This window comes from Triticum aestivum, chromosome 3A, assembly GCF_018294505.1.
Source record: "Triticum aestivum cultivar Chinese Spring chromosome 3A, IWGSC CS RefSeq v2.1, whole genome shotgun sequence".
NCBI lineage: Eukaryota > Viridiplantae > Streptophyta > Magnoliopsida > Poales > Poaceae > Triticum > Triticum aestivum.
Window position 1 is genome coordinate 25,835,424 of NC_057800.1, and position 72,089 is coordinate 25,907,512.

At 46.5% G+C, this 72,089-nt stretch overlaps 1 long non-coding RNA gene, 2 other non-coding genes and 1 pseudogene across 3 annotated transcripts; all 4 read right to left on the reverse strand.

Annotated features, from left to right (window-relative positions):
* Window positions 1–493: 493 nt before the first annotated feature.
* Window positions 494–27,175, reverse strand: LOC123056665 (hydroquinone glucosyltransferase-like; annotated as a pseudogene).
* A 4,973-nt stretch (window positions 27,176–32,148) lies between these two features.
* Window positions 32,149–32,221, reverse strand: TRNAA-UGC (transfer RNA alanine (anticodon UGC)). Its single transcript has one exon. It is a non-coding gene; the product is annotated as a tRNA-Ala (tRNA).
* An 18,314-nt stretch (window positions 32,222–50,535) lies between these two features.
* TRNAA-UGC (transfer RNA alanine (anticodon UGC)) lies at window positions 50,536–50,608 on the reverse strand. Its single transcript has one exon. It is a non-coding gene; the product is annotated as a tRNA-Ala (tRNA).
* Window positions 50,609–67,243: 16,635 nt separating this feature from the next.
* Window positions 67,244–69,835, reverse strand: LOC123057683 (uncharacterized). The gene is made up of 3 exons (XR_006426914.1): window positions 69,007–69,835; window positions 68,229–68,356; window positions 67,244–67,375 (listed from the first exon to the last, which is right to left on the reverse strand). It is a non-coding gene; the product is annotated as an uncharacterized lncRNA (long non-coding RNA).
* Between the last annotated feature and the right edge of the window lie 2,254 nt (window positions 69,836–72,089).

Genomic DNA, 72,089 nt, shown 5'->3' on the forward strand with positions numbered 1-72,089 from the left:
AACAAAAGAAGTGCAGTAGCACCTTAAACCAATTGTAACTCCAATTGCTATACCATAAAATGTTTTCGCTGCAAAGATTACAGCTTAGTCAAGAGTCAAACGGATACAATCTCTTGAGAGGTTTCTTTCTCGAGAAAGACTCTTCTATTTGAAAGTATTGTACGCTGACTTGGTCAGCAGGACCAGTGCATAACACGCGAGGCCAAAATGCAGCAACAGCCGGTTTAATTTCCTGCTATAAGGGTCACACATGGGGTGCATGTATGCATTCTTCATGGGAAGTGAAGGTAAACAGAAACAAGGTATGACTAGCTCGAACGAAATTGCACGGAGTGGGGTAATATACTCATGATAACATACATGGCCATCGAGTGATCTATGCATGCATGTTGGCTCGTCTATATATAGTCCATCACAACGTGTGGGAGCTATAGCTTTAAGTGGAAGCGCAAAGTCTTAGACTTCGTGGACTATTTAGCTACATATACTACTTCTATGATATATTGGAGTGAAACAAATAAGCCAGATGCTTTCCTATATGACTGGTACGATGTATGATCCCTTCTGTATCAGCTGGCTGGAAGCCCTTTGGACTAGAATCTAAGTGCATAGGGCGCATGGATCGTAAATCATTTTGTATAACTTCAACAAGCACCCACATGGTGACGGCTCAGCCAACGTTGGTGCTCTGTCGCGAAGAGAGTTGCGCCTTCCACCATGTTGTACTCGCACGGCACGAGCATGTCCCGGCATGTTCATCAACTTCTCCAACTTTCTCATGCCTAACCTCACCGTTGGCTAGCACCACAGTCGCTGCCGCCACCAGCCAACAAACGATAGGAATATTTAGCCTTCAGTGGAAACTTAATTAGTGTGAAATTTTCAGGCAATGTATCTTGGACTGATTGTGGGTGAGGTGAGATCTGATAGCGCAATTAGAAAAATGTAAGAGTAAATGTATCATAGTCATAGGTCCAATAGCTATTTTTGGGGTTTCAAGCTAGTCCAAAACTATACAAGTTGTTCATCGAGAGCCCTAACTTGCCCAGATTAGTGTTGACCTGCTCATGTGGCGCTTGACGGTTGCCATGTCGACATAGCGTGTGTAAAATAACCCTTACAAAAATACAATTTGAAATCCACTCTCAAAAATACCGTACAACCACGTTGAAGAAGCAAGGTGTTTTTCTTTCTTAAAAAAGGCACATCATCACGATGCACACAGACAGAAGGAATGGGATGTATTGGTAGGTTTGCTGACACCTACCAATACTTGCCACATGTCCACTTGCGCACCACCTTGTTTTCCTGCTGTTTTGCCTTGAAAGAAAGTACTCATATTTGAAACTTTTGATGAAAGACACCTTAAATTAAAACTTTGAACAACAAGATAGTATACAAAGAAGCCATATGTACAACATATCTATGTATGATCTCAGCTCCCGCCGAACAGATACATACACACGAAGATTGCTAGCTTTTGCTTTTCGGGTGCAGCAGCTATATATCCGATCCTGAATTTCTCATGGCGACATCGTCGTGGATGTCGTTCCTGTCCGATCCGGTCATGGGGGGTGTGTTTGGGCGCGTGGTGAAGATGGTTATTGCAAGGGACGCTGGATGGAAGGGCATACCGGCCACTGTCCCATCGCATAGAGGAAAATGTTCCAGTCGCTCGGCCATGAGAAAATCACATTCGGATCGCTGCTGCATCGAAGAAGCAGAAGGTAGCAATCTTCGTACATATCTGATCAGAAGCCAAGAGAAGCAACCAACCAAGCATATGAGCAGGTATCGTCCGATGGTAATGTTGGGTATATGGCGGCATCTGCCACAGAGGATGCAAGAGGAAGAGTTTGCAGGCTGTACACAAACGATTTTTTTTCAGCTATCGACAACAATTATGCATCTCAAAATGGAATGACGATGAAAATATATGAGAACAAAACAAAAATCGTACAACCACATTGGAGAAGTGAGATGAAATGGTAGGTTTGTTGTTAGCCAGCGTGGTTGCTTCCGTGCCCACCTTTTCCAGCACCGCCACATTAGCTCTTACCTCCACGCCTTTGCCTTGGCCTGTCATCACTTCCCTAACTGCCACGGCAATATCCTCCTTTCGGTTGGTCACTGGTTCTCGTATGGCTACCTCAACCCTCCCGGTTAGCATCACGGCGTTCTGCCGCTGTTCTGCGAAGAGCAGCCACGCCACCATGGCTACACTGGGCACCAGGCTCTCCAAGATGGAGTTCTACCGGCAGCGCACCACATCATGTGAAAAGGGGAGGTAAGAAGGAGCATGTTAAAACTGCTCCTGTAAATCTGGATGAAAGCCTTTTTCAGGGATACTAGTTCAATCATAGGGGACCGCCTCAAGATATACAACATGCATTTCAAGCTTAACCGATATGTGTTTTCCCATTAATGTATGCAGGATCGTGTGAGTAGCTAGCCAAGTGATTTGGTTGAGTCATGTGGTCGTTGAGTGATTCCCCTAAATGGTGCTGTGAGGCGTGAATTTAGTCGAGGCTAAGAGCCTACACATGTAATCAAGTTTGCTATATAAGAGAAATTAACAGGAGAGGAAAAGGCCTCTTGTGTTTCTCTCTTGGTGCTTGTGTTGGCATGTGTGTTGTGTAAAACAACGAGAATGAGTTCTGGGAGTGAAGGGAAGAGCTGTGAGATGCAGCTCCGGCATTTAGTTGAAAAGAGATATGTGAGGTAGTGGAGGAAAACAAAGAGTTGTGGGACACTGGAAACATACCTGCATGGCGTCACTCTACGTGCCGACGGCGAGGTTGCCAGCGACGAGGCAAGCATGTACCTTTTCTTACTGCCGTTTCGTATCATGCAAGCGAAGGCATCATGCATATCTCTGATACGAATGGGGCTCATATGTTGATCAATAGAAATTACCCCAATTGATCGTCTGTTTTATTCATTGCGGCATCTGACCAGTACTACCACCCAAAAAGAAAACATTGTCTGGGATGGATTTGAGGGAAGAGAACCAAGTTTAAAGGTAGCCACAGTGCCTTTGCCTAACCACCTTTCCTCGCTCACTAGCACATGTCCCCCAACTTGTTAACAATCTTTTGACTAATGTATGTGTTCAGGTGAAAACCTGTGGTCAAAAATAAAGAATAAACATAATAAAAATGTAAGGCGTACTTCTCATTAGGACAAATATTTGACCAACAATTACTCTAGTATGCAGTTCATGGATCAGATTTTCTCCTCTGAAATTTAAACCGCCTATTGAATTGATATTTTGACGGTGCCAATGGCATTCATCCCTCATCAATCTTTGTCACATATGAGATGATGATCAACGCTGCTCGAAGCCTTTGGTAGCGACCAAATTTTGTCGCAACTGACTGCATGCTTGTTTGGGCATGGTCTTCACTTGCATGACATGTCATGTCAAGATCATGTTACACATGAGCTGCTGGGATGAAAAGTGGTGGCGACAACACCTATGCCTTCGATTTTTTGGTCCTTCTCAAAAAAAACTTTGAAAAGGAGGACAACCCCCGGCCTTTGCATCCTTCTCAAGTACCCGGTTTTGAGCTCCGAAGTGATAACCCTAGGTTTGACTCTAGTTGATTATATCTACAAATGGTGGTGTTTTTGTGTCCTTACCTTGTCAACGGCATTACTCGGATTTTCTCAAACTTTATCTCCAGGATGAAAACACGGGATATCTAGTGGTTGGAACCCGCAACGATGGATCTTGAGCGACGTTCTCTACTAGAAAACCTTTCTCAATGTCCTCTTGAGGTCAAGAAGTTGCTGGTGCGAATGGTCTTCGTCCTAGGCATAACTTCGATCTTGAATGATTTTACTCTTTGATGGCATGATTCATTGTATGTGTGCATTGGTGTTTGTTGTTACTTGTGATCTACGTTGGGATTTCCCCGAAGAGGAGATGATGATGCAGTACAATAGACATAAGTATGTCTCTCAGTTATGAAACCAAGGTTATCAATCCGGTAGGAGAACCAAGTACCATTGTGTAAATAGCACCTGCACACAAACAACAAATACTTGCAACCCAACGTGTAGAGGGGTTGTCAATCCCTCAACGGATACGAGCAAGATTAAAATATATAGTTTTTGATAGATAGAGCTGACAAAAATACAAAACAAATAAATAAAAGAAAATTGCAGTAAGGTATTTTTGGTTTTAATATATGATAGAAAATAGACCCGGGCCATAGTTTTCACTAGAGGCTTCTCTCGAGAAAATAGTATACGGTGGGTAAACAAATTATTGTTTGTCAATTGACAGAAAAGCAAATAATTATGACGATATCCAAGGCAATGATCATGTATATAGGTATCACGTCCAAGATTAGTAGACCAAAACGATTCTGCATCTACTATTATTACTCCACACATCGACCGCTATCCAGCATGCATCTAGTGTATTAATTTCATGGAAAAACAGAGTAATGCTTTAAGCAAGATGACATGATGTAGACAAGATAAACTCAAGTACGAATAATTCCCATCTTGCCACCCTTAATAAGTGGCGGAGACAAGGGGTGCCTCCCCTAACATCTGTAATTTAGGCCTAATATATGAATAGTAGCAGTGATTTTTCTTTTTGCTAAAATGGGTGTTTTTGATGGATTGGCCCACCCCAACAAGGTTGAACAATACTCTGCCCTCCTCATCCTATTTTTCTGGCTCCGCCACAGCCCTTAATAGCAATGATACATGTGTCTCATGTCTCTTTCTATCACTGAGATTGAACACCGCAAAATCGAACCCATCACAAAGCACCTCTTCCCATGGCAAGATAAATCAATCTAGTTGGCCAAACCAAACTAATAAATCGGAGAAGAAATACGAGGCTATAACAATCATGCATAAAAGAGTTCAGAGAAAACTCAAATAATATTCATGGATAGATCTGGTCATAAACTCGCAATTCATCGGATCCCAACAAACACACCGCAAAAATTCATTACATCAAATAGATCTCCAAGAACATCAAGGAGAACATTATATTGAAGATCAAAAAGAGAGAAGAAGCCATCTAACTACTAACTATGGACCCATAGGTCCGTGGTAAACTACGCAAGCATCATCGAAGGGGTAGCAAGGATGATGAAGAACCCCTCCGTGATCGTTACCCCCTCCGGCAGTGTGCCGGAAAAGGCCTCTAGATTGGATCTCATGGTTCTGGAACTTGCGGCGACGAAAAAAGTATTTCGTGGACTCCCCTGTAGGTTTTGGAATTTTATAGTATTTATAGAGGTGGAGGTCGGTCAAAAGGAGGCTCGTGGGCCCCACTATCCACCAGGGTGCGCCAGAGGCCCCTGGCGCACCCTGGTGCTTGATGGGCCACTCCTTCATCTTCGGGTTCCCTCCCGAAGCTTCCAGGGTCTCTTATTGCCAGAAAAAAAAATCTCCAAAAGGTTTCGTGGCATTTGGACTTCAGTTGGTACTAATATTCTGCGCAGTGAAAAACAAGCAAAAAATAACAACTGACACTGGAAACTAAGTTAATAGGTTAGTCCCGAAAAATGATATAAAATTGCTTGTAAATGTATATAAAACATCCAAGATAATATAATAGCATAGAACAATCAAAAATTATAGATACGTGGGAGATGTATCATTTGTTGTGTGCATCCTAGTCATGTAGATGTCGTGTGTATGCTCATTGTGTTTATATCCCCTGGATGCTTTATTTTGAGTTAGGAAAATCCATCCTTTGTCATAAAAAAATCTATTTCGATGCGAAAGTGTTCTTCTGCAAGATCTAGAACTTCTAAAGATTTGATCGCATGCCTACATGCGAGAACTATCCCATAATGGAGTTCCATTCTAACTCAAAAGGTTATATAGAAGCAACGTTGTTCATATGCAGGTGATGAACTGATGACTCGGGTTTTATCAACTACAAAAAGAGAGAACCTCGGTAATTAAATCTTGGGTACATCATCGTACTTGTGATTATCATGAAAAATGTAATAGTGTTATAAAATAATTGACAGAGAAGTAGAAATGTTAAACATGATGTTAAGAGGCCACCTCAACATATACAACATGCATTTCAAGCTTAGCAAATATGTGTTTTCCCATGCATGTATGCAGGATCGTGTGAGTAGCCAGCCCGGCAATTTTCTTGAGTCATGTTTTCGTCAAGTGGTTCCACTTAGTGGTGGTGTGAGGCGTGGATTTAGTTGAGCCTAACAGCCTGCCCATGTAGCCAAGTTTGCTATATAAGAGAAACTAAGAGGAGAGGAAAAGGCTACGAAGGCAGGAAACAAACGTACTAGCTAGCCTCTAGTGACATCAAGAAGAAATGCTTCTGGTCAAAGCAAATCTAGTGTTTCCCCCTTGGTGCGTGTGTGCGAATGTGTTTTGTGAAACAACGAGAAAGAGTTGTAAGAGTGGAGGGAAGAGCTATGAGATGCAGCTCCACCAGTTAGTTGACCAGGTATGTGGGATAGTGGAGGAAAACAAAGAGTTGTGGGATAGTGCAGCGAAAACACACGCACTTGGTGTCGTATATGCCGATGGTGAGCTCGCCTGCAAGGGGGGACTCCTTCTCCATGCTACAATGTAGTATGCAAATAAGCACAGCTTGCATATCTCCGACGAGAATGGGACCCATATGCTTGTTTCATTCAATGTGACATTTAACTAGTACTGCTATATAACCATATTTTTTTTTTTTGAAACAACATAGACAGAACACATTTTATCAAGAGAAGAACTTGGCCAACAATTACTAGTATGGAATTCATGGACCCAATTGTCTACCCCAAAATTTTCACAGTCCATGAAACTGAAATATTGTGTATCCTGTTCATGTTATCATCATGTCTGCTTCATGAGGTACTCGTGGTGCGTGTGGGAACTATGAAACGGTACAAAATATCTCTCTCAAAAGTACTTGCTATTGTGTTCGAAATATCTCAAAATATCTAATTTTTCGTCAAGATGCTAAGGATACAAGTGCAAGCTGTGAAGTGCCACCAGTGCGGAAAACGCTAGTGATGGCATGCCAAAAACAACCTTGGTGGCGTGTCGGCATCACATTACCAGTATGACGCCACTGATAAAATATAGTGGTGGCATGTAGGCCCCCGTGCCACCAGTAACATATATGGTCATGGCGTGCCACGTGTTTGGGCCCGTGTCGGTGCAGCGTGTGCCGGCGCTCGGATAGCCGGTGTCCGTTATTGTGACACGGTCACGGTGAGGAGCGCCTGTAGTCATGCCCTGAGGATATAGTCAAATTCGGTGACCTTGTTAATAAATCTCGGTGCGGTGCTTTGTATAATTGCTTGTTCCTTGGAGGATCGATTACGTTTCACGGATTATTATAACACTGTTCAAGCTGCTACAGTTGAAGAAAGGTGTGGAGAAACACTGCTAGTTCTAGACTTCTAGCATGGAGCTTGCCTCAGATAGAAGTGTTTGCATGTAGCTGGTTTGGTTGAGTCGTAGGTAGATACGCAGTATCGGTATGGAGTGCCGGTCAGCACAAAAAATGGTTGGTTTCTCATGTGCATGCAGCATAGTGTGAGCAGACAGCCAAGTGATTTGGCTGAGTCATGTGGTCTGACAAGTGATGGTGTGAGGCGTGAGTTTAGTTGAGAGGCTAACAACAGCCTCTGCATGTAATCAGGGTGCTTTATAAGATATAAAGATAAAAGGTTGTGATGCATGTAATTAATCAGGCATGAGCGATTTAATCTACTAAAAATACTTACTTAATTTTCTATCTCTGTCAAGATGCATGAAACAATAAATGTGATTGGCGCTAGCAGTACGTAGCTGCTCTCGACGAGCATAGAACGTAGCCTGGAGTTTCTAGGCTTGACATCCTGCACGCTGACTAGGGTAGCAGGACCAGTGCATAGTGATGTATGGTCTCACACATGGAGTGCATGCATGCATTCTTCATGTGAAGTGAAGTGAAAGAGAAACTGGGTATGACTAGCACAAACGAAATTGCACGCAGAGTACAGTAGTATACTCATGACTAGATACATGGCCATCGGATGATCTAGGCATGCATGTTGGCTCGTCTATATATAGTCCATTCATAACGTGTGGGAGCTATATACTATATAGCTTTAAGTGGAAGCGCAAAGTCTTAGACTTAGTGGACTATTTAACTATCCCCCCATATACTACTTCTATGAGATATTGGAGTGAAACTAACAAGCCAAATGTTTTTCTATATGACTAGTGCGATCAAATCATCCGTAGCTAGAAATTGCTCACTCAAATGACGATGTGTGATACGTTCTGTATTAGCTGGCTGGAAGCCATTTGGACTAGAGTCTAAGTGCAAAGGGCGAATGGATCGTAAGTCATTTTGTATAACTTTAATAAACATCCACATGGCGACGCCACTTGCGCCTTCCACCAGGTTGTACCGGCATGTCCCGGCAGCATGTCCATGAACTTCTTCAACTTTTCCATGTCTAGCCTCACTGTCTGCTAGCACCATAGTGGCGACCGCGACCGCAAGAATACTTAGCCTTCGAAGGTGAGTTAATTAGTGTGAAATTTTCACTATCCATGCAAAACAATGTGGTCTTCTATTATCATTTGATAAAAAGAAATGATGGAAGCATGGAAAAGGAAAATGTATCTTGGACTGATTGTGGGTGAAGTGAGATCTGATAGCGCAATAAGAAAAATTCAGAAGAGTTAGTGCATCATAGTCATAGATCCTGTGACTATTTTTGTGGCGTCAAAGTTAGTCCTAAAACTATTTAAGTTGTTCATCGAGAGTCCTAACTTCCCCAGACCAGTGTTGACCTGCTTATGTGGCGCTTACCTGTTCCCATGTAAACATAGTGTATGCAAAATAGCCCTTAGAAATATACACGTGAAAATCTACTCTCGAAAATGTCATACAACCACATTGAAGAAGAGAGATGTTTTTATATTTCTTTAAAAAAGGGACACATCATCATCACGATGCACACAGGCAGAAAGAGCAAGATGTATTGGTAGCTTTGCTGACACCTAGCAATACTCGCCGCATGTCCACTTACGCACCACCTCATCCAGCGCGGCCGTGGTGGCACCTCCCTCAAGGAGAGCTTCTGTGGCTAGCTTCTGCAGCTCCGTCACATTAGCTCTTACCTCGGCGCCTTTTCCTTGGCCAACCATCACTTCCGTCACCGTCATGGCAATTTCCTCCTTCCTCTTCGTTGTCGGCACTCGCATGGCGGCCCCGACACCCTCTGAAAGCATCACAGCGTTCTGCTGCTGCTCGGCGAAGAGCGGCCATGCGACCATGGGCACGCCGTGCACCAGGCTCTTCAGGACGGAGTTTCACCCGCAGTGCACCAAGAAGCATCCCGTGCCCTCTGTTAGACTGTATATACATAGCCTCCGTACACATATATTGTAACGTTGTATTGTACATTGTTGAGAAAATCGTTAACTGGTAACTGCTCGGTTGGCTGGCGAGTAGAGGATTAATAGGCTAATTGGCAAGTTAATCGGCCATTTAATCAATTAATCGGATGATTTATCAGTTTATCGGCTACTCGGTGACCCTATGAGTAGGGATTAATCGGCAAGTTAACTGGTTAATCGGATGAATTCTTGAACAGGGGTATTGTACCCTTTGGGTACCTCTATATAATGAGATAGCCACACCCTGTTTAGGGTGTCGAGCAGTTCCCAAATCATATGTCTTATATGGTATCAGATTAGGTTACGATGCCTTTCGCTTCCGCCGCCGTCGCGCTGACCTCTGTCGTCGCTCCCGCCGCCGCGGTGCCGGCCCTTGCTCCTATGTCACCGTTCCTCGCCTCGCGGCCGCTTGCGATGGCCTACGGTGCTCCTCCGTCGCCTGGGTCCCCAATCGGATCGGGTGTCCAAGGCGATCGCGCTGCCTCGCCGAGGGTTGCGGTGCCCTCTGGCGCTGATCTTCCTGCAGGCGGCGTCTTTGCGCCGGTCCATGGTGGGCCGCCGCCATCGTCGTCCTAGCTGGCGCCGCACTACGGTGCGCCGCCCCAACAGCAATCCTACGGCGCCCCGCCGCCACCCTACGGCGCCCCGTGATACGTCTCCAATGTATCTATAATTTTTGATTGCTCCATGCTATATTATCTACTGTTTTGGGCAATATTGGGCTTTATTATCCACTTTTATATTACTTTTGGGACTAACCTATTAACCGGAGGCCCAGCCCAGATTTGTTGTTTTATGCCTATTTCAATGTTTCGAAGAAAAGGAATATCAGACGGAGTCGAAACGGAACTTAATCAACTGGAGAAGTTATTTTTGGAAGGAAACACACCTGATGGACTTGGACCCCACGTCAGAAGATACACGAGGTGCTCACGAGGGTGGGGGGCGCCCCCCCCCCTAGGGCGCGCCCCCTGTCTCGTGGGACCCCCGTGGCTCCTCCGACGTCCTCCCTGCACCCATATATACCCACGTGACCTAAAACTTCTAGAACGCAACATAGATCGGGAGTTCCACCGCCAGAAGCCTCCGTAGCCACCAAAAACCAATCTAGACCCATTCTGGCACCCTGCCGGAGGGGGCAATCCTTCTCCGGTGGCCATCTTCATCATCCCGGTGCTCTCCATGACGAGGAGGGAGTAGTTCTCCCTCAGGGCTGAGGGTATGTACCAGTAGCTATGTGTTTGATCTCTCTCTCTCTCTCGTGTTCTTGAGGTGATACGATCTTGATGTATCGCGAGCTTTGCTATTATAGTTGGATCTTATGTTTCTCCTCCCCCTCTTCTCTCTTGTAATGAATTGAGTTTCCCCTTTGAAGTTATCTTATCGGATTGAGTCTTTAAAGACTTGAGAACACTTGATGTGTGTCTTGTCGTGTATATCTGTGGTGACAATGGGATACCACGTGCCACTTGATGTATGTTTTGGTGACCAACTTGCGGGTTCCACCCATGAACCTATGCATGGGGGTTGGCACACGTTTTCGTCGTGATTCTCCGGTAGAAACGTTGGGGCACTCTTCGAGGTCCTTTGTGTTGGTTGAATAGATGAATTTGAGATTGTGTGATGCATATTGTATAATCATGCCCACGGATAGTTGAGGTGACATTGGAGTACCTAGGTGACATTAGGGTTTTGGTTGATTTGTGTCTTAAGGTGTTATTCTAGTACGAACTCTAGGGCTGTTTGTGACACTTATAGGAATAGCCCAACGGATTGATTCGAAAGAATAACTTTGAGGTGGTTTCGTACCCTACCATAATCTCTTTGTTTGTTCTCCGCTATTAGTGACTTTGGAGTGACTCTTTGTTGCATGTTGAGGGATAGTTATGTGATCCAATTATGTTAGTATTGTTGAGGGAACTTACACTAGTGAAAGTATGAACCCTAGGCCTTGTTTCCACACATTGCAATACCGTTTACGCTCACTTTTATCACTTGCTACCTTGCTGTTTTTATTATTTCAGATTACAAAAACTATTATCTACTATCCATATTGCACTTGTATCACCATCTCTTCGCCGAACTAGTGCACCTATATAATTTACCATTGTATTGGGTGTGTTGGGGACACAAGAGACTCTTTGTTATTTGGTTGCAGGGTTGCTTGAGAGAGACCATCTTCATCCTACGCCTCCTGCGGATTGATAAACCTTAGGTCATCCACTTGAGGGAAATTTGCTATTGTCCTACAAACCTCTGCACTTGGAGGCCCAACAACGTCTACAAGAAGAAGATTGTGTAGTAGACATCACCCCGCTGCCTCATCCCTATGGTGCGCCTCCGCCGCACCATTACGGTGCGCCGCCGCCACCCTACTCGGCGCGCCCAACGAACCCCTACCCGGCGCCGCCCCAACCCTACTCGGCGCCCCCGTCGAACCCCTACCCGGCGCCGCTCCAACCCTACCCGGCGCCATCTCGGCAGCCACAAGGGGCTGCGGCTGCCTCGCAGTATGGGGCTCTGGCCGTGCCATCCTACGGTGTTGGGTTTCGTAGTAATTTCAAAAAATTTCCTACGCACACGCAAGATCATGTGATGCATAGCAACGAGGGGAGAGTATTGTCTACGTACCCAAAGCAGACCGACTGCGGAAGCGATGACACGACATAGAGGAAGTAGTCGTACGTCTTCTTGATCCAACCGATCAAGCACCGAAACTACGGCACCTCCGAGTTCGAGCACACGTTCAGCTCGATGACGATCCCCGGACTCCGATCCAGCAAAGTGTCGGGGAAGAGTTTCGTCAGCACGACGGCGTGGTGACGATCTTGATGAACTACAGCAGCAGGGCTTCGCCTAAACTCCGCTACAGTATTATCGAGGAATATGGTGGCAGGGGGCACCGCACACGGCTAAGGAATAGATCACGTGGATCAACTTGTGTCAACTTGTGTGTTTAGAGGTGCCCCTGCCTCCGTATATAAAGGAGGAGAGGAGGGGAGGCTGGCCGGCCAAAGGGGGGAGGCGCAGGAGAGTCCTACTCCCTCTGGGAGTAGGATTCCCCCTCCAATCCTAGTCCAACTAGGATTCCTCGGAGGGGAAAAGAGGAGGAGGGGGCCGGCCACCTCTCCTAGTCCTAATAGGACTAGGGGAAAGGGGGGGCGCGCAGCCCATCTAGGGCAGCCCCTTCTCTTTTCCACTAAGGCCCACTATGGCCCAAATAGCTCCCGGGGGGTTCCGGTAACCCTCCCGGTATTCCGGTAAAATCCCGATTTCACCCGGAACACTTCCGATATCCAAATATAGGCTTCCAATATATCAATCTTTACGTCTCGACCATTTCGAGACTCCTCGTCATGTCCGTGATCACATCCGGGACTCCGAACAACCTTCGGTACATCAAAATGCATAAACTCATAATATAACTGTCATCGTAACCTTAAGCGTGCGGACCCTACGGGTTCGAGAACAATGTAGACATGACCGAGACACGTCTCTGGTCAATAACCAATAGCGGGACCTGGATGCCCATATTGGCTCCTACATATTCTACGAAGATCTTTATCGGTCAGACCGCATAACAACATACGTTGTTCCCTTTGTCATCGGTATGTTTACTTGCCCGAGATTCGATCGTCGGTATCCAATACCTAGTTCAATCTCGTTACCGGCAAGTCTCTTTACTCGTTCCGTAATACATCATCTCACAACTAACATATTAGTTGTAATGCTTGCAAGGCTTATGTGATGTGTATTACCGAGAGGGCCCAGAGATACCTCTCCGACAATCGGAGTGACAAATCCTAATCTTGAAATACGCCAACCCAACATCGACCATTGGAGACACCTGTAGTACTCCTTTATAATCACCCAGTTACGTTGTGACGTTTGGTAGTACCCAAAGTGTTCCTCCGGTAAACGGGAGTTGCATAATCTCATAGTCATAGGAACATGTATAAGTCATGAAGAAAGCAATAGAAACATACTAAACGATCGGGTGCTAAGCTAATGGAATGGGTCATGTCAATCAGATCATTCTGCTAATGATGTGACCTCGTTAATCAAATAACAACTCATTGTTCATGGTTAGGAAACATAACCATCTTTGATTAACGAGCTAGTTAAGTAGAGGCATACTAGTGACACTTTGTTTGTCTATGTATTCACACATATATTATGTTTCCGGTAAATACACTTCTAGCATGAATAATAAACATTTATCATGATTATAAGGAAATAAATAATAACTTTATTATTGCCTCTAGGGCATATTTCCTTCAGTCTCCCACTTGCACTAGAGTCAATAATCTAGATTACATTGTAATGATTCTAACACCCATGGAGCCTTGGTGCTGATCATGTTTTGCTCGTGGAAGAGGTTTAGTCAATGGGTCTGCAACATTCAGATCCGTATGTATCTTGCAAGTCTCTATGTCTCCCACCTGGACTAGATCCCGGATGGAGTTGAAGCGTCTCTTGATGTGTTTGGTCCTTTTGTGAAATCTGGATTCCTTTGCCAAGGCAATTGCACCAGTATTGTCACAAAAGATTTTCATTGGACCCGATGCACTAGGTATGACACCTAGATCGGATATGAACTCCTTCATCCAGACTTCTTCATTTGCTGCTTCCGAAGCAGCTATGTATTCCGCTTCACATGTAGATCCCGCTACAACGCTTTGTTTAGAACTGCACCAACTGACAGCTCCACCGTTTAATGTAAACACATATCCGGTTTGCGATTTAAAATCGTCCGGATCAGTGTCAAAGCTTGCATCAACGTAACCTTTTACGGTGAGCTCTTTGTCACCTCCATATACGAGAAACATATCCTTAGTCCTTTTCAGGTATTTCAGGATGTTCTTGACCGCTGTCCAGTGATCCACTCCTGGATTACTTTGGTACCTCCCTGCTAAACTTATAGCAAGGCACACATCAGGTCTGGTACACAGCATTGCATACATGATAGAGCCTAAAGCTGATGCATAGGGAACATCTTTCATATTCTCTCTATCTTCTGCAGTGGTCGGGCATTGAGTCTTACTCAATTTCACACCTTGTAATACAGGCAAGAATCCTTTCTTTGCTTGATCCATTTTGAATTTCTTCAAAATTTTGTCAAGGTATGTGCTTTGTGAAAGTCAAATTAAGCGTCTTGATCTATCTCTATAGATCTTAATGCCTAATATGTAAGCAGCTTCACCGAGGTCTTTCATTGAAAAACTTTTATTCAAGTATCCCTTTATGCTATCCAGAAATTCTATATCATTTCCAATTAGTAATATGTCATCCACATATAATATCAGAAATGCTACAGAGCTCCCACTCACTTTCTTGTAAATACAGGCTTCTCCGAAAGTCTGTATAAAACCAAATGCTTTGATCACACTATCAAAACGTTTATTCCAACTCCGAGAGGCTTGCACCAGTCCATAAATGGATCGCTGGAGCTTGCACACTTTGTTAGCTCCCTTTGGATCGACAAAACCTTCTGGTTGCATCATATACAACTCTTCTTCCAGAAATCTATTCAGGAATGCAGTTTTGACATCCATCTGCCAAATTTCATAATCATAAAATGCGGCAATTGCTAACATGATTCGGACGGACTTAAGCATCGCTACGGGTGAGAAGGTCTCATCGTAGTCAATCCCTTGAACTTGCCGAAAACCTTTTGCGACAAGTCGAGCTTTGTAGACAGTAACATTACCATCAGCGTCAGTCTTCTTCTTAAAGATCCATTTATTCTCAATTGCTTGCCGATCATCGGGCAAGTCAACCAAAGTCCATACTTTGTTCTCATACATGGATCCCATCTCAGATTTCATGGCTTCAAGCCACTTTGCGGAATCTGGGCTCACCATCGCTTCTTCATAGTTCGTAGGTTCATCATGATCTAGTAGCATGACCTCCAGAACAGGATTACCGTACCACTCTGGTGCGGATCTTACTCTGATTGATCTACGAGGTTCAGTAGTATCTTGATCTGAAGTTTCATGATCATTATCATTGGCTTCCTCACTAACTGGTGTAGGTGTCACTGAAACAGTTTTCTGTGATGAACTACTTTCCAGTAAAGGAGCAGGTACAGTTACCTCGTCAAGTTCTACTTTCCTCCCACTCACTTCTTTCGAGAGAAACTCCTTCTCTAGAAATGATCCATTCTTAGCAACGAATGTCTTGCCTTCGGATCTGTGATAGAAGGTGTACCCAACAGTTTCCTTTGGGTATCCTATGAAGACACATTTCTCTGATTTGGGTTCGAGCTTATCAGGTTGAAGCTTTTTCACATAAGCATCGCAGCCCCAAACTTTAAGAAACGACAACTTTGGTTTCTTGCCAAACCACAGTTTATAAGGCGTCGTCTCAACAGATTTTGATGGTGCCCTATTTAACGTGAATGCGGCCGTCTCTAAAGCATATCCCCAAAATGATAGCGGTAAATCAGTAAGAGACATCATAGATCGCACCATATCTAGTAAAGTACGATTACGACGTTCGGACACACCATTACGCTGTGGTGTTCCGGGTGGCGTGAGTTGCGAAACTATTCCACAGTTTTTCAAATGTACACCAAACTCGTAACTCAAATATTCTCCTCCACGATCAGATCGTAGAAACTTTATTTTCTTGTTACGATGATTTTCAACTTCACTCTGAAATTCTTTGAACTTTTCAAATGTTTCAGACTTATGTTTTATTAAGTAGATATACCCATATCTGCTTAAATCATCTGTGAAGGTGAGAAAATAACGATATCCGCCACGAGCCTCAATATTCATCGGGCCACATACATCGGTATGTATGATTTCCAACAAATCTGTTGCTCTCTCCATAGTACCGGAGAACGGTGTTTTAGTCATCTTGCCCATGAGGCACGGTTCGCAAGTACCAAGTGATTCATAATCAAGTGGTTCCAAAAGTCCATCAGCATGGAGTTTCTTCATGCGCTTTATACCGATATGACCTAAACGACAGTGCCACAAATAAGTTGCACTTTCATTATCAACTCTGCATCTTTTGGCTTCAACATTATGAATATGTGTATTACTACTATCGAGATTCAATAAGAATAGACCACTCTTCAAGGGTGCATGACCATAAAAGATATTACTCATATAAATAGAACAACCATTATTCTCTGATTTAAATGAATAACCGTCTCGCATTAAACAAGATCCAGATATAATGTTCATGCTCAACGCTGGCACCAAATAACAATTACTTAGGTCTAATATTAATCCCGAAGGTAGATGTAGAGGTAGCGTGCCGACTGCGATCACATCGACTTTGGAACCGTTTCCCACGCGCATCGTCACCTCGTCCTTTGCCAGTGCCCGCTTATTCCGTAGTCCCTTTGTTCACCTTGCCATCCTTCTTATCCGCCAAATACTTGGGACAGTTCCGCTTCCAGTGACCAGTCTGCTTGCAGTAGAAGCACTCAGTTTCAGGCTTAGGTCCAGACTTGGGTTTCTTCTCTTGAGCAGCAACTGGCTTGCTGTTCTTCTTGAAGTTCCCTTTCTTCTTTCCTTTGCCCTTTTTCTTGAAACTAGTGGTTTTGTTAACCATCAACACTTGATGCTCCTTTTTGATTTCTACCTCCGCAGCTTTCAGCATTGCGAAGAGCTCGGGAATAGTCTTGTTCATCCCTTGCATATTATAGTTCATCACGAAGCTCTTGTAGCTTGGTGGCAGTGATTGGAGAATTCTGTCAATGACGCAATCATCCGGAAGATTAACTCCCAATTGAATCAAGTGATTATTATACCCAGACATTTTGAGTATATGCTCACTGACAGAACTATTCTCCTCCATCTTGCAGCTATAGAACTTATTGGAGACTTCATATCTCTCAATTCGGGCATTTGCTTGAAATATTAACTTCAACTCCTGGAACATCTCATATGCTCCATGACGTTCAAAACGTCGTTGAAGTCCCGATTCTAAGCCGTAAAGCATGGCACACTGAACTATCGAGTAGTCATCAGCTTTGCTCTGCCAGACGTTCATAACATCTGGTGTTGCTCCAGCAGCAGGCCTGGCACCCAGCGGTGCTTCCAGGACGTAATTTTTCTGTGCAGCAATGAGGATAATCCTCAAGTTACGGACCCAGTCCGTGTAATTGCTACCATCATCTTTCAACTTTGCTTTCTCAAGGAACGCATTAAAATTCAACGGAACAATAGCACGAGCCATCTATCTACAATCAACATAAACAAGCAAGATACTATCAGGTACTAAGTTCATGATAAATTTAAGTTCAATTAATCATATTATTTAAGAACTCCCACTTAGATAGACATCCCTCTAATCCTCTAAGTGATTACGTGATCCAAATCAACTAAACCATGACCGATCATCACGTGAGATGGAGTAGTTTTCAATGGTGAACATCGTTATGTTGATCATATCTACTATATGATTCACGCTCGACCTTTCGGTCTCCGTGTTCCGAGGCCATATCTGCATATGCTAGGCTCGTCAAGTTTAACCTGAGTATTCTGCGTGTGCAAAAACTGGCTTGCACCCGTTGTAGATGGACGTAGAGCTTATCACACCCGATCATCACGTGGTGTCTGGGCACGACGAACTTTGGCAACGGTGCATACTCAGGGAGAACACTTCTTGATAATTTAGTGACAGATCATCTTATAATGCTACCGTCAATCAAAGCAAGATAAGATGCATAAAAAGATAAACATCACATGCAATCAATATAAGTGATATGATATGGCCATCATCATCTTGTGCTTGTGATCTCCATCTCCGAAGCACCGTCATGATCACCATCGACACCGGCGCGACACCTTGATCTCCATCGTAGCATCGTTGTCGTCTCGCCAATCTTATGCTTCCACGACTATCACTACCGTTTAGTAATAAAGTAAAGCATTACATCGCGATTTCATTGCATACAATAAAGCGACAACCATATGGCTCCTGCCAGTTGCCGATAACTCGGTTACAAAACATGATCATCTCGTACAATAAAATTCAGCATCATGCCTTGACCATATCACATCACAACATGCCCTGCAAAAACAAGTTAGACGTCCTCTACTTTGTTGTTGCATGTTTTACGTGGCTGCTACGGGCTTAAGTAAGAACCAATCTCACCTACGCATCAAAACCACAACGATAGTTTGTCAAATAGACTCCGTTTTAACCTTCGCAAGGACCGGGCGTAGCCATACTTGGTTCAACTAAAGTTGGAGAGACAGTCGCCCGCAAGCCATCTCTGTGCAAAGCACGTCGAGGGAACCGGTCTCGCGTAAGCGTACGCGTAAGGTTGGTCCGGGTCGTCTCGTCCAACAATACCGCCGAACCAAAGTATGACATGCTGGTAGGCAGTATGACTTGTATCGTCCACAACTCACTTGTGTTCTACTCGTGCATATAACATCAACATAAATAACCTAGGCTCGGATGCCACTGTTGGGTTTCGTAGTAATTTCAAAAAATTTCCTACGCACACGCAAGATCATGTGATGCATAGCAACGAGGGGAGAGTATTGTCTACGTACCCAACGCAGACCGACTGCGGAAGCGATGACACGACGTAGAGGAAGTAGTCGTACGTCTTCTTGATCCAACCGATCAAGCACCGAAACTACGGCACCTCCGAGTTCGAGCACACGTTCAGCTAGATGAGAAATCCCCGGACTCCGATCCAGCAAAGTGTCCGGGAAGAGTTTCGTCAGCACGGCGGCGTGGTGACGATCTTGATGAACTACAGCAGCAGTGCTTCGCCTAAACTCCGCTACAGTATTATCGAGGAATATGGTGGCAGGGGGCACCGCACACAGCTAAGGAATAGATCACGTGGATCAACTTGTGTCAACTTGTGTGTTTAGAGGTGCCCCTGCCTCCGTATATAAAGGAGGAGAGGAGGGGAGGCTGGCCGGCCAAAGGGGGGAGGCGCGGGAGAGTCCTACTCCCTCTGGGAGTAGGATTCCCCCTCCAATCCTAGTCCAACTAGGATTCCTCGGAGGGGAAAAGAGGAGGAGGGGGCCGGCCACCTCTCCTAGTCCTAATAGGACTAGGGGAAAGGGGGGGGGCGCAGCCCATCTAGGGCAGCCCCTTCTCTTTTCCACTAAGGCCCACTATGGCCCAAATAGCTCCCGGGGGGTTCCGGTAACCCTCCCGGTATTCCGGTAAAATCCCGATTTCACCCGGAACACTTCCGATATCCAAATATAGGCTTCCAATATATCAATCTTTACGTCTCGACCATTTCGAGACTCCTCGTCATGTCCGTGATCACATCCGGGACTCCGAACAACCTTCGGTACATCAAAATGCATAAACTCATAATATAACTGTCATCGTAACCTTAAGCGTGCGGACCCTACGGGTTCGAGAACAATGTAGACATGACCGAGACACGTCTCTGGTCAATAACCAATAGCGGGACCTGGATGCCCATATTGGCTCCTACATATTCTACGAAGATCTTTATCGGTCAGACCGCATAACAACATACGTTGTTCCCTTTGTCATCGGTATGTTACTTGCCCGAGATTCGATCGTCGATATCCAATACCTAGTTCAATCTCGTTACCGGCAAGTCTCTTTACTCGTTCCGTAATACATCATCTCACAACTAACATATTAGTTGTAATGCTTGCAAGGCTTATGTGATGTGTATTACCGAGAGGGCCCAGAGATACCTCTCCGACAATCGGAGTGACAAATCCTAATCTCGAAATACGCCAACCCAACATCGACCATTGGAGACACCTGTAGTACTCCTTTATAATCACCCAGTTACGTTGTGACGTTTGGTAGTACCCAAAGTGTTCCTCCGGTAAACGGGAGTTGCATAATCTCATAGTCATAGGAACATGTATAAGTCATGAAGAAAGCAATAGCAACATACTAAACGATCGGGTGCTAAGCTAATGGAATGGGTCATGTCAATCAGATCATTCTGCTAATGATGTGACCTCGTTAATCAAATAACAACTCATTGTTCATGGTTAGGAAACATAACCATCTTTGATTAACGAGCTAGTTAAGTAGAGGCATACTAGTGACACTTTGTTTGTCTATGTATTCACACATGTATTATGTTTCCGGTAAATACACTTCTAGCATGAATAATAAACATTTATCATGATTATAAGGAAATAAATAATAACTTTATTATTGCCTCTAGGGCATATTTCCTTCATACGGCGCCTTGGTGGCTGGTTCCCTGGATCCTACCCGCCCTACTCGGTGCCTGCTACGCATCTAGGGGCGGCCCCGTCGATGGGTCTTTGTGCACCGTTGCACGCTCATGCTGATCCGGCCACTGTGTCGTTGCCGTTTTACTTCTTGCATCTGCTGCCGGTGAAGCTCGCGCCGGACAACTACCTGTGCTGGCGTGCCCAGGTGTTGCCTCTTCTGCGGAGCCGCTATCTGGAGGGCTACGTTGACGGATCCATCCCATGTCCGCCCTCTCATCACCCGGCGTATCACACATGGGTGGCCCAGGATCAGGCCATCCTCTCCGCCATCCAGTCATCGCTCACCCCGAGCGTCTCGTTGCTGGTCATCTTCGCCGCTACGTCCCGGGAGGCGTGGGCGGCGCTTCACAGCAGTTTTGCCTCTCAGTCTCAGGTGCGTGCTCACTCTATACGCACCGAGCTGGGTGAGACTAAGCTTGGTGACCTCAGCATCACGGACTACTTCAACAAGATGCGGTGTCTCGCCGACACGTTGACCTCAGTTGGCCAGTCGCTGCAGGATGAGGAGTTCACCACCTTCGTGCTTAATGGGCTTGATGATGATTACGAAAATCTCGTTGAGAATGTCCATGGCCGTGATGATCCGCTCCCACCTCGTGAGCTCTATGCACGACTCCTTGGTCGTGAACAACGCATTAAGGTGCGACGCGTCTCCCCCGGTTTCGCCTCCGCCAATGCCGCAACTCGTCGCAAACCCCCGCGGTCATCCTCTTCAGGTGGCAGACCGGCGCCGTCTTCACAACTGGCCTCGCGGGGCAATGCTCCGACCATCACGGGCGATAACCGGCCGGTGGCGTGTTGTTCTTCTTGCGGTGCTCCGCAGGCCTGCCAGCTGTGTGGCATTGAGCGCCACATTGCCTCTCGCTGCCATCGTCGCTACAAGCAAGACTTTCTGGGCCTCGGCAACAATGGCAAAGGGAATGACAAGCAGGCCGCCGCCGCGGTGACGAGTCATGATCATGGCCGCACTCCGTCTTACTCCATTGATCCTGCGTGGTACATGGACACTGGAGCTACCAACCACCTCACCGGCGAGATGGGCAAGCTCTCTACTCCGGAGCCATATCGTGGTCATGATCAGGTGCACACTGCCAGTGGAGAAGGTATGTGCATCTCCCATGTTGGTCAGACCTCTCTCCGCACACAATTTTCGCACATTACATCTTTCCAATGTCCTTTGAGTTCCCTCTGCTACGCGTAGTTTGTTGTCCATTCCTCAACTTACTCGTGATAATAATGTCCTTGCTGAGTTTCACCCTTTTTGTTTCTTTATCAAGGATCGGGACACGAGGGCCGTTGTGCTTAGCTGTCGTCTTCGCCATGGCCTGTAAGCACTTGATGCGCCGCGCCCACCTTCCATGTCGTCTTCTCCTCAGGTGTTCAGTGGTGTTCGTGTGTCGCATACATACTGGCATGCGCGCCTTGGTCACCCGGCGTCTCCCATAGTTCAACATGTATTGCATCGTCATGAACTACCAGTTGTGTCCAATAAAACTGCTGTAACTATCTGTGATGCCTGTCAGCAGGGCAAGAGTCATCAACTTCCTTTTTCAGAGTCTAGTCATGTTGTGAAACATCCTCTTGAGCTTGTGTTTTCTGATGTATGGGGTCATGCCCATACATCCGTTAGTGGTCACAATTATTATGTCAGTTTTATTGATACTTATAGTCGGTTTACTTGGCTATATCTTATTAAGCGCAAGTCTGATGTGTTCGATGTATTTATTCTGTTTCAAGCACACGTTGAGCGTCTTCTTAAGCAGAAAATCATCCATGTTCAATCCGATTGGGGGGTGAATACCACAACCTCCACTCGTTCTTTAACAAACTTGGGATTTCGCATCATGTATCATGTCCTCATACACATCAACAGAATGGAACTGCCGAGCGTAAGCATCGTCATCTTGTTGAAATTGGCCTAACCTTGCTAGCTCATGCATCCGTTCCGTTTCGGTTCTGGAGTGATGCTTTCTCCACAGCCTGTTTTTTTATAAATAGGCTTCCCTCAACACTTCTGAAAATGCAAACCCCGCTTGAACTCCTGCTCAATGAGATTCCAGACTACACATTTTTCAAAGTGTTCGGGTGTGCATGTTGGCCTCACCTACGTCCGTATAACAAACGTAAGCTAGAGTTTCGGTCTAAGAAGTGTGTTTTTCTCGACTATAGTTCACTTCACAAAGGGTACAAGTGCTTACATGTTCCTACCAATCGCGTCTACATCTCTCGTGACGTTGTGTTTGATGAAAATGTGTTCCCTTTTCATGCACTTCCGACTCACTCTATCATTCCTACATCACCGGTGCCCATGACTATACCTTCGCCTGATCAATTTGTGGATGTTGCATATGCCCCTGCGTTGCTTCCTAATCATGATGCAGGTATTGGACGCGACGCTCGGCTTGAGCTTCTTGATGGACAGGTCATGGATGAGTCTCCTAATCGGGACGTGCATGCGCCATGCATGTCGGGTGGCAGCAGCGGCACCCGCCAACCCGTCACCACTTCACCCATGGAGGCTACCCCGCGGGCGCCAGTCCCGCCCGACTCCACGCTGGTCTCGCCCGGCCCGGTGCTGGCCTCGCCAGCGCCGGCCTCGTCCGGCTCCCAGCTGGGCTCGCCTGGTCCACTGGCTGTCGTGTCGCCCGGGCCGGTGCCGGCCTCGCCCGCACTAACGGGCCTCTCGCCTGGGCCGGCTGCTGCCTCCACTGGCCCGAAGGTGCAGTCACCTGCTCCGGCCAGTCCCGTCTTGGCACCCGGGTCACCGACCAGCCCTGTCTCGGCCTCCCGTGAGCTCGACTCACCTGGTTCTATGCCGGCCTCGTCAATGTCATCTGTTGCACCGATTTTGCCAGCAAAGCCTGCTGTCACTCTTTGTCCTCGAACACAGAGCTGATCCGGTGTCTTTTGTCCGAAGGAACGCACGCATGGGACGGTTGCGTGGCTTGCTGCATGCATGGCTCACACTGCTGCCGATCCCACTGCAGAGCCTCGTCACTTTCAGGCTTCACTAAGTATCCCTCAATGGCGTGATGCAATGGAACAGGAATTTCAGGCTCTACAAAAGAATGACACTTGGCGTCTTGTTCCTGCAGTATCTGGTGTCAACGTCATTGATTCCAAGTGAGTTTTTAAAGTCAAGAGACATGTTGATGGCTCAATCGAACGCTACAAGGCACGGCTAGTTGCCAAGGGCTTCAAACAGAGGTATGGTCTTGATTATGAAGACACGTTCAATCCAGTCATCAAGCCTACTACCATTCGATTACTACTGTCTCTTGATGCTACTCGTGGATGGTTCCTTCGTCAGCTCGATGTGCAGAACGCTTTCCTACATGGAATTCTGGAGGAGGAGGTTTATATGCGTCAGCCGCCTGGTTTCGTTGATCTGGCATGCCCTCATCATCTCTGTCGTCTGGTTAAGGCAATGTATGGACTCAAACAGGCTCCTCGTGCATGGCATGCTCTCCTTGGATCTGTTCTTTGGGCTCTTGGGTTTACTCCCTCCACTGCTGATATGTCGCTATTTCTCCTACATCGCTCTGAAGTTACGATGTATCTCTTGGTTTATGTTGATGACATCATTCTCATCAGTTCCTCTGATGCTGCTGCTGATCATCTTGTGACTGCCCTCAGTGACGATTTTGCTGTCAAGGATTTAGGTGCTCTGCATTTTTTCCTTGGTCTTGAGGTTTCACGGTCCTCCGCTGGGTTGACCCTCACTCAGAAAAAGTACTCCTTGGACTTGTTGCGCCGTGCTGGAATGCTCAAATGCAAACATGCTATCACTCCGATGTCTGCCACTGATCGGTTGTTTGCTCTTGATGGTGACTCTATCTCTCCTCTGATGATGCTATTGAGTATCGCAGCCTCGTTGGTGGTCTGCAATACCTTACTATTACCAGGCCTGATATCTCCTATGCAGTCAACCGTGTGTGTCAATTTCTGCATGCATCCAGGACGTCTCATTGGTCAGCTGTGAAGCGTATTTTGCGATATGTCGGTCTTACTGCCTCCTATGGTTTGCTTCTTCAGCCTGCACCCTCATAGGAGCTCTCAGCTTTTTTTGATGTAGATTGGGCTGGTAGTCCTGATGACAGGCGATCCACGGAGGGTTATGCGGTATTTGTGGGTCCTAACTTGATCGCCTGGAATGCTCGTAAGCAAGCAACAGTGTCTCGCAGTAGTACTAAAGCTGAGTACAAAGTTGTTGCTGATGCGACTGCTGGGATTATTTGGGTACAGTTTCTATTGAGAGAGTCGCGTGTCCCTCAAGCTCACCCTCCGGTTCTATGGTGTGACAACATCGGTGCTACATATCTTTCATCTAACCCGGTGTTTCATGCTCGGACAAAACACATTGAGGTGGACTATCATTTTGTTGGGGAACGTGTTGCACAGAAACTACTTTGTATCAAGTTCATCTCATCAAATGATCAACTTCCTGACATCTTCACGAAGCCTCTTCCACAACCACAGTTTGTAGGCTGTAGGCACAATCTTAACTTGCTTTGTACTTGAGGCCATAGTTAAGATTGAGGGAGGGTGTTAGACTATATATACATAGCCTCTGTACACATATATTGTAATGTTGTATTGTATCCTTTGGGTACATCTATATAATGAGATAGCCACACCCCGTTTAAGGTGTCGAGCAGTTCCCAAATTATATGTCTTACACCCTCGTGAACCAGCACCCCCGTCTGCGGCGCCCACGACGGCACGAGGAGGCTTACGCCCTTGGTCCTCTCCACAAACTCCTCCGGGAGGTAGGCCGGGGGGTCCTTCTTCCTCTCGACATCATAGTAGTTGGCGTTGACGGCCCCCTCGTCGCTCGGGCTCCGTACCACCCACAGGAAGCGCTGCCCGCTAAGCTCCAGGCCGAGCGTGAGCTCGTGCATCTGCTCCGTCGGCAGCGCGCCTCCGGAGCCAAACGAGACGAAGACGACCAACTTCGGCGGCTGCCGGTCGAGCCAGTCAAGGCACATGGCGCGCGGCTCGTCGCTGGCGTCGGCTCGTATCGGTGGACCGATATTGTAAACCGAAGGGCGCCCGGGCTCCGGGTGAGAGAGCACCCTGGCGGCGTCCGGATCGACGGCGTCGAAGGAGTTGACGAGGATGGCCTCGGATTCGCGGTAGAGCCTGGCGTGGTGCACCATCCACCGGTAGCAGGGGTCGGACTTGTCCTGGAGCGCAGACATGATGTCCGGCCCCGGGATGGGGACGCAACCGGGCAGCCTGACGGGCTCGGAGAGGTCCTGGAACTCGCCGGGCATGGAGACGTCGAGCTCTGGGAGGTGGAGCATGAGCGTAATCCCTTGGAGGTTCCCCGCATAGAACAGGTACCTCCTCGGCACGCCGGCGACCACGGCAGCGTCGAACGAGTCCACGCCGAACAGGTCGGCAACGTAGGCCACCAGTCGCGTCGTCTCCCTGAGCCCGGACAGAATGCCCGTTAGTGTCGAAACCAACCGGGCAAGGTCGGAGAGGTCGACGGCCGGGAGGGAGAGGGAGGCGATGGCAGGCGGGAGTGAGGCGAGGAAGGCCCGCTGCGTAGCGGACGTCGTGGACGCAAAGGTGATGAGCGTGGCCGTGACGCCGTGCCGCGCGGGCGGCGCGGCCAGGCGCTCGGCAAGCTCGGCGTCACTAGCATCGCCACGGAAAAAAAATTCTATGAGACCAAGTCATGCGAGACCCATCCTGATGAATGACACGTGGCATTCGCAAATCACAAAGCATCCCCCACCCCCACTTAAAATCAGGGGGAGAGAGATTAGATACTTTGTGATTTGTGAATGCCACGTGTCATCCATCAGGATGGGTCTCACCTGCTAACCGTGAGACCTGGTCTCATATAATTTTTTTCATCGCCACGTGCGGTGGTCGGCAAGCCTCAGCCGTGCCGTTCGCCTCGATGGTTTCTCCGTGGGATTACGGTGGTGTTCGTTAGACTCGATCGTAGGTGTGTTTTGCTTCGGGGTTTATGTAAGTATAGGGAAAAGGAAAATGGAATTTAGAACTTCCTCCATTTCTAAATATAAATCTTTTTCGTGATTTGAATATGGCCTACATACGGATGAATATAGATGTATTTTAGAATATAGATTCATTCATTTTACTTCATATAATGTTCATATTAAAATCTTTAAAAAGACTTATATTTAAGAACGGAAGGAGTACTATATATCAACAGCATGCATGCAGATTCATATCGCCAGATCTCTAATCTAATAGATAGCCAGCATCCGTGATAGGAGGTAGATCACGCGCAGACAGTATTTTGTTACTGGTCGGTTCGGCTCCTTGTGGCCCAATCATTTGCTATTTGGAGTGAGCTAAACATGAAATTTTGGCAAGTTTCGATTTTACCATTCGACGGCGCGGCAGAGTTTAACAGCGGGAAAAGCTCCAATTCACAAACTCATCCGCGTCATCGCCTTCCCCGGACAACACTGCTGTCTCCTGTGGAGTCTATCCGCCTTTCCCTTTCAAATCTTATCTTTTCACCGACCTGTCTCCCGCGCTTGTTTCTTCCTCATCTTTTCACCTTTCTATCTTCATTCATTAAGCTAGCTAAGAAAAAGCAGAGCTCGAGATGCATTGTCATCTATACCAATAAAAAAATATCGAGGGGCAAATTCAATTCTATCTCGGCAATCAAACTAAGTCAAACCATCGAGCTATATTACTTAAATGGTGAATTCTCAACATGTTTAACATACAGTTAATATCATACCTAATATCATTTCTCGAGTGCCGTGGCACCAGGCAAAATCAAATATCACAGTAGTGCTTCACATCCAAACAGAGTTGATCTATAAGAGGAGAGACACAATGATGCACGTCCTCGCCGATCGGAGAACATAAACCACGATTGTAGCATGTTGGCTAGATCATCGCGCATGAGTTGAATTGACATGGATGGTGAGCCTCTATACAACCAAGCCGGCAAACAAAAGTGAAAGAGCACGCCCTCTCATGCAATGCTCATTGTTGTCAGCGGCGGATCCAAATTGGGTTGAACTGAACCCAACGGATTTTACTTCGTACGTGCAAGTAGGTGCATGTTTACTTGACGTGAACCCATTAAAAAATTGTGACTGAACCCATCAACGAAAACTTGTCCCGCTGCACTAGTGCTGGGCTATTTTGCTTCGTATGTGTATATAGAGAGACTATTTCAAAATATACACATATATCAAAAATTATTGCAATAAAAAATTTAGCAAACATTTGCCACGTATTAAAAGAATTCCATGCAGTCTTGAAAAGGTAGTACCATTGAAAAATGTGACATTTAAAAATATACACATTTTTAAAATTTTGTTCATGATATTTCCAAGAATATTATGAAAAATATAAAAAAATTCTTCATGTAAACAATGTAAAATTCAAAGAATTGTTCATGGAATTTAAAAAATGACAGTGTGTTTAAAAATATGTTTCCTGGCATTTTACAAGAACGCTTATGAACTGTAAAAAGGTTGTTCACGTAATTTCAAAAGATAATCATAACATATAATAAAATGTTTGTGATATTTTATAAAAACTCTCTAACAATTTCTTACATGTTTAAAAATATTGATGATATTTGGTAATGAATTTTAATTATGTTTTTTAAAATGTTTATTTTTTACTTCAAAATATTCAATGCACATTTTACAAATATTTCACATGTATAGTCGGATAATTGTTCAACATGTATCTAAATAATGTTCAATGTGTATCAAAACAAATTTTCCATTTGTATACAAAAAATGTTAAATCTGCATTCGGAGAAAATTGGCTTGCATTTAAAAAAATTGAAATAATGAAAATTAAAATAAAAACAGAGAATACAGAAAATAAAACCGACCCAAACAGTGCAAAAAGTTTCACTAACCGCATCTGAAAAGGTTCCAAAAATCACTGGGTTCATCTTGTTGGGCCAGCCCACATAACCGATTACTTGAGGCGAGCGTTGCTACGGTCTCACAATAAGCGAGACGTAGCATTTGCGGCAAATGAACAACATGTCGAAAAAGAAGAAGAAAAGACAAAGAAAAAGGCTTGGTTTCAGCAGGCAGATCGCACGCGGACGTTTGCCGCCTCGTCTGTGTGACATGTGTCATGCGGGGCTCACCTAGCATTATCTTTTATGTTTTGCAACTGAGCCTATGTTGCAGTTTTCCCACCGGTATGTTCTAAGATCTGAATCTGGATCCGTCGAGCGCAGTTGCCTCACGTGTTCCTCCCAAGCTCCCGTTCTTCCTCTAATTTGTGTAACGTCATTTATGTTGCAAAAATCCTTCTGCAACATCATCCATGTTGCAAAAAAGTGAAGACTAAAAAAATTGTAACACTTAAATGTTCCAGCAATATGAACTATGTTGCAAAGAGGGTTCTGCAACACTGACTTTGTTGCAACAATGAGGACGGGGTTAACCGTTGGTTGGACCAGATCTAACTGCTGAGTGGGCGGATCTTTTCAAATTATCTGTCGACGGACGCATAACACTGCCCAAAGACAAAACTACAAATGAAGTTACGTTGATGGAGACCTCAGCTAGGGTTTTCCACTTTTCCCTACCTATAAAGGGAAGCATATGGATAGAAATTGATTTTTATTTTTTTGCAGGGTAAAAAATCGTTTCCTATTTGCCACATGTTGCACAAATTGTCGCCGCAGCACTTGAGATATTTCTCTACTTGTACACAAAGTTTTCTCTTTCCGGTTTGGGGAACGTTCTCGAGCTTTGAGGCCGTTTTTTCTGGATTTGGGAACCTTCTAGTAAGTTCCCAAACCGGCTTTTTTTCCAAAAAAAATAGTTTTCTTCTTTGTCTATCCTTCCTGTTTTGCGTTTCTTCTTTCAATTTTGTTCATTTTTTTATTTTTAAGTTTGTATTTTATTTTATCAAAAAATGTTATCAAAATTTATAAAATGTTCGCACTTTCCTAAATATGTTTTATAATTTATTTTCTGTTTTAAAACTTTGCTCAGAACTTCCAAAACAGATTAGTACTGCGAATTTTGTTTACTTCTTTTCCAAAATTGTTCAAAACTGTAAAGAATTTCTGAAAAAAATCACATTCTAAATTTTTGTTTGTGAATTTCATAAAATATTCCTGTTTTCAAAATTTATTCACAAATTCAAAAAATGTTCGGGGAATTTCATAGAGTGTTTGCATTTTGAAAATGGTATTCACAATTTCGAAAAAAGTTCACATTTATCAAAAATTGTTCAAAAATTCAAAAAAAACGTGTTTTCATAATTTGTTCGCAATCATTTTGAAGAAGTGGTTTATAATTCTGAAATTGTTCGAATTTTTTATAAAAGTTATTTTCGAAATTTACTCGCAAATTCAACAAATTTTCAGCGAATTTCTGAAAATGTTTGCATTTTGAAAATGTAGTTCATAATTAAGGAAAGTGTTCGCGTTTTTGAAAAAAAATCTTCCTGTTTTCAAACTTTAATCACAAATTCAAAATTATTCTTGTTTCCATAATTTGTTCTTAAATTTATAAAATGTTCAGGGAATTTCATAACACATTTATGGATGTGATGATGAGCCTAATGGGTATCTGCAGCCCCTTTTCTTTGAATGTGTTTTCAGCAAAAAATTCTAGATGGCCATTTGAATTGAATGGAACACAGACCTAGATACCATTGAGATGCTTGCAGATGGCAAGAACAGATACGACAACAAGGGTTTCAAAGAAAGTATGATAGCAGGATGTTGGAGCGCATGGAAGCATAGGCCTGGCATCATCTTTGACAACAATGAAAGAGATCTACCACATTGCATAATTTGCTTCAAAGAGCATTACGGCACCATCTTGAAAAGAGCCAAGCCCAGCCTTAAGGAGGGAATGCAATCATGGCTAGACACATTGTGAACTTTTTTTTGTAATTATCTTTTTGTACCATCCATGTACAGTGCCATGTATTACCCCCTCATATTAATGAAAAACCGAGTTATGGTAGGGATTTTCCCTACTGTGTTAGCTCAAAGAAAAATTTCATAAAACATTCACGTTTTTAAAATTTTGTTCATAATTTCGGAAAATATTCGGGTTTTTTAATTTGTTGTTGTTTCTCTAAAAATGTTTGCATTTTCAAACAGTTGTTCGTAGTTTCAGAAAATGTTCTCGTTTTCAATTTTGTTCCATTAAAAAATGTTTGAGTCTTTAATAATTTGTTATCAAATTTTGTAAATGTTTGTTTTTTTTCAAAAAAATGTTTACTTTTGTGGAAAAGAAATTCACGTTCAAATTTCAAAAGAGGATTAAATCATTCACTACCTGTTGTTTATATAAAATAAGCTGCCATTTTTAGATAAAAAATCTGTTAAATACATTGGCTATCGACGTGGTACACAGGAGGTCGTGCGCTTGATACCACTAAGACATGTTTTTTGGGGGAAAATGTGAGTTGTTCTTTAAGCTTTGCCGCTGTCGTTCGTTTTTCTTTAAGAATCACGCTACAAATCTTGAAGTGGAGTCAGCCGGTCGCACTGGCTAGCAGCACGAGCGTTTCTGGCGTTGGTCATCCGACCTAGGCCACCGATTTTTGTTGATTTTTCATCGCACTCTACCACAAATGGGCCAACCCAGGTCAGCTGTCCCCTGTGCTAATCGTCTACTATTTGCCCCCAATAAGCGGCATATAGGAGGTCCCCTAGCACTTACGACAAATGCCCCCCCCTCTCCCGGTCGTAAAAGAAGTAGAAAGAAGAGTAGAACATGATGATAGCCAGTTCCATGTGTACGGGCCGATCGATCGACCTCAGATGGGCTTCTACGTACCTATAAGGGGGCGATGGATAAAAATAATTAGCATAGCCTGCAATAAATGAATGAAATATTAGTTGAGGGATACCCTTGCCAATGGTCACTCCTATCTTTTTAGAGGCTGACAAGTGGCACTTGTCACAACCTGCAAGTTTTTCTTTTTTCATAGATTTTTATAATATATTTCATCTCTTGAATTATGCGTCTAAATGCTAAACCAATTTCACCATTGGATTTCTTGCGCCGAAATCTTCAAAACTAGATAACATGTTAATAGGTTTCAAGGAACTTTTCCCCTTTTCCTGAAGCACATGAGATTCAAATATGTGCTTCTTGTGGAAGAAAACAAATGTGAAAAAACCCACCGCAAATCAATGCCTCCACTTGAAGCAAATATGCGCTTCTCGTGATAGTAAAATACATCGCATTTTTCCCTTTCCGTGTGTTCTCACAGGAGCAAACCTCCACGAGAAGCAAATATGTGCTCCTCGTGAAAGCAAAAAATCATGATTTTTTCTCTTCTCAAGAAGTGCAGTTGTGCTTCTCGCGGAAGCAAATCTGTGCCTCCACGTCTCTGCTTCTTATATGGAAGCAAAAAACAAAAGGTTTCGTGATCTTCCCTTACCGAGAGCCCAACAGAGAGGCTAACTGTATTAATTGAGGCCCAACACGGCCCAAATTTTCTAAAGGCCCAACTGATTAAAAAAGGCCGCACAGACATTAAAAAATGTAGAAAGAATTGGAGATGCGGGGGATCGAACCCCGTGCCTCCCGCATGCAAAGCGGGCGCTCTACCATTTGAGCTACATCCCCGTTGATGCAAAGGTAGTCTTAAATAGTTTCATTATCATTTATCACTTCCTTAATCCCAATGAAATGGTTATCAGAGGAACAGGCAGCAGGGTAGTACTGGCATAGGAATACACGCTCCCAAGAGTGAGAGTGTGTGTGTGTATAAGTTTTATCTAGTGAATTTTGTTCTGGCAATTTTACGATGATGCGTACTTGTTCAGAACAAGCAAACCGTGTAGAGTGCTTTGTACTAAAAATTATTCGCTTCTCTCTTTTTGTGGTATAGTCGTCCATGCTGTCAAAAACAAGCAAACCCAAACCTGTAGTCAGTTCTATGCCATTCTCAGGGAAGAGATGATGGATTCGTTTGGAACCATGTTTTTCCAAATGTCCAGACAGAAACAGCAAATGTTCAATGTACATTTACACGAAAGCAAAGGGGTTTGAAGTTTATCATGTTTTCTGAAGTGAGAAGTTTCTGTTTTGTCGAGGTGTTCGTACTGGCTGCAGTCTGCTCCTATCTCCTTGAAGGTTGTGATCAACCGTGACAAGATTTTGCCAAATGAAAGTATGAAACCCATCGAGCAAGGGTGCTCATTGCTCCACTCGGTGGAGCAGACAGTATCGGTGGCTGAGCATGCCAAGTGCATTTCCTTACAGACAAATAGGCCCCACAAACTTTGAGGATTAGTGGACCAATTAGAAAATCTTTCGTTGCTTTATTTTCTGGGGAAACTGGTTGTTGCTTCAAAAGGTTAAATTCTTTAATATTGTAAAACATAGCTTCTGGAAAGAAGTATTTTCTGCGTTTTTGAAAAAATGAAGCATTTCCATGTAGAGATGCAATCCATGGCGTCGTTACGAAATACAACAAATCTAAGCAGGTCAATTATTGGCTATTGGAGTATGGTGCACGACACGAGGCCCAAATGCAGCAGCAGCACATTAAATTTCCAGTAAGGCACACATGTTGTGCCTGCATTCTTCATGTGAAGAGTAAGAGAAACAATGCAATTGCTAACAAGAACGAATTGCATGCATGGTGCAGTAATATAATCATGACTAGATACATGGCCATCTTATTATCTAGGCATATGGCTCGTATGTATATATACATAGTGTCATAGTCCATCACAAAGTGTATTCCTTCCTCAAGTAACAAACAGTAGCAAGTCAGCATGCTATAGCTTTAAACGGGAGCATGTATTCATGGGCTTAGTAGTTACTATGAGATGTTGGAGTGAAACAAACAAGCCATGTGTTTTCCTATATGAGTTGTGCGAAAGAGCCGATCCATCTCTGGCCCTGCTTCTCCTCGCCCACGCAGTCACCGAGCACAATAGCTACCACCGCTGCCACAAACAGTAGCAGGATGAAGTGGCCTTTTGCTCTCTCTTGTAAAAAGAACTGAATTATCCTTGCTTGTTTCGAAGCATGGAAAAAAAATGTAATTCTGACCTAGTCCATTGGTGTTTTGTTCAATAGCAATGGAGCCTGAATTCTTTTCATCTTATTCCTAAAAGAATATCCTTTCATCTTCCATTTGTTTTTGCATTACTCATTTTTTTAAATGAATAACAAGACCAAGAATTAACGGGAGACAACCTCAAGAAAAAAAATTAACAAGACGTAAAATGGAAGGGACTCATGCTGACAAACTGGAAATTGCCCCATCTATCTAAATCGTTTCATGTGAAATTCTGGACGTGTTTCTCCATCAAGATGTGAATTGTGGCAAAAAATACATTCATTGAACATATTTAATTTTACATCAAAAATATTTAGCTGATGACTATTGGTGAGAGTGCTACATATCCATCGTGTGAGCTGTGAAGTGCTATCCGTATGAAGATGAAAGAAACAAGAGAAAGATGTGATAGCTTCCGGGTGTTCCTACACCCTCTATGAAAAGTACATTTTTAAAAATGAAAATAAATCATAAAAACCTGAAACTTTGTGACATCAAATATGCTCAAACTTTTTAGGAGCTTGCAAGTTTTCGTAACGAAATATCATATAAAGAAAGGTGTACACATGAGAAAGATATGTCAATGCTAAAAGTGCTCAAAACTTTGAACACTGAAATCTTTTTCTTGTGTACAGCTCCTCGAATGTTTTTTTCTGCATAAAAACTTGCAAGCACCTACAAAGTTTCAGCATATTAGATGTCGCACAGTTTTAGTTTTTTCTTTTTGAATTTATTGTTCATAGAGGGTGTAGGGACATCCTATGACGCCCGGATAATTAAGCTATAGTAATCCTCCGCTAATGATGCCACGTCATCACATTACTGTTGCTAATCCTCACTTGATCCAAATCATGATTCAAATTCAAATTCAAAATTTAAAGTCAAAAATCCAAGTTTGTCAAGCATGAAAACTAAAATGTTCAAAAGGTGGCAAATAATCCTTGGATATTTATCAAGTTGGAACCAACCTCATTTGAGTTCCCAAAATGCCCCTGGGATTTTATCTTGTGGTCCAACAATAATTAAATTGGCCTTTCCAATTTCTGAAAATGGTTAGCCAACTCCTTTTGACTCCAAACTTTTTATGCAACTTCACTTTGTTCCTATCTATTTTTTGTGCAAAGTGCCACATTTAACAAAAATAATTCAGTAGCTCTTTTAAATAGGAAACAGAGGCAATTCAAAAAAATAAATAAAAGAAAAGGCCACCACCCCCTAGTGGGCCTCGTGGCCCAGCTGGCCATCCAGCTGGTCGGCCAGGCCGGCCCACTCGAACCACCCACGCCGCCGAGGGGATAAGTCTCCCCCTCGGCCTCGTCCTCGTCAGCCCCAGATTCCTCCCCTCTCACTCGGCTCTGTCCCTCTCGGTTCTCTCTGCCGGAGCGCCGTCGGCACCGTTGCCGCGGCCTCGACCCCTCCCTCACCACGCCAACGCGTCCAACGGCTCCACCGGCCTCCTCCACGTCGGCTACAAGCCCCGGATGGAGCTCGGAGTCGGCACATCAAGCGGATCGACGCCTCCCCGACTCGTCTCCCTTCTCGAACGCCGCTGCCCTCGTCGTCGTCTCCGGCCACCTCGACCCTCCCCGAGCCCACTGCCGCCTCCCTACGCTCCGCTGTGAGCCCTCGCTGTTTCCCCTTTTTTTCCCTGCCGTCCTCCGTCACCGAGGCCGCGCCCGGGCCTTGCGCTCGTCGCGTCCGCGCCCGTGGCCGTACGCACGCGCTCGCGCGCCCCGCATCGTAGTCCCTACGCGCCCGTGCCGCGCCGGCCACGCCCGATGCGTGTGCCCGCTTACCGCTACCCTCCCCAGCGCGCTCACCGCGTCCCCACAACCCCAGCGCTCGCCGGCGTCGCCCTGTACAGCCACCCTGCGTCGCCCTCCCGCTCCACCACAACTGCCTGCCCGTCTCCCACTAGCGCCGCGCCGCCCCTGCCCTGCAGCCCCGCCGTCACTGTTGTTGCTTCGTCGCGCCGGCCGCCCCTCCTCGCGCCGCCTACCATCGCTTCCTGCTGGCCGCCGCTCGTCGGCGCTAGCGCCTGCTGTCGTGGCCGGCGCCTCCCCCGCTGGCCTGGGCGCACGCCCGTTCGGGTGTGGCCCCGTACGCCAGCGCTCGTTTGGGCATCGCCTGCATCCGTTGCCCGGCGCCCACACCCGTTAGCCCGTTTGGCCACATGGGCCTATGACAGTGGGGCCCGCCCCCAAAACGAAATTAAAATTAGTTAAAAATAATTAAATATTAATTAATTAATTAGTAATCGATTTAATTAGCTTAATTAACTTAACTTAATTAGCATAATTGCCTAATTTAGTTAATTAACACAGTTAGTTTAGTTAGGTCAATGGCAGATGGGCCCCACAAGTCAACCCGGTCAGAGTTGACTATTGACCCTGCTGACGTCATGCTGATGCAGCAAACTTATTTTCGTTTTAAATTTAAATTGCAGAATGTGTTTAAAACTTTGGAAAAACATAGAAAATTAACCGTAGCTCGGATCGAAAAACTTTGTACATGAAAGTTGCTCAGAACGACGAGACGAATCCGAATACGCCCTCCGTTCGTCTGCCACATATCCCTAGCATAGCGAACATGCAACCTTTCCCCTCCGGTTCATCTGTCCGACAGACGTCCGGAACCGGGAATACTTTCCCGGATGTTTTCCCCCTTCGCCGGTATCACCTCCTACCGCGTTAGGTCACACCCGGCACATCTTATTGCCATGTTATGCTTTGTGGTGCTAAGTTGCTTTATATTTACTGTTTCTCCCCCCTCTTCTCTCCGATAGACCTCGAGACCGATGCTGCCCTTCTGATCGACTACGTCGATGACGACCCCCCCCCTCCTTGCCAGAGCAACCAGGCAAGCAAACCCCCCTTGAGCATTCCGATATCGCCCATTTCTTTCCCTCTCATGCTTGCATTAGAACTGCTACTGCTTTCTGTATGATCCTACTCCGATGCATAGCCTGTTGTTGTTACCTGCTTTCATACCTTAGCTGCTTATCCTAAACTGCTTAGTATAGGTTGGTTAGTGATCCATCAGTGGCCCCACCTTGTCCCAGTCACCTCGCTTTATATTCGATGACTCGATCAACGTGATCAACGTCCAGGCCCCGACACCGCACATCACCCCCCTTAGTTGTACGACTCTGCAGAGTTACCATCGAGTGCCGAGGGTGGAACCTCTTACATCACTCCTGATGAGATCTCTGTAGTGTAGCTATACGGTTGAGGTTATAGAGGGTGATTTCCTCCTTAACCACTTCCGTTACGGCTCTGTCATGCAACCCATCAAATGTGAACCTCGAGGGTGGATCCTCTTACATTCACCTTGATGACAACATCGAGTGGAATTCACCGGGGGTGATTCCTCGGGTTTTCCCCTTGGTTTTAGACACACAGTTACTATGGTTACTTTGACTTTGCACTGAGCCATGTTACTAAGACGGGTCGGCCTTGAGGGGTACCCGCGCGAGCTTAATAGCGAGTGATGTGGAGTCGGTTGAACTGGAAGGTGCCCGCGAGATACTTACAAGGTGTGGCCAGGCATTCTTAGCCCCTGCCGCAAGTACTTGAGACGGGGCAACGGGGACACATCTTTCGTGAGTCTCTGCTTGTTACCGTGCGTTCCTAATCCACTACGATTTGGATATTTGATCCAAGGGGCCTCTGGCCTGATAGCACTAACCATCACGTGGGCATAGTATGGGCGTTCTGCATCGTGCCAAAGCTTAATAGACGTCAGCGACTGAGCGGCGTGCGCCGGGTTGGACTGGAAAGCACCTACCTTATTGAAGGAGGTACCTAGGTCTGCTCACCGGCCGCGTACGCAATGTGCAGGAGTTCCCGGGGAGATGGCCCATGACCCCTGGGGGCATAGGTTTAGTCCGACGTGCTGGCCTCTCTATTGAGCCTAGGTCGGGTTGCGGCGTATTGTTTGGCTGAGGCCGGGCATGACCCAGGAAAGTGTGTCCGGCCGGAGTTAATCGAGCGTGGTGGGTAAGTTGGTGCACCCCTGCAGGGAAGAAAACATCTATCGATAGCCTGTCCTACGGTAACGGACACTTGGAGTTGTATCCCGATCGATACAACTAGAACTGAGACATGGAGATGAGACTTGGATATGAGATGATAATTGGATAGTATGGCTCTGGGATTGCTTTCTTGCAGGGAGTCGAGAAAGGATCTCTGGCCGAGGTTGATAACTCTACCACTTTACTTTATGCTAATCTTATCTCTCCTGATGCTGCAAGATGCTTGAAGATGCTAGTCTTCGATAGGCTAGACTTTCCCCTTCCTTCTGACATTCTGCAGTTTAGTCCACAGATACAACCCATTCCTTTCATACAGATGCATACTTAGTTTAGATCTGATGTAAGTCTTGCGAGTACTTTGGATGAGTACTCACGCTTGCTTTGCTACTTCTTTTTCCCCATACCCAATTGTTGCGACCAGATGACGGATCCCAGGAGCCAGACGACGCCACTGATGACTACTACTACCCGGAGGATGCCTACTACTACGTGAAGACCGCCGACGACTAGGAGTAGTTAGGAGGCTCCCAGGCAGGAGGCCTTGCCCTTCCGATCGTTGTTGCTTTAGTGCTAGCCTTCTTAAGGCAAACTTGTCTAACTTATGTCTGTACTCAGATATTCTTGCTTCCGCTGACTCTTGTGTACTCGAGCTTATGTATTCGAGCCCTCGAGGCCCCTGGCTTGTAATATAAAACTTGTATTATTTTAATTTGTGTCTACAGTTGTGTTGTGATATCTTCCCGTGAGTCCTTGATCTTGATCGTACACATTTGCATGTATGATTAGTGTACGATTGAATCGAGGGCGTCACACATCCGATAGTTGAAAACCCATTCTCAACAAACAAATGATGTGATATGTACGTACATATTGATGTGTATACTATGTGCAATGTGTAACTTTCCACTAGCTACCTCCGCGTGCCATGTACGTTCATATTGCAAATTTGCTGGCACTAGCTAGAATAAAACGCTAATGCAAGATTATAGACGACACACCAAGGCACGATATTTGTTAACGAGGTTCATCGATATGGCTACTGTTGGAAATATGCCCTAGAGGCAATAATAAATTGGTTATTATTATATTTCCTTGTTCATGATAATCGTTTATTATCCATGCTAGAATTGTATTGATAGGAAACTCAGATACATGTGTGGATACATAGACAACACCATGTCCCTAGTAAGCCTCTAGTTGACTACCTCGTTGATCAATAGATGGTTACGGTTTCCTGACCATGGACATTGGATGTCGTTGATAACGGGATCACATCATTAGGAGAATGATGTGATGGACAAGACCCAATCCTAAGCCTAGCATAAAGATCGTGTAGTTCGTATGCTAAAGCTTTTTTAATGTCAAGTATCATTTCCTTAGACCATGAGATTGTGCAACTCCCGAATACCGTAGGAGTGCTTTGGGTGTGCCAAACGTCACAACGTAACTGGGTGGCTATAAAGGTTCACTACAGGTATCTTCGAAAGTGTCTGTTGGGTTGGCACGAATCGAGACTGCGATTTGTCACTCTGTGTAAACGGAGAGGTATCTCTAGGCCCACTCGGTAGGACATCATCATAATGTGCACAATGTGACCAAGGAGTTGATCATGGGATGATGTGTTATGGAACGAGTAAAGAGACTTGCCAGTAACGAGATTGAACAAGGTATCGGGACACCGACGATCAAATCTCGGGCAAGTATCGTACCGCTAGACAAAGGAAATTGTATACGGGATTGATTAAGTCCTTGACATCGTGGTTCATCCGATGAGATCATCGTGGAACATGTGGGAGCCAACATGGGTATCCAGATCCCGCTGTTGGTTATTGGCCGGAGAGGTGTCTCAGTCATGTCTGCATGGTTCCCGAACCCGTAGGGTCTACACACCTAAGATTCGATGACGCTAGGGTTATAGGGAATAGATATACGTGGTTACCGAATGTTGTTCGGAGTCCCGGATGAGATCCCGGACATCACGAGGAGTTTCGGAATGGTCCGGAGGTAAAGATTTATATATGGGAAGTCCTGTTTTGGTCACCGGAAAAGTTTCGGGTGCTATCGGTAACGTACCGGGACCACCGGGAGGGTCCCGGGGGTCCACCAGGTGGGGCTACCTGCCCCAGAGGGTTGCGTCGGCCAAGTGTGAGAGGGGACCAGCCCCATGTGGGCTGGTGCACCCCCTCACCAGTGCCCAAGGCGAAGAGAGAAGGGAAAAGGGGGAAACCCTAGGCTCAGATGGGCCTAAGGCCCACCTAGTGGTGCGCCCCCCCCCCCTCTCTCCCCCCTTGGCCGCCCCCTAGATGGGATCTAGGGCTGGCCGCCACCCCCTAGGGGTGGAAACCTAGGTGGGGGCGCAGCCCCTCCCCCTATATATACTTGAGCAAAGGGGCAGCCCAACACGCGATTCAATCTTCCTGTTGGCGCAGCCCTACCCCTCTTCCTCCTCGTCTCTCATAGTGCTTGGCGAAGCCCTGCTGGAGTCCCGCGCTCCTCCACCACCACCACGCCGTCGTGCTGCTGCTGGATGGAGTCTTCCCCAACCTCTCCTTCTCCCCTTGCTGGATCAAGGCGTAGGAGACGTCACCGGGCTGTACGTGTGTTGAACGCAGAGGTGCCGTCCGTTCGGCACTAGGATCATCGGTGATTTGGATCATGACGAGTACGACTCCATCAACCCCGTTCACTTGAACGCTTCCGCTTAGAGATCTACAAGGGTATGTAGATGCACTCTCCTTCCCCTTGTTGCTAGATTACTCCATAGATTCATCTTGGTGATGCGTAGAAAATTTTGAATTTCTGCTACGTTCCCCAACAGTGGTATCAGAGCCAGGTTTATGCGTAGTTACTATGTACGAGTAGAACACAAAGCAGTTGTGGGCGTCGATATTGTCAATTTACTTGCCGTTACTAGTCTTATCTTGATTCGGTGGCATTGTGGGATGAAGCGGCCCGGACCAACCTTACACGTACGCTTACGTGAGACCGGTTCCACCGACTGACATGCACTAGTTGCATAAGGTGGCTGGCGGGTGTCTGTCTCTCCCACTTTAGTCGGATCGGATTCGATGAATAGGGTCCTTATGAAGGGTAAATAGAAATTGGCAATTCACGTTGTGGTTTTGGCGTAGGTAAGAAACGTTCTTGCTAGAAACCTATAGCAGCCACGTAAAAACTTGCAACAACAATTAGAGGACGTCTAACTTGTTTTTGCAGCAAGTGTTTTGTGATGTGAAATGGCCAGGATGTGATGAATGATATATGTGATGTATGAGATTGATCATGTTCTTGTAATAGGAATCACGACTTGCATGTCGATGAGTATGACAACCGGCAGGAGCCATAGGAGTTGTCTTAATTTATTTATGACCTGCGTGTCAACTTAAACATCATGTAATTACTTTACTTTATTGCTAAAGTGTTAGCCATAGTAGTAGAAGTAATAGATGACGAGACAACTTCAAGAAGACACGATGATGGAGATCATGATGATGGAGATCATGGTGTCATGCCGGTGACAACGATGATCATGGAGCCCCGAAGATGGAGATCAAAAGGAGCAAAATGATATTGGCCATATCATGTCACTATTTGATTGCATGTGATGTTTATCATGTTTTACATCTTATTTGCTTAGAACGACGGTAGCTTAAATAAGATGATCCCTCACTAAAATTTCAAGAAAGGCGTTCCCCCTAACTGTGCACCGTTGCAAAGGTTCGTCATTTCGAAGCACCACGTGATGATCGGGTGTGATAGATTCTAACGTTCGAATACAACGGGTGTAAGCCAGATTTACACACGAAATACACTTAGGTTGACTTGACGAGCCTAGCATGTACAGACATGGCCTCGGAACACGGAAGACCGAAAGGTCGAGCATGAGTCGTATAGAAGATACGATCAACATGAATATGTTCACCGATGTTGACTAGTCCGTCTCACGTGATGATCGGACACGACCTAGTTGACTCGGATCATGTTTCACTTAGATGACTAGAGGGATGTATATCTGAGTGGGAGTTCATTAAATAATTTGATTAGATGAACTCAATTATCATGAACATAGTCTGAATTGTCTTCGCAAATATGTTGTAGATAAATAGCTCACGTTGTAGCTCCCTGTTTCAATACGTTCCTAGAGAAAGATTAAGTTGAAAGATATTGTAAGAAATGATGCGGACTTGGTCCGTAGTCCGAGGAGTGTCCTCACTGCTACACAGAAGGCTTACGTCTTTGATGCACCGCTCGATGTGCAAACCCCTACAACGTCGTCTGTGGATGTTGTGAACACCTGACAGACACATCCTGATGACTACTTGATAGTTTAGTGCACCATACTTTACGGCTTAGAATCAGGATTCCAATGACGTTTTGAACGCCATAGAACATATGAGATGTTCCAAGAGCTGAAATTGGGATTTCAGGCTCATGCCCGTGTTGAGAGGTGTGAGACCTCTGACAAGTTCTTTTGCCAACAAGATGGAGGAGAATAGCTCAGCTAGTGAGCATGTGCTCAGAATGTCTGGGTGCTACAATCACTTAAATCAAGTGGGAGTTAAACTTCCAGATAAGATAGTGATTGGTAGAGTTCTCTAGACACTATCACTAAGCTACTAGATCTTCGTGATGAACTATGACATGCAAGGGATGGAGTTGATCCCGGAGCTGTTCGCGGTGCTTAAGACCGCAAAAGGTAGAAATCAAGCAGGAGCATCAAGTGTTGATGGTTTAACAAGACCACTGGTTTCAAGAAGGGCAAGGGCTAGAAGGGAAACTTCATATGGATGGCAAACCAGTTGCCGCTCAAGTGAAGGAACCCAAGGTTGAACCCAAACCCGAGACTAAGTGCTTCTATTGTAAGGGGAACGGTCACTGGTAGCGGAATTACCCCAAATGCATGGTAGATAAGAAGGCTGGAAACTTCAACAAAGTATATACATGTTATTAATGTGTACCTCACTAGTACTCCTGGTAGCACCTGGGTATTGGATACCGGTTCAGTTACTATTATTGGTGACTTGAAGCAAAAGCTACGACTAAACGGAGACTGGCTGAGGGCGAGGTGACGATGTGTGTTGGAAGTGTTTCCAAAGTTGATGAGATCACCATCGCACGCTCCATCTGCCTTCGGGATTAGTATTGAACCTAGATAAATGTTATCAGGTGTCTACGTTGAGCATGAATATGATTTGATCATGTTCATTGCAATACGGTCATTCATTTAAGTTAGAGAATAATGGTTATTCTGTTTACATGAATGATACCTTTCATGGTCATGCACCCTATGTGAATGGTTCATTGAATCTCGGTCGTGGTGATACACATGTTCACGCCAAAAGATGTAGAGTTAATAATGATAGTACCATTTTCTTGTGGCACTGCCGCTTAGGTCATATTGGCGTAAGATGCATGAAGAAACTCCATATTGATGGATGTTTGGAGTCACTTGATTTTGAATCGCTTGACACATGCGAGCCATGCCTCATGGGCAGGATGACTAAGATCCTGTTTTCAGGTACAATGAAACTGGCAAGTGACTTGTTGGAAATCATACATGCTGATGCGTGTGATCCAATGAGAATTGAAGCGTGCGGTGGATATCGCTATTTTCTCATCTTCACTGACGATTTGAGTAGATATAGGTATATTTACTTAATGAAGCACAAGTCCGAAACGTTTGAAAAGTTCAAGCGATTTCAGAGTGAAGTTAAGAATCATCATAACAAAGAAGATCATGTTCCTACGATCTGATCAAAAGGGGATTTTCTGAGTTATGAGTTTGGCAATCACTTAAGACATTGTGGAATTGTTTCACAGTTGAAGCCACCTGGAACACCACAAGGTAATGGTGTGTCCGGACGTTGTAATCGAACCCTATGAGATATGGTGCGATCTATGATGTCTCTTACCAATCTACCGTTTTCATTTTGAGGTTATGCGTTAGAGACAGCTGCATTCACTTTAGATAGGACACCATCTAAGTCCGTTGAGACGACGTCGTAAGAATATGGTTTGGCAAGAAACCAAAGTTGTCGTTTCTTAATGTTCGGGGCTGCGATGCTTAAGGCTTCAGCCGGAGAAGCTCGAACCCAAAGCGGACAAACACATCTTCATAGGATACCCAAGGGTGACAGTTGGGTATACCTTCTATCTCAGATCCAAGGGCAAATTGTTTGTCGCTAAGAACAGGTCCTTTCTCGAGAAGGAGTTTCTCTCGAAAGAATTGAGTGGGAGGAACATAGAACTTGATGAGGTTGTCGAACCTTTACTTCAACCAGAGAGTGACGCAACACAGAAAGATGTTTTCTGTGGCGCCTACGTCTGTTGAATAGGAAGTTAATGATAGTGATCATGAAGCTTCGGATCAAGTTGCTATCGAACCTCGTAGGTCGACAAGGATATGTACTACTCCTAAGTGGTACGGTAATCCTGTCTTAGATACCATGTTGTTAGAAAACAATGAACCTACGATCTATGGAGAAGCGATGGTGGGTCCGTATTCCGACAAATGGTTAGAAGCCATGAAATCTGAGATAGGATCCATATATCAGAACAAAGTATGGACTTTGGTGGACTTGCCCGATGATCGGCAAGCCATTGAGACAAATGGATCTTTAAGAAGAACACGTACGTAGGCAGTAATATTACCGTCTATGAAGCTCGACTTGTGGGAAAGAGTCTTTTCACAAGTTCAAGGAGTTGACTACGATGAGAATTTCTCACCCGTAGCGATGCTTAAGTCCGTCGGAATCATGATAGCATTAGCTGTATTTTTCGATTATGAAATCTTACAGATGGATGTCAAAACAAGTTTTCTTACCAGTTTTCGTAAGAAAAGTTGTATGTGATACAATGAAAGGTTTTGTCGATCCTAAGGATGCTAAAAGGTATGCTGGCTCCAGCAATCCTTCTATGGACTAGAGCAAGCATCTCGGAATCGGAATATATGTTTTGATGGAGTGATCAAAGCTTTTAGGTTTATACAATGTTTGCTAGAAACTTGTATTTACAAGAAAGTGAGTGGGAGCACTACAATATTTCTGATAAGTATATGTGGATGACATATTGTTGATCCGAAATAATGTAGAATTTCTGGAAAGCATAAACGGTTGTTTGAAGAGTGTTTTTCAAAGGAAGACCTGGATAAAGCTGCTTACATATTGGGCATCAAGATCTATAGAGATAGATCAACACGCCTGATGGTACTTTCAAAGAACGCACACCTTGACATGTTTTTGAAGTAGTTCAAAATAGATCAGTCAAAGAAGGGGTTCTTACCTGAGTTGTAAGGTGTGAAGTTGAGTAAGACTCAAAGCTTGACCACAGCAAAAGAAAGAGAAAGGACGAAGGTCGTCCCCTATGCTTTTGTCATAGGCTCTATACGGTATGCCATGCTGAAGTACCGCACCTGATGTGTGCCTTGCCACATGTCTGGTAAGAGGGTACAAAGGTGATCTAGGAGTAGATCACGAGATAGCGGTCAAAATTATCCTTAGAGGAATAAGGAAATGTTTCTCGGTTATGGAGGTGATAAAGAGTTCGACGTAAAGAGTTACGTCGATGCAAGCTTAACACCTATCCGGATAGCTCTGAGTAGAGATACCGGATACGTATAATGGAGCAACAATTTGGAATAGCTCCAACTGGAATGTGGTAGCAACATCTATGATATGGCATAAAGTTTTGCGAAATACATAGGGATCTGAATATGGCAAGACCCGTTGACTACAACCTCTCTCACAAGCATAACATGATCAAACCCAGAACTCTGTGAGTATTTATCACATAGTGATGTGAACTAGATCATTGAGTCTAGTAGACTCTTGGATGTTGGTCACATGGCGATGTGACCTGTGAGTGTTAATCACATGGAGATGTGAACTAGCTTATTGACTCTAGTGCAAGTGGGAGACTGTTGGAAATATATCCTAGAGGCAATAATAAATTGGTTATTATTATATTTCCTTGTTCATGATAATCGTTTATTATCCATGCTAGAAGTGTATTGATAGGAAACTCAGATACATGTGTGGATACATAGACAACACCATGTCCCTAGTAAGCCTCTAATTGACTAGCTCGTTGATCAATAGATGGTTACGGTTTCCTGACCATGGACATTGGATGTCGTTGATAACGGGATCACATCATTAGGAGAATGATGTGATGGACAAGACCCAATCCTAAGCCTAGCACAAAGATCGTGTAGTTCGTATGCTAAAGCTTTTCTAATGTCAAGTATCATTTCCTTAGACCATGAGATTGTGCAACTCCCGGATACCATAGGAGTGCTTTGGGTGTGCCAAACGTCACAACGTAACTGGGTGGCTATAAAGGTTCACTACAGGTATCTCCGAAAGTGTCTGTTGGGTTGGCACGAATCGAGACTGGGATTTGTCACTCCGTGTAAACGGAGAGGTATCTCTGGGCCCACTCGGTAGGACATCATCATAATGTGCACAATGTGACCAAGGAGTTGATCATGGGATGATGTGTTACAGAACGACTAAAGAGACTTGCCAGTAACGAGATTGAACAAGGTATCGGGATACCGACGATCGAATCTCGGGCAAGTATCGTACCGCTAGACAAAGGGAATTGTATACGGGATTGATTAAGTCCTTGACATCGTGGTTCATCCGATGAGATCATCGTGGAACATGTGGGAGCCAACATGGGTATCCAGATCCCGCTGTTGGTTATTGCCGGAGAGGTGTCTCGGTCATGTCTGCATGGTTCCCGAACCCGTAGGGTCTACACACTTAAGGTTCAATGACGCTAGGGTTATAGGGAATAGATATACGTGGTTACCGAATGTTGTTCGGAGTCCCGGATGAGATCCCGGACATCACGAGGAGTTCCAGAATGGTCCGGAGGTAAAGATTTATATATGAGAAGTCCTGTTTTGGTCACCGGAAAAGTTTCGGGTGCTATCGGTAACGTACCGGGACCACCGGGAGGGTCCCGGGGGTCCACCAGGTGGGGCTACCTGCCCCAGAGGGTTGCGTGGGCCAAGTGTGAGAGGGGACCAGCCCCAGGTGGGCTGGTGCGCCCCCCCCCCCACTAGGGCCCAAGGCGAAGAGAGAAGGGAAAAGGGGGAAACCCTAGGCTCAGATGGGCCTAAGGCCCACCTAGTGGTGCGCCCCCCCTCTCTCCCCCCTTGGCCGCCCCCTAGATGGGATCTAGGGCTGGCCGCCACCCCCTAGGGGTGGAAACCTAGGTGGGGGCGCAGCCCCTCCCCTCCCCCTATATATACTTGAGCAAAGGGGCAGCCCAACACGCGATTCAATCTCCTTGTTGGCGCAGCCCTACCCCTCTTCCTCCTCGTCTCTCGTAGTGCTTGGCGAAGCCCTGCTGGAGTCCCGTGCTCCTCCACCACCACCACGCCGTTGTGCTGCTGCTGGATGGAGTCTTCCCCAACCTCTCCTTCTCCCCTTGCTAGATCAAGGCGTAGGAGACGTCACCGGGCTGTACGTGTGTTGAACGCGGAGGTGTCGTCCGTTCGGCACTAGGATCATCGGTGATTTGGATCACGACGAGTACGACTCCATCAACCTCGTTCAGTTGAACGCTTCCACTTAGCGATCTACAAGGGTATGTAGATGCACTCCCCTTCCCCTCATTGCTAGATCACTCCATAGATTGATCTTGGTGATGCGTAGAAAATTTTGAATTTCTGCTACGTTCCCCAACAGCTACATCCCCGGGGCATGACTACAGGCGCTCCTATCGCAACACCGGCCGCTCGGGCGCCGGCACAAGCCGTCAGCTCCCCCACGTACTTGTTGCTATCAAGTCGTCATGGGTTACAACGTGTGGTGCCCCTCCGTATATAAGAGACCTGGAATACAAGTATCTGACTCCTACACAACTTGTACCTAACCACACCAATTATAACTCCAAGTCCACATAACCCCTTGCGTACGTAATATATTCAACACAAATATAACAAACTCTACCTTGGCGAATATTCTGCACCACCTAGAAGTCATCCATGCTCGAACCTCCATGTACTCCGGACTTGGGTTGTCTTCTTTGTAGCTTACTGAGAGCTACCCGGCGGGTTAGACCCGCTGCCACCGGGGGACTCCACTGCTACTCCTGCAGCTCCACTCTTCATGGCTCCACTTGCAATAGTGCTCCCTTGCATCTTGTAAAGATGTGATGTCATCCACTCTCCTATCATCACGATCACCCCATCTTCCATGATTTTCATGGTCTTCTTATCCCGATTAGAACGGAATTCCATAGCACCATCATGAAGAACACCAAGCGAAATTAGATTCCTCCTTAGCCCTGGCACATGCCTGACTCCCCGAAGCATCCGCTCAACTCCGTCAAACATCTTGATTTTGATGTCACCTACTCCAGCAACACGATAACTTGTGTCATCGCTCACATAGGCTAAACCAAACTCACCAGACTTGTACGAAGAGAATCACTCCCTGTTGGGTGTCGCATGAAAAGAGCAAACTGAATCCAACATCCACGCTTCAGTTTTTGTTGACTGCCTGTTTGATACCATGAGAACATCACTATCACTGTCCGAGCCATCACCATGAGTAGCCGCATTAGCACTTGCCCCACCCTTCAGTTCTGGGCATTCCCTCTTTATATGTCGCCAGTCCTTGCACCTGTAGCACTGCACCTTTTTCTTCTCTGCCTTGTCCCTTCCTGAGCTGATAACCTTTAACTGCCAACCCCAAACCTTGAGTACTCTCCCTTTCTGCAGCATTCTTTTGCTTCATCAACTCATGTCCAAGCAACGCTGCAGTGACTTCCTCATTATTGATTGTTTTCTTTCCATCTGTCGATGTAATTACCAAATGCTCATAGGACGGTGGAAACGAAACAAGAAGAAGTAGTGCCTTATCCTCATCATCAATCTTCACATCCAGATGCGCTAGATTCGTGACCAACTGATTAAAAGCATTCACATGCTCCACAAGATCCAACCGCTCCTGCATCTTCAGCCCATAGAACTTTTGCTTCAAATACAGCTTATTGGTCGCTGACTTGGACCTATAATGATTTGCCAACTTGTCCCAAATTCCCTTAGGAGAATCTTCGTCCATGACATGATACATGACCTAATCTGCAAGACAAAGCCGTATGGCAGCGGCCGCCTGCACTTGCATATCCTCCCATGCATCGTTGTCAACCTTGGTCGGCTTCGTCTCCCGCAAACCCTTTAAGATTCCTTGCTGCGCCAGAATATCCTTGACTCTTGTCTGCCATAGACCGAAGTTACCCGTGCCATCAAATTTCTCCACATCAAACTTGGTGAACCCCGGCGCCATGCCGAGCCGCGATCTAACCGACCTGTTGCCGCCGGTCTGGCCGCCTTTGTTTTCCTCTGCGACTTCCTCACGAAAAAGATCGATGATCCCGTATTCCTCGTTTAAAGCCACGCCACAGTCCGCGGTCTACCAAGAAATATGACCAGCACAATGTCCCCATCGGCCCTTCAGAAATATATTCAGGTGGGGAGCCTCCCCCCCCCCCGGTGACCATTTCAAAAAAAAATATTCATTGCATGCCAAAGCTTCAGGAATTTCTGGCATCGCATGTCTGATATTGTCACTGCTGAAGCTCCTAGGTACTGTCCCGAACTATCAACAGGCGAGCTACTTTTAGATACTCCCCCTGGTCCTTTTTACTCTGCATATAAGAATTGTCTGAAGTCAAACTTCGTAAATTTTAACCATATTTATACGAAAAATATTAACATCTACAATGCTAAATTTGTACAATATGAAAACTAATGTTACGACCCATCTAATGTTGTTTGATTTCACATTCTGAATGTTAGTATTTTATTCTATAAACTTGGTCAAAGTTTACTCTGTTTGACTTCAGACAAATCTTATATGCGAACTAAAAAGGACCGGAGGGAGTACTTGGCTAAAAAAAATATTAAATCCCAACAGAGAGGCTAATTGTAGGTCTACTAATTAAGGCCCAACGCGGCCTATTTTTTCTAAAAAGGACCGGAGGGAGTACTTGGCTAAAAAATATATTAAATCCCAACAGAGAGGCTAATTGTAGGTCTACTAATTAAGGCCCAACGCGGCCTATTTTTTTCTAATGGTCCAACTGATTAAAAAAGGCTTGGAGATCGCTGATCTAACCGACCTGTTGCCGCCGGTCTGGCCGCCTTTGTTTTCCTCTGCGACTTCCTCACGAAAAAGATCGCTGATCCCGTATTCCTCGTTTGAAGCCACGCCACAGTCCGCGATCTACCAAGAAATATGACCAGCACAATGTCCCCATCGGCCCTTCAGAAATATATTCAGGTGGGGAGCCTCCCCCCCCCCCCCCCCCCCCCCTGACCATTTCAAAAAAAATATTCATTGCATGCCAAAGCTTCAGGAATTTCTGGCATCGCCATGTCTGATATTGTCACTGCTAAAGCTCATAGGTACTGTCCCGAACTATCAACAGGCGAGCTACTTTTAGATACTCCCCCCGGTCCTTTTTACTCTGCATATAAGAATTGTCTGAAGTCAAACTTCGTAAATTTTAACCATATTTATACGAAAAATATTAACATCTACAATGCTAAATTTATACAATATGAAAACTAATGTTACGACCCATCTAATGTTGTTTGATTTCACATTCTGAATGTTAGTATTTTATTCTATAAACTTGGTCAAAGTTTACTCTATTTGACTTCAGACAAATCTTATATGCGAACTAAAAAGGACCGGAGGGGGTACTTGGCTAAAAAAAATATTAAATCCCAACAGAGAGGCTAATTGTAGGTCTACTAATTAAGGCCCAACGCGGCCTATTTTTTTCTAAAGGTCCAACTGATTAAAATAGGGTTGGAGATGCGGGGGATCGAACCCCGTGCCTCCCGCATGCAAAGCGGGCGCTCTACCATTTGAGCTACATCCCCGTTGTTGTGATTTTCTTCTTTTCATTTGCTTAAAGTAATACTTAAATCCCAATGAAATGGTTATCAGAAGAACAGGTAGCAGGGTAGTACTAGCACAGGAATGCACGCTCCCAAGAGTGAGAGAGTGTGTGAACAATTGCCAGGAAAACACAAAAAACACTGTGCAGTACGATGATGCGTGCTTGTTCAGAACAAGCAAACCGTGTAGAGTGCTTTGTACTAAAAATTATTCGCTTGTCTATTTTTGTGGTATAGTCGTCCATGCTGTCAAAAACAAGCAAACCGAAACCTGTAGTCAGTTCTATCCCATTCTCAGGGAAGAGATGATGGATTCATTTGGAACCATGTTTCCAAAATTAAACAGAAACAGCAAATGTTCAATGTACACTTATACGAAAGCAAAGAGGGGTTGAAGTTTATCATGTTTTCTGAAGCAAAAGCTCGTTGTTCAACTTTCTTGAGCAGTTTCTGTTTTGCCGGGGTGCTCGTACTGGCTGCAGTCTGCTCCTATCTCCTTGGAGGTTGTGATCAACCGTGACAAAATTTTGCCAAATGAAAGTATGAAACCCATCGAGCAAGGGTGCTCATTGCTCCACTCGGTGGAGCAGACAGTATCGGTGGCTGAGCATGCCAAGTGCATTTCCTTACAGACAAACTTTGAGGATGTAGTGGATCAACTAGAACATATTTCGTTGCTCAGATGCTTTATTTTTCTTTACAAGCAAGATCTCGCATCTCGAGGACTGGACGAGCAAGATATCAAGAGCATCTGAGCCCGAGCTCAGAAATGAATTTTCGGACTTTGTGCTGCTTTTCTCATGTTCGACAGCATCTTCAGGTCGTCCCTTGGGTGACTAACGGCCTCATCTCCCAGTCCCGCACGTCTCCAACAACCTAGTGCAGCTCGTGCGCTACCTAGTCCAGGTCATGCGCCTTGTGCGTCCTCTCATGCAGGGACTGCAGTTTGTACTCTCCTCCCCCCTCTGTACTTCCGTTGTAACCATATAAGCCCATCGAGGCCGGCAATACAGAGTGTGCGAAGAGTTTCACAACACAACTTGGTATCACACGCTTCTCCGATCCTACCCCCTCGCTTCCGCCATGCATCGGTTCCTCCATCGAACGCGCTCCGGCGGCGACCTCGACACCCCGGCAAGCAACCCCTTCGCCCCCTTCCCTCTGGCCGCCGCTCCTCCGCCGGCTTCACCGGCCACTGCTCCGCCGGCCGCGCCCCGTGCGGCGCGTCTCGCTCCCGACGTCCTCCGCGGCAAACAGGCTGTGCCCGAGGGCGCCTCTACTTCCTCGGTCCCGCCGGCCGCACCACTCGCAGCGCCCGCTGCGGCTACTCTCCGCACGGCGGGGAGCGTCCCCGTCCCGCACATCGCGCCCGGCGGCTCCGGCAGCGCGCTGGCCCTTCATCACGGCGCGCCCGACGTCGGCTCTTCCACTGCTGTGATTGGCCTGCCGCCCTCCATCAATCACTTCTTCCATCACCGGCTCATGCTCGAATCGGGTAACTACTCCAAATGGCGCCAGATCTTTTACGTCGTTTGTTGCAAATATCAAGTGCAGCACCATCTCGACGTGGCCGCCGAGCCGCTTCTCTAAAGTGCCGTGTGGCGCAACGACGACCTAACCATCGTCCTCTGGTTCCACGGCGTCGTCGCCGACGAGCTCCTGGAAGTGGTCGCCACGCTGGACAGCACCGCCTTTGACATCTGGCAGCAGCTGCATCTTCTCTTCCGCGACAACTAGGCCGGCCGCGCGGTGATCCTCGGCGCGAAATTCCGCAACCTCGTCCAGGGGGCCCTCTCCATCGCCGAGTATTGTCGACGTCTCAAGTCCCTCGCCACGGACCTCGGCGACGTCGGCGAGCACATCACCGACCGCACGCTGACCCTGCAGCTCATCCGCGGCCTCAACAGCAAGTTTCGGATCATGGCCACCCTGCTCCCCATGCAGACACCCTTCCCGACGTTCGTGCAGGCGCGCTCCCGGCTGCTGATGGAGGAAATCTCGGCCAACGAGCGCGCTCATCTTGACGGGCGCCCGGAGGCCACCGCCACCGCCCTTGCCATCGGCTCCGGCTCGGGGTCCTCGGGATCCTCGGGCACCTCCACCGACCGGGGCAAGGCCGCCAGCAGCCCTCCCGCCGCCGATCGCGACACCGGCGGACGTGGGCGCGGCCGCGAGCACGGACGTGGCCGCGGACGCGGCCCTCCCTCACCTGGTGATGCTCCCTTTGGACGAGGCGCCCCCGCAGCCGCTCCCGCCGCCAACGCGCAGCTCCATGGGTACTTCGCCCCGTACGGTGCGCTCCTGCCCGGCCCACCCCAGCCTCGCGTGCCCTGGGCCGCGCCGAACGCTGCCGGCGTGCTGGGCCCGCGACCTCCGCCGCCCCAGCAGGCCTACCCGGCGACTCATGCACCGTCGTCCGTCGGCCCGATGTGGGAGCAGTACCACCAGCTGTACGCTGCCCTGCAGAACCTGTCGACGCAGCAGCACGCCGGCGGCCACAAGGACTAGATCCTCGACACTGGAGCCTCTTCCCACGGGACTGGTATGGCCGCCTCCCTCTCTCAGTGTTTTTCTCCATCTTTGCGTCATTCTTTGGGCATACTAGTTGGAAACGGATCTCGTTTACCCGTGAAGGCCGTCGGCTCCACCAAACTTGCTTCTTTTTCTCTCAACGATGTGCTTGTTTCTCCCACTGTAACCCAAAATCTCATATCTGTACGTCGCTTTACTATTGACAACTCCTGCAGTATTGAATTTGACCCGTTTGGTTTCACCGTGAAGGACCTAGCCACCCGCAAGATCATAATGAGGTCCAATAGCCATGGGGACCTCTATCCATTCTTCACCAGCTCCGGCGTGCAAGCTCTTCTCACGGTGGTTGGCAGCGATGTATGGCATCGGCGCTTGGGGCATCCTAGTGACAAGACCATCTTTAGCTCATTTTCTTCTTCCCACATGTAATAAAGACATGTCCCAAAACACCTTGTGTACGGCATGTCAACTAGGCAAGCAGCCCCGGCTGCCTTTTTCCAATTCCAAGTCATTTACTACAGCACCTTTTCAGCTCATACACTGTGATTTACGGACCTCTCCCATTTGTAGTTTTTCGGGTTTTCAATATTATCTTGTGATCCTAGATGACTACTCTCACTACTCTTGGACCTTTCCTCTACGCCACAAGTCCGATACCGTAGATATCATTCATCGTTTTCATGCGTATGTCCTCACACAATTCCACGTTCCCATCCAGTGTATGCAATGCGATAACGGCGGCGAATTCCTTACCACCTCCCTACGCGACCTCTTCTCCCGCTATGGCGCCTCTCTTCGCCTCTCATGCCCTCATACATCGCCCCAAAATGGAAAAGCCGAGCGCCTCCTACGTACGACAAATGACATTCTTCGCGTCCTCCTCATACACGCCACACTACCCCCTGCCTTCTGGGTCGAGGCCCTCCACACCGCAACCTACATCCTAAACCGCCGGCCCTCCACTGCCATCGCCTCCGAGACTCCCTACTTTCGCCTTCTCGGCAAACACCCAACCTATGACCACATGCGCGTTTTTGGATGTCTGTGTTTCCCTAACACCATCGCCACTAGCCCCCACAAACTTGCCCCTCGCTCATCTCGCTGCGTTTTTCTTGGGTATCTCTTGGAACACAAGGGCTATCGATGTCTGGACTTGGCTACTCGCAAGGTTATCATTTCCCGTCACGTTACATTTGACGAGTCCATTTTTCCCTATCAACCTACCCCAGACACACCGCAGCCCTCCCGTCGCCCGCCCACAAACGATCTCGGGCCGCAAATCTACCCCAAACCGCGCGTCGTCGCTCCCCCCAATCCACACCCGCCCACGCCCTCCTCGGGATCGCCCTCGCCCCGATCCCCACTCCCACCTACCGGGTCCTTGGGATCCTCTCCCCCAATCCACGCCTCGCCCCCACACCTGCCTGGGCCCGTGGATCTGCCCACCCAATTGACGCACCCCACTCCACCCACCTCGCCCCCTCCCATGCAGCATCCCACGCAGTGGCGAAGGCAGAAATTTTTTATAGGTGTGGCGGAGTTCACGAAGGACGAAACACAACAATGTAAAATATAATCAAGATGTGCCCAAGTTAATATAACTGATAATATAACTATGTGCAGATCGTTGCCATCTTAGTAGATTAGAACAACAAATTCACTGGTTGTATACAAATAATCAAAATTAACCGGTCGCATATAACTAATCAAAATTATAAAGATTGATGTTTGATAGTTTATGGACTATAAAAAATTGGACAAAAGGATTACAAAATTTTAGGGCTACTATGGATGTGATCCTAACCTGATGTCGCTGCTTCCGGCTCGCCGTCGCTGGCACATAAGCTCGTCGTTTTGTGGTTTGCAACGCAGTGTTTCACTCGCCACCGAGTTCCCTGCAGTGCCACCCGCCGCCGTTGCTGTGTTCGTCAAGCATCATCGCCGGGGGCCTGAGTCGCCCTAACTGAGGTAGATCGTGCCGTTATTCCGTAATTGCGGCTGTGTGCACGCGATTTCCAAGCTGTGAATCGCAGCGTAACTGCACGATCGAGCTGGGCTACATACAGCTAGGTGGGCTGCTGGGAGGATAACTGGGCCATTGGCAATTAAGTTTGAGGCCCCTGTGTGTCTCCTGCTCCTCCAAACTGATGAAACGGATAGAACTCCATCGACCAACGCTCAAACTCCAGATATATAGTATACATACGCGGTATTTAGCCAAATTTTAGGTATGGCAGCCGCCAAACCTCGCCATATTGCTAGATTCGCCCCTGATCCCACGCCTCCACCGGCCCCACCATCCCATGCACATGCACCTACCCCTGGCTCCCCGCCCCCGCATGCACCTTCCCCAAGCCCCTCCCATGCACATGCACGTACACCCGCGCTCTCGCCCGCTGCTACTACTCTTCCACCGCGCGCCGTGCCAGTGCCTCCACCCACTAATCTACACTAGCAGAGTGCTCGTGCGTTGCTACGGGCTACGATGCATATAAATGAATTGAACAAATGATAAGGGTCGTCTCCAAGTCCGACACTCATTTCTCTCTCATACGCCCGACCATGTTCGGACGTGAAACGATTGCCTAGCGGGCTTCTCAAAATTCAACCGTTTGGACAGTCCATGCTATCCCAAATCCAGACCATATGTGTGAGAGGAATATGGTTGCCCGCCATGTTATCTTCAACACACTGGCCCAACACAAAAAAAATAACCATCCCACGATGGACCCTTCTCTTTTTTAGTGGACCCTCCTCTTCCTGCTCGGTTCCCGCCGTAGCGGGACATTGCTCGCTAGAATCCTCTCCTTTAAAATCAAACAATGTCCATATCATCTTCACCATGACACACTACACTAGTAGAAAAAGAGGCTTCCGTCCAGCCCCATTAGTCGCGAAACTGTAGGAATCGCGACTAATGAAGTCTTTAGTCGCGGTTCGGCAGACGAACCGCGACCAAAGGCTTGGGCCAGGGCGCTCGGTGGCCAGCTGGTGCACGTGAGGGGCTTTAGCCGCGGTTGGCCAGGCCAACCGCGACTAAAGGTGCCCACAGGCCTTTAGTCGCGGTTGGCCTGGCCAACCGTGACTAAAGCTCCTCCCCTATATATACCAGTTCAGCGCACTCACTTAGCCATTTGGTGCCACTTCTCTTCACAAGGGGGTGTAGGTTTGCTTTTGGTTCCTCTTATGCACACAAGGTGTTTGATGAAATGCCCAACAGCGTGAAACAAACATGATATGAAGTGTTGGAGCCACACTTGAGGTTCCTCCTCGATCGCGGTTAGCAACTTGAACCTTTCATGCATGTGTGTCATTGATAAAATATGCATGCATGTGTGTTGTTCATTGTTTAATTTCTATTGTTTATAGCTAGTTACTTTAACAAATGCATGATGGTTAATTATATATTTTATATTATAATAATGCAGATGAATCGGCAATGGATGTACGGTAACCGACTCTCCCGCGAGTTCACTACGGGTTTGAAAGATTTCCTCGTAGTGGCTAATGCGAACAAGCAGAAGGGTTTTGTTATCTGTCCATGTGTTGACTGTAAGAATCAGAAGGGTTACTCTTCCTCAAGAGAAGTTCACCTGCACCTGCTTCGGCACGGTTTCATGCCAAGCTATAATTGTTGGACCAAGCATGGATAAAGAGGGGTTATAATGGAAGAAGATGAAGAAGGGGATGATTTCATCGATGAAAGCTATCTTGCTCATTTCGGTGATACTTTCATGGAGGATGCTGAAGGTGAAGGGGAAGGTGAAGGGGCAGGTGAAGGGGAAGGTGAAGGGGAAGGTGAAGGTGAAGGTGAAGAAGAGGCACGTGATGAGACCGTTGATGATCTTGGTCGGACCATTGCTGATGCACGGAGACGCTGCGAAACTGAAAAGGAGAGGGAGAATTTGGATCACATGTTAGAGGATCACAGAAAGTCGTTGTACCCTGGATGCGATGATGGTCTGAAAAAGCTGGGCTGCACACTGGATTTGCTGAAATGGAAGGCACAGGCAGGTGTAGCTGACTCGGCATTTGAAAACTTGCTGAAAATGTTGAAGAATATGTTTCCAAAGAATAACGAGTTGCCCGCCAGTACGTACGAAGCAAAGAAGGTTGTCTGCCCTCTAGGTTTAGAGGTTCTGAAGATACATGCATGCATCAACGACTGCATCCTCTACCGCGGTGAATACGAGAATTTGAATGAATGCCCGGTATGCACTGCATTGCGTTATAAGATCAGAGGCGATGACCCTGGTGACGATGTTGAGGGCGGGAAACCCAGGAAGAGGGTTCCCGCCAAGGTGATGTGGTATGCTCCTATAATACCACGGTTGAAACGTCTGTTCAGGAACAAAGAGCATGCCAAGTTGTTGCGATGGCACAAAGAGGACCGTAAGTCAGACGGGGAGTTAAGACACACCGCAGATGGAACGCAATGGAGAAAGATCGACAGAGAGTTCAAAGATTTTGCAGCTGACGCAACGAACATAAGATTTGGTCTAAATACAGATGGCATGAATCCTTTTGGCGAGCAGAGCTCCAGCCATAGCACCTGGCCCGTGACTCTATGCATCTACAACCTTCCTCCTTGGTTGTGCATGAAGCGGAAGTTCATTATGATGCCAGTGCTCATCCAAGGTCCGAAGCAACCCGGCAACGACATCGATGTGTACCTAAGGCCATTAGTTGATGAACTTTTACAGCTGTGGGGCAGACCTGGTGTCCGTGTGTGGGATGAGCACAAAAAAGAGGAATTTAACCTACGAGCGTTGCTTTTCGTAACCATCAACGATTGGCCTGCTCTTAGTAACCTTTCGGGACTGTCAAATAAGGGATACAATGCATGCACGCACTGCTTACATGAGACTGAAAGTGTACATTTGCCAAATTGTAAGAAGAACGTGTACCTTGGGCATCGTCAATTTCTTCCGAAAATTCATCCAGTAAGAAAGAAAGGCAAGCATTACAACGGCAAGGCAGATCACGGGCCGAAGCCTGTGGAACGCACTGGTGCTGAGGTATTTGATATGGTCAAGGATTTGAAAGTCATCTTTGGAAAGGGTCCTGGCGGACAATCGGTTCCGAAGGGAGCTGACGGGCACGCAGCCATGTGGAAGAAGAAATCTATATTCTGGGAGCTAGAATATTGGAAAGTCCTAGAAGTCCGCTCTGCAATCGACGTGATGCACGTTACGAAGAATATTTGCGTGAACCTCCTAAGCTTCTTGGGCGTGTATGGGAAGACAAATGATACAAAGGAAGCACGGCAGGACCAGCAACGTTTGAAAGACCCTGATGACCGGCATCCGGAATGGTTTCAAGGTCGTGCCAGCTACGCTCTGACCAAAGAAGAGAAGGTCATCTTTTTTGAATGCCTGAGCAGTATGAAGGTCCCGTCTGGATTCTCGTCCAATATAAAGGGAATAATAAACATGGCGGAGAAAAAGTTCCAAAACCTGAAGTCTCACGACTGCCACGTGATTATGACGCAATTGCCTCCGATTGCTTTGAGGGGGCTCCTGCCGGAAAATGTTCGAGTAGCCATTGTGAAGCTATGTGCATTCCTCAATGCAATCTCTCAGAAGGTAATCAATCCAGAAGATCTACCATGGTTACAGAACGATGTGATCCAATGTCTTGTCAGTTTCGAGTTGGTGTTCCCGCCATCCTTCTTCAATATTATGACGCACCTCTTGGTTCACCTAGTCGAAGAGATTTTTATTCTCGGTCCTGTATTTCTACACAATATGTTCCCCTTCGAGAGGTTCATGGGAGTATTAAAGAAATATGTTCGTAACCGTGCTAGGCCAGAAGGAAGCATCGCCAAGGGCTATGGAAATGAGGAGGTAATTGAGTTTTGTGTTGACTTTGTTCTTGACCTTAAGCCGATTGGTCTTCCTCGATCGCGGCAAGAGGGGAGACTAAGTGGAAAAGGCACGATCGGAAGGAAATCAACGACATGTATGGACGGCCATTCTTTGACTGAAGCACACCACACTGTACTGACCAATTCCAGCTTGGTGGCTCCGTACTTTGAGAAACACAAGAATATTTTACGCTCGGACAACCCGGGGAAGCCTGAATCCTGGATTAGGAAGGCCCACATGGAGACTTTCGGCAGTTGGTTGAGAAAACATTTAATGAATGACAATGATGTTGTAGATCAGCTGTACATGTTGGCCAAGACACCATCTTCGACTATAACGACTTTCCAAGGGTACGAGATAAATGGGAATACATTTTACACGATCGCCCAAGATAAAAAGAGCACCAACCAAAACAGTGGTGTCCGCTTTGATGCAGCAACCGAGAATGGGCAAAAGGTCACATATTATGGTCACATAGAGGAGATATGGGAACTTGACTATGGACCCTCCTTTAAGGTCCCTTTGTTCCGGTGCAAATGGTTCAAGCTAACAGGAGGTGGGGTAAAGGTGGACCAGCAATACGGAATGACAATGGTGGATTTCAACAATCTTGGTTACCTTGACGAACCATTCGTCCTAGCGAAAGATGTCGCTCAGGTTTTCTATGTGAAGGACATGAGTAGCAAACCGAGGAAACGGAAAGATAAGAAAACGATCAGTACATCATGCGATGATCCAAAGCGCCACATTGTTCTTTCAGGGAAAAGAAACATCGTGGGAGTGGAGGACAAGACAGACATGTCAGAAGATTATAATATGTTTGCTGAAATTCCGCCCTTCAAAGTGAACACCGACCCAAGCATTAAGTTAAATGATGAGGATGCTCCATGGATACGGCACAATCGTAAGCAAGCAGGGACACAAGGGAAGAAATGATGTGTAATAATTTATTGTACCAAACTTTGTTGAATGGATCATGTGAATTATATTACCCGTGATGTGTTTGGTGTCCATTTTCGAATGATACATGAAATTTGGAGTGATGTAGTCCATGACGCTCTGCAGAGTCCGGCCGTACCACCATAGCCGACGACCGGCCTCTGGTATATTATTTTGAATTGAATTAGTTTTATTTTTCTGAATTTTTTGATATATTATTTGTATTTTTAGAATTTTGAATTGAATTAGTTTTATTTTTTTGATTTTTTTGATATATTATTTGTATTTTTAGAATTTTGAATTGAATTAGTTTTATTTTTCTGAATTTTTTGATATATTATTTGTATTTTTAACATTTTGAATTGAATTAGTTTTATTTTTCTTAATTTTTTGATATATTATTTGTATTTTTAGAATTTTGAATTGAATTAGTTTTATTTTTCTGAATTTTTTGATATATTATTTGTATTTTTAGAATTTTGAATTGAATTAGTTTTATTTTTCTGAATTTTTTGATATATTATTTGTATTTTTAACATTTTGAATTGAATTAGTTTTATTTTTCTTAATTTTTGATATATTATTTGTATTTTTAACATATTGAATTGAATTAGTTCTATTTTTCTGAATTTTTTGATATATTATTTGTATTTTTAGAATTTTGAATTGAATTAGTTTTTTTTCTGAATTTTTTGATATAATATTTGTGTTTTTAACATATTGAATTGAATTAGTTATTTTTTTCTGAATTTTTTGATATATTATTTGTATTTTTAAGATTTTGAAAAAGAAAAAGTATTTGGAAAATACCTTTAGTCGCGGTTGGCCTGCCCAACCACGACTAAAGGTCGTTGCGCGCGGGAACGAAAAACCCGCCAAAAAAGTCCTTTAGTCGCGGGTCGCCTCCCCAACCGCGACTAAAGGTTACCCTTTAGTCGCGGGTCGCCTCCCCAACCGCGACTAAAGGGGGGGGGCTATAAATACAACCGCCCGACCCGTCGCCTCCATTTCTCTGCTCGTTCTCTGCCGCGCCGAAGGCCTGCCGCCCTCGCCCTCGACGCCGCCCGCCGTCGACCTCGCCCTCGACGCCGCCCGCCGTCGCCTGCGCCCTCGACGCCGCCCGCCGTCGCCCGCCGCCCCCTCTCGCCCACGTACGGCGCCCGCCGCCCCCTTTCGCCCTAGTACGCCGCCCGCCGGCCTCCCTCGTTCACCGCGCCGCCTCGCTGCCCTCAACGCCGGCGGCCGGCCTCGCCGCCCTCAACGCCGCCCCCCAATCCATCCTCGGGCCGCCGGCCTCGCCGCCCTCAACTGCTCTACAGAGCGATGATCGAGAGAGAGAGAGAGAGAGCAGAGAGAGAGAGAGCAGAGAGCAGAGAGAGAGAGAGAGAGAGAGAGAAGAGAGAATTTTTTTTGTTCTTTTTAATTTTAACTAGTTAATTAGTTTAACAAAAACGGTAAATAACTTAAAACTTGATAATTAACAAAAAAAAACCGTAAAATTTGATAATTAACAAAAAAAACGTATATACGGAGAGGGGGCGGCGAGGGGGGCGGCGATGCGCGCGGTGTTTTTTTAGGGATCGAGAGGGGACGGCGAGGGTTATAAATGTGTTGTCCTCGCCTCCCTCTCCGTGACGCCATCGTCTGCCGCCCCGTCTCGCGCTCTACCGCGACACCCTCTCCCACCCCTTCCTCGCCCCCTCCTTTTGCCACCGCCCTTTCGCCACCGCCACCGCCACCGCCCCCCTTCTTCACTTAATTAATTTGTTTTTACTACATGTTTTCAGGACTGACATAATGGCGGACGATAGAGCTGACCCGATTATGGACAACTATGATCCGGACGGTGAAGCACATATGTTCGGCATCATAAACGGCGATATTCTATATGTGCCGACCGGACAAGAAGAAGATGATATCTCTTCTTATCTGAACCTTGACGGTGAAGATGAAGGGCGCCGTCAGCAAGATGATGCCGAACAAACGTCGGTAAACGACGATCTTCAAATGGAAGTAGCAACCACCTCCGGCGCCGAGGTATATATATATACATTGAGCCTCTGGTGATACAAACTAACTGATTTGAATAAATATGTGTGGACTAACGCGCGCGACTCTCTTTCTTATTTTAGCCCTCGGCCGGATCGTTGAAACAATCGAGTACGTCGTCAAAGCGTGGCGCAACCAAGACGATGAAACAAGGAGAAACATGCACCATCGAGGTTGTCGACAGTGCAACCGGCAGGCCGCTGGAGCCCCGCAAGAACGCCACCAAGTTTGTCAACCAATGCGGAGCCATTGTTAGAGACAACGTCTCGATCACCGTCCAGGAGTGGAATAAGCCAAAGAAGGAACGAATTGCTGGTTTCACTTTCGTCGATAAGAGAACAAAAAAAGATTGCTTCAAAAAGCTTATGGAACATTTCGTTCTACCTCCGGAATACAACAAATTCGATGAGGAGGGTAACAAGATTGAGGAAAACAAGGAGAGGAGGAGGCTAGTCAAACAGTTCGCTCTTCATAAGATGGCCGACGCATTCCGGAAATTCAAGCAAAATCTAGCCCATGACTTTGTCAAGCAGAACAAGACTCCGGATTTCAAAGGACAATATGAGAAACTGAAACATGATTGGCCAGAATTTGTGAAGCAAAAGAAATCGGAGCAGTTCATTCAAATATCGAAAAAAATAAGGAAAATGCGGCTAAGAAGGAGTACAATCATATTATGGGGCCAGGAGGGTATCGCCTTTGGGAGCCTAGGTGGGAGAAGATGGAGAACGAGCTGAGGGCGCGAGGAATCCGTCCAGGTACGGAGGGATGGGACCCAAGGGCCAAAAGCTGGTGGTACGGGCATGGGGGAACGCTGAACCCAGAGACATGGGACTGTGTTTACCGGGGCAAAATAATTAAACCCACCCAAGCCCTTATTGACGCAATGAGGGATGCTCAAGAGGGGAAGATCAAGTTCAACAGAGAGAACGACGCGCTGACAAAAGCCCTCGGGAATCCTGAACACGGAGGACGTGTACGAGGCATGGGGCACATTCCGTGGAAAATAGGGTTCCCCCAGAACGATGACCTGTACGGTTACAGAAGCCGGAAGAGAAAGATGGATCGGGAAGCAGATGTTGTGGCACGGTTGGCATCGGAAATGGATGTGATGAAGAAAACCGTGAGTGTACTAGTAGCCGAACGAGATGCAGCTCGGGCGCAGCATGAAGATCATCCAGCGGATCTCAGAAGCCAGCAGCGGAGAAGCAGTGTGGCTTCCACGGAGGCCCCACCGGCTGGTGCAGATGCACCGACGATCGAAATTACTGCACCTAAGCCTCTGGTGGTCGAAATTACTGCGCCGGAGCCTCTGGTGGTCGAAATTACTGCACCGGAGCCTCCTCGCTACCCCGTGGACGATATAAAGGAGATGAAAGAATGTCATCTGTATTATCCTATCGGGAACATGTCCGTGAAGGTAGCCATCGGCAGTGCTTTACCATGTTTACCTGGAGCACTCCACCACAACACCCCCATTCAAGATGGCTATGCTCGTGTCACGGTGGAGGACATAGTCCAAGGGTTTGAGGACCTGGAGATTGACATTGCTACACCTGAAGGGGAGAAAAGACTTGGAGATGTCAAGCGCCATTTCATTCTATGGCAAAAGAAGTTTATCAAGTTTCCAGGCGAGGCGCCAAGGACAACAAGTCCACCCCCCTACGGTGGTGGCGGTTCACCTACACCTCCGTCACGTCAGCCGACGCCCCCCAGTCCACAACGTCCGGCGGGTGATCAGACGCCGCCCCCCAGTCCTCGTCCGGCGGGTGATCAGACGCCGCCCCCCAATCCACCTCCGGCAAAGAAGCAGAAGCAGTCCTGGATTATTAACCCGGACCCTTATGTACCTAAGACCACAAAGGTATCGGAGCCATCATTGAAGCCTCTCCCCACAAGGCCTTGGGAACGTAGTGCCGAGGAAACTGCCGCGGCCGCGGCTGCTGATCATGAGAAATGGAAGGCGGACTGCAAGAAGAAAAGAGAGCCCGAGCCCAAGCCAGTATTTTCTGATGAGCAAAAGAAGTGGGCTAAGTCATTTTTGAGCACACCGTCCCAAGCCGCGAAGAATCTGCCTGACGACTATGCACGTGAACTTCGTAGGCAGGCACTCATGTTGAAGGAGAAGAAAGAGCGGGCGGAGAACCAGGAGAACAAAGCCTTGGAGGAGGCCGAGAAAACGGAATTAGAAAGTAAAAAAAGCGGGAAACGAGTTGCCCAGCTCGGGGAACAAAGTAAACAATCGATTGCCCCGCTTATAGTGAAAGCCGCCGGTCCGGATGACCCCGATATCATAGCAGCTGCGGCAGCACATGGATTGACTGTAACGAGTGCCAGAGAACAAGCGGCCAACTTAGGTATTACTCTTCGTGAACTGTTAGGCCTTGATGAGGCGCCAGTGAAGGAGGTAGTAATTACATATGTGAAGAATGGGCCTCTCGTCGAGCCTGCGCAGGAACAGGATCTACCTCCACAAATGAAAGGTCTGCTGAAATGGTACAAGGGTTACATAAAAAATAAAAATGCCAAAGAATATATTTATGCGGAAGTTAGATATGAGCATCACTTCAAACATTACTATGTACAAATTCATCTGAGTGAATTGTTCCAGCTTTTCAATCTGCGCGATCTCGACAAATCCATCATCAGTTGCTACGTTCTGTAAGTGATTTATTTCTACCCCATCTCGTTCATATTGCCTGCACTATATATATGTCCTAACTATATTGTTGTGTCCGCTATTATACATGCAGAATGAAGATTAAGGAATGCAGAGTAAGGAACATCCATAATGTTGGGTTCATTGACCCACACAACGTTAATGGATATGTGTTGGAGCATCACCCCGCCGACATGGAGGCAGACCTGTGGCAGTTTCTTACAAAGCAGGAACTCAAAAGTGATATTCTATTTCCTTACCATTTTGGGTGAGTGTTTCTGTCTTGAGCACATTCTCTTTTGTTTACTCCATGCATGGTATGTGGCCGGCTAATCGATGAGTTATGCATGACGTACTGTGCATGTATCGTGTCCGCAGGTTCCACTGGATTCTGCTAGTAATTAAAGTTGACACCTCAGAATGTCTCGTCCACGACTCTCTGAATAAGGATCCAAAGCTTTGGGTCGACATGAGAAGAATGCTGCAGAAGTAATTATTTTCATTCATTTGCGCTCTATATCGATCGGCCTATTTCGTTCATTTCCTAATATCAAGTAACTAATAACTCTCTTGTTCATTTAATTTTCTTTGCCTCGTAGGGTTTGGAGACGGTTCGTAGATACAAAGGTCGGTGAATTCAAAAAAAGAGCTAGAATTCAAAAGGGCAAAGGCTAAGAATGGTGAGGATATTCAGCCAGCGGGGACCAATCTATGTGCATACTATGTCTGTGAGATGATCCGGAGATACACCTCTGAGCGGGTTCCGAGTGATACCAATGCTCAGAGGAATAACCTCCGGATGATGCTTAGTCCAGAAGCTCGCTTCCGACCACTTCAAGAGGAACTAGCTGGATGGTTCAGGAGGGAAGTCCTCCATCCTAAAGGAGAACACCATTACGAGGACGTAGAACTTTATATGCATTAAATTATGTATGGAAACTTGTTCAAAATTGTATATGGTCATCCGATGATATTGAATATATATTGTATATTCCTCTTGAATTCTTTTTGGTTCTAATTTCAAATTTGTTTGAAATTGTACATTCATATGCATGTATGTAGTACCGTAGAATATGTGAAACTCCTTCAAAATTAAAATAAAGCACAAAAGAAATAAAACAATACATATTAAACAGAAAACAGGTTTAAGGGGGGGGGGGGGCTAAAACCCTAAACCTGCGGCGGCCTTTAGTCGCGGTTGGCCAGAAGAACCGCGACTAAAGGTCCTCCGCCCCGACGGCCACCTGGCGCCCACGTGGACGGGCCTTTAGTCGCGGTTCTTAAGCAACCGCGACTAAAGGGTGGGGCCTTTAGTCGCGCCCGTTCGGTCGCGGTTGCGCAACCGCGACTAATGGCAGTTGCGAACCGCGACCAAAGGCCCTTTTTCCACCAGTGCTATCTCCTTCACCCCATATTTCCCCATGGACCGCCAAGGAGGAATACCCGCCAACCGCCATGCTCTCTGCCCTGATCCCCCCTCCCCCTATTTGTGTCGATCCACCACCGCCTATTAGGTGTATATGCACCCATCTCTTAGAAATGCATGTTAAACACAGTTTTAAATGTTATAAATAGTTCCAAAACAAAATTTCCCATCTACATCTATGCAAAAATATGTGCGCGACACAAACTTTCGTAAAAATACATCATTTTATTTTGCCTCCACAAAAAAGACAAATTTCAATGGTTGAAAATATTGTTCCATGAGACAGTTTTTTGTCTTTTTTGCACACAAAAAAAAAATCATTCGAAACTTTTGGCGCACACATAGAATGTGAAGCTGTACATGTGCAACAATTTTCAGAATTTTTTTTGAACTTAAAAAGGTGTCTTGCGAAGTGGGTGCAGATGTACTTAGGTTCATCCATGTATTTTCCCGTCCACAGCTAGCAGCATACAACTCATTTTGACCGTTCCCAGGAAAAAAAACAAGCTACCAGCCACACAGAAAATCAGGCCACCAACGATGCTGTAAGGACCAGGCCACCTGAAGTCTCCCACAAACTACAGTTCTTTCGCCAGGCGCGGCGGAGCACGCCACCATGTCTAGTTGTATTAAACGTCCATAGTTGCATCTAATCAAGCTATAAAAAGGAAGACACCATCTAGCATATATCGTGAGCGCATCACATATAACACAAGTATGCATACAGTCAAGGCATCCAAGAAATATGTTGCATTTTGAGACCAACATAATTCATCTCTGTGTACTAATCAATAGTTAAAAAATAGCTAGAAATTATTTAGTCTAGCGGATAACTGGAAGTCCAGTCTACCAGGAAGCTAATCACAAAAACATGATAAAAATCAAAACCATAGTCTTTCTATTCCTGGCAATTGATCATCCTATATAGGAAGATATAGTTCATATACCATTAGTAAATAATCTAGGCATATAGGTACAGAAGAGCCACGAGACTGATCCGAGTTTCAGCTTAACATCAACCAATTGCTTACAGTCCAGAATAGAGTCGCAAAATTGCATCAAGAACAGGATCTGACACTTGCATTGTGGTGTTTTTCCACTGTATATCTGACACACACACTACATGCATTCTGCAGATATGTATCCAACCGGCTATACTCTATGCTCACTGGATTTTGCGGACTTCTTGGCCATGTTAGGTAAAGAAGCTCCATAAGTGTCATTTCGTAGCAAGATTGCAGCCACTCCTGCCTCCTCCTATATGTAGCACTTGAAACCTTCACATGAAGACTGTCATTAAGAAAATGGTTGTATCAAAGTGAATCTTGTGAAGAGAGTCAATTCAGCTCTAGTGTTCAATGTCACAGTGTCAGAAAGCAAGCAATAATAATTCAGTTATATGATCAAGCCCCCAACCGGAACCCGCGACATGCCCCGACGCTCAGTCCCCATCCTGCACTGTTGTGGAAAACCCCGGGGTGCCCCCAAGCCAACGCGCGATCTGGCTCCAGCGACCAGGCACGTCCATCGATCGGGATCTTGGCCAGCGCCAGCGGGTCCCTTCAACACCGCCGCCCTCCGGAAATTTCTAACTCATGAGAAATGGAAACTTCTCACTCAGGAGAAATTTTCTTTTGAAACTAAATAATATAGACTAAATTACTAACATGATCAATGTTCTGACCATGAGATAGTTACAGTGCCCTCCATAGAAAAAAAGAACTTGAATCAGAGATCGGTATAAGTTATAGCTCTTTCACCGTCGTTGAAGAAAAATATAACTGTTGCACCATGCTAGGCACTCAGATAAACCCCAAACATATTGTATATTTATTAGGAAGAAACTTCAACAGTATAAGAAAATCTAGGGATCAAATGGTAAACTGTTTTAGGATCTTGCACAAGAAATCAGTAAAACTTTTATGTAGGATCTGCTGAACTGATGAGTTCAATCATTGTATTTGGAATATGATATCATATATAGTAACTCATTGCCTGCTATCAATACAAGAAACCTCACATGAAGCATATGACAAGGTTTATCAAACAAGCAAGTAGGATTAACATCCAGAAAATTACATCAAGATGGAAGCTTTCTATTTAGTAGACAGGTAGTTGATGGGATGTTACCTGCAGGACCTTGGTCTTTTCTCCTCCGAGATGAGCTGTGCCGCCATGATGGACAGTCCTTCCAGTTCCACACGCTTGGACGGCCAGTGCCATCCAACAGCAGGTGGCGTAGTGGAGGCATGGGTGATCTGCACGCGCACACACATCTGCTAGGTCAAGCGCCAAGGGAGGTGGAGCTGACCGAAAAGAATTCGCCAGAGACGCTTAAATCTGCAGTTCACCAAAAGATTTCTACCTAATATCCTGCTCCCAAATACAAAGAAATTGTTTTTTTCAAAATAAGAGTTATATTAGCACGGGCACCAAGAGGAATGATATTGTATCATCTTCAGGGCATGCCTCACAGAAAGCAATTTCTACATAAGACAGGAACATACCCATTGGACGACATCACTTTGATATGAAATAATGAAGAACAAACATGAGGCAGTTAAACATGGTGCACCCCGTAACAATAATGTTTTTGCAGTTTGCAGCTGCTGCCATGACATTTATCCTACTCCGTGAAAGAGAAAATTGGCAACGATGTTTAGGTTTGCCATCGCTGCATTCATGCTTATCTTTCATAGAAAGAAGACGACAAAACAATTCCAAATCTCTGAATATCTGCTATTGTGTGCATGAAATTATTAGCCATCTAATTGTGACCAGGGAGATATATAATCAATACATGGTGAGTTCAGCTTGTAGCGATGCAATAGATACATGTTCAGTATGATCAGATCATACAGAATATTGACCGAAGACGGATCAAGGGTTGCGTCGTGGCGGGGCATACCTATATATCCTCCCCTCTGGTTCCTTCACTATGACAAAACATCTGTTTTAGGAGCTATTAAATTCCAAGAAATTTAGGTGCTCATACTTTCTGTCAGAAAAATGTTAAAGGTCAAATACTCTTGTTAGGATCGGATTCACAAATAAATATACATGTCTGTGCAAGAGGTGCTTCCTCTGGATCATAGAAGATGGTCCAGTCATCTCGCCAAAGATACCACCGTTTTGGCCATCCATTTCTTCAAACATCTTTAGTCATATTCAGATATACCAAAAAGAACACAACTACAGATAAATGGTTTCAGATACACGATGGGTCAGCTGCATTTTGCATCAATTATATATCATATGACATATGAAGATGACAACCCTATGATCTACAACAAGGATAGCTAGCAAAATCGAACAGAGGCAAAGGAGGGGGATTTCTATTACCAAGGGCATGTTTGGATGATGCCCACAAGAGCCCTACCAAAACGTTGGCATGCCAATTTTTTGGCCATCGAATTCGCCGCCAAGTTCTCGCCACCACGCGGTCGCCAGAATCACTACAGGTTGCAGCAGGTGACCAAAATATTGGTCGGGATTCTAAAATTTGGCTGCAATCCAAACGCCAGCCCACCCCATCGGTCAACGCCAAAAAATTGGCAGGGCAGCGGTAGGCACTGAACCAAACAAGCTCCAAATTTCCAGATTAAATCGGCACCAACTTACGTGAATCATTGTACAATTAGTATGAACTCGCACCCAAAATAGAAAATCTTCAAACGTGAACAGTTGAACCTTGAAGATGAAGAACGTTGGGATTGGAGTTGAACCCCTCCATGGCAACGAGGAGTTGCGCAGCAGGCGGGTTTAGGCGTCGCGGCAGAGGTCAGCTAGGTGGGTAAGGAGGAGGAGGAAGACCGGCGTGGCGAGGGATCAGGGAGCTTGCAGCAGGGACTTGGCGAGGGAGGCGGCCGGCGGTGCGTTGACGGTGCTAGAGATGGGCCGAGGACAGCGACGAGGTGGCAGCTGCGCACGAGATCACATGGGTGTCCGGCGAGGAGCCGAGCGGCGAGTGTGGCTGGTGGTGGCGCTAACCCTAGCGCGCCGCCAGTTCGTGGTAGGGATGGGAGCAGGCGAGTGACGTGCATGTGACGACATGGGCTTTCTGTCATAGGCTTGTTGGGTTGGGCCCATGTGGGGCTTGGCGGAGCGGGGATCGACAGGGGTGGGGAAGTCGATCGACTAGAGGACGAACGAACGACTTACGGACTCGTCTATTAGGAGTAGAGATCGCATGCGTACGCGGGCGAAAACAGGATTTGCTCAACCTAAAGCTCTTGCTGCTTCCACGTCTACCTCCTCCACCATTAGCCCCATCCCTTCCTCATACCGCGTTGCCCTCCGGGACCCAAACTGGTACAACGCTATGCTCGACGAATATAACGCACTGATGCAGAATAACACTTGGAGTTTGGTGTCGCGTCCTGCAGGTGCCAATATTGTCACAGGGAAGTGGATTTTCCGGCATAAGTTCCATCCTGACGGCTCTCTCGCCCGGTACAAGGCGCGTTGGGTGCTTCGCGGCTTCACATAGCAGGCTAGCATGGACTACGATGAGACGTTCAGCCCCGTCGTCAAGCCGGCGACCATCCGGACCGTCCTCAGTCTGGCCGCTGGGCGGGGTTGGCCTATTCATCAACTCGACGTCAAGAACGCGTTTCCTCACGGGCACCTCGCCGAGACGGTCTACAGCACCCAGCCGTCCGGCTTCGTCGACGCCACCTCGCCTACCCACGTCTGCCGGCTGAACCGTTCCCTATACGGTCTCAAGCAGGTGCCGCGTGCGTGGTTCACTTGCTTCACCAGCTACATGTGCACGCTTGGCTTCGTCGCGTCGTGAGCGGACTCGTCCTTGTTCATTCTTCGCCATGGTGACCACCTCGCCTACCTTCTATTGTACGTGGACGACATCATCCTCACGGCAAGCTCCACCGACCTGCTCCGCTCCATCATCCGGGCCCTCCACCGCGAGTTTTCGATGACCGACCTCGGCGCACTTCATCACTTCCTCGGGGTCAACGTCACCACCACCACCCGCGGCCTCTTCTTTTCTCAGGAGCAGTACGCCTTGGAGATACTTGATCGGGCTGGTATGCTGAACTGCAAACCGCTCTCCACGCCTATCGACACCCTCGCCAAGCTCTCCATCGACGACGGCCCGCTCTTCCACGACCCGTCGCTCTACCGCAGCTTGGCCGGGGCGCTGCAGTACCTCACCTTGACGCGCCCCGACCTCTCCTATGTCGTACAGCAGTGCTGCTTGTTCATGCACGCGCCGCGGGATTGCCATTACCAGCTTGTCAAGCGGATTCTTCGGTATTTACGTAGCACGACACACCTCGGGCTTCGGATCCACCGCGACACCGCCACCGACTTTGTCGCTTACTCTGATGCGGATTGGGCCGGCTGCCCCGACAGGCGAAAATCCACATCGGGGTACTGCGTCTTCCTCGGCGGCAACCTCCTCACCTGGTCGTCCAAGCGGCAGAACACCGTCTCCCGCTCTAGCGCCGAGGCCGAGTACCGTGCTGTTGCCAATGCGGTCGCCGAGACTGTCTGGCTACGGCAACTCCTCGGTGAGCTCCACCAATCTCCATCTCGAGCCACGGTTGTCTACTGCGACAATGTCAGCGCCGTCTACATGTCGAGCAATCCCGTACAACACCAACGGATGAAGCACATTGAGATCGACCTGCACTTCATCCGCGAACGCGTTGCCCTTGGCGAACTTCGCGTTCTCCACGTGCCCACGAGCTCACATTTTGCCGACATCTTCACCAAAGGGCTCCCGACGCGTCTCTTCGATGATTTTCGTACCAGTCTTAATGTCGGCGAACCCCACGTTGCGACTGCGGGGGGTGTTCGACAGCATCTTCAGGTCGTCCCTTGGGTGGCTAACGGCCTCATCTCCCAGTCCCGCACGTCTCCAACAACCTAGTGCAGGTCGTGCGCTACCTAGTCCAGGTCATGCGCCTTGTGCATCCTCTCATGCAGGGACTGCAGTTTGTACTCTCCTCCCCCCTCTGTACTTCCGTT